At 40.4% G+C, this 71,255-nt stretch overlaps 2 protein-coding genes across 7 annotated transcripts; both read left to right on the forward strand.

Moving 5' to 3' along the window:
- The first annotated feature begins 28,211 nt into the window (after positions 1 to 28,211).
- On the forward strand, positions 28,212 to 36,191 carry LOC133804316 (branched-chain-amino-acid aminotransferase-like protein 2). Of its 6 annotated transcripts, XM_062242483.1 has the most exons (8): positions 29,531 to 29,548; positions 29,698 to 29,749; positions 29,879 to 30,058; positions 30,131 to 30,216; positions 31,070 to 31,123; positions 32,855 to 33,018; positions 35,483 to 35,561; positions 35,956 to 36,191. In XM_062242483.1, the coding sequence occupies exons 3-7, from the start codon at positions 29,992 to 29,994 to the stop codon at positions 35,517 to 35,519; spliced, it is 408 nt and encodes a 135-aa protein (XP_062098467.1). In that variant the 5' UTR covers positions 29,531 to 29,548; positions 29,698 to 29,749; positions 29,879 to 29,991; the 3' UTR covers positions 35,520 to 35,561; positions 35,956 to 36,191. The 6 variants fall into 6 exon arrangements, with proteins under 6 accessions (XP_062098468.1, XP_062098465.1, XP_062098464.1 ...); XM_062242484.1 differs by lacking the exons at positions 29,531 to 29,548; positions 29,879 to 30,058 and adding an exon at positions 28,212 to 28,597; XM_062242481.1 differs by lacking the exons at positions 29,531 to 29,548; positions 29,879 to 30,058; positions 35,956 to 36,191 and adding exons at positions 28,961 to 29,123; positions 35,799 to 35,947.
- A 963-nt stretch (positions 36,192 to 37,154) lies between these two features.
- Positions 37,155 to 37,697, forward strand: LOC133806868 (uncharacterized). The gene is made up of 2 exons (XM_062244951.1): positions 37,155 to 37,376; positions 37,455 to 37,697. Exons 1-2 carry the CDS (start codon positions 37,275 to 37,277, stop codon positions 37,695 to 37,697), a joined length of 345 nt encoding a protein of 114 aa, XP_062100935.1. The 5' UTR covers positions 37,155 to 37,274.
- The last annotated feature ends 33,558 nt before the right edge of the window (positions 37,698 to 71,255 follow it).

Genomic DNA, 71,255 nt, shown 5'->3' on the forward strand with positions numbered 1-71,255 from the left:
ATTTGAAATTGTATGCATGTGTGAGTAGGTTATTACTACTGGGCATGCTAGATATCTGTATTTACTATTCATGCACATGTTTTAGTTTTCTTGCTGAGCCCTAGCTCATGGGTGCTATGTGGTGCAGGTAAAGGAAAAGGAAATCTAGACTAGCCATGATTTGGAGAGCTTCGGTGGCGACGTGTAGATATATGGCTACTCGTCCACCATGGCCAAGGATATCTCAGAGGAACTAGGGTTGTATCCCTTATTTTGCCACTTAGGTCGACTGGTTGTAACTTTTGACTTGTATATACCCTTTTAAACATTTTTTTGTATCATTTTGGGATCCCATGTATGTATTAAACTTTTAAATGAAAAGTCAACGTTTCCTTTGGACAAAATTTTTAACCCTAACCCTTGAAATTAACGTTAGTTACACGTTTATAATCAAGGGACTTGATTATCTAGTCTAGCACTATTAAAAGTACATAGTGTAACGGTCCTGGAATAGGAGGACTTTACAAAAATCCAAAGTAGAATCTTGGATGTGAATAGTGAACCAAAGACAGAGAAATAAATGAGGTAATAAATGTAAGAGACACATGTTTATAGTGGTTCAACCTAAAAAAATGACCTACATCCAATTTAGTCAGTAATATTTATGATGAACTTTTGACCTTCAAGAATAGTTACACTAAGTTTGATTTTGTTCTTGAGACAGTTACAATAATGGTGAGTAGGAGCTCTCTCAAAGATGAACAGTTCTAACTTTTTTATTGACCCCTTTCGCATTTTGATTTGCAGTATTTATAGTCGCAGAGATGGGAAGAGCTGACGGAGGCAGGTTGTTTCCCGATCCAAATAATTTCAGGGACACTTTGACGGAGACATGTTTCTATCTCTCCAAAAATGGTAATCCATTGTGTCTTGTGCATGAAGAGCTGGTGTCCACATTCCAGTGCTGAAGAAGGTTCAGATAGTGAGGGCCACCAACGAGCAGTGAGAGCCACCGACGATTAGGGATTTATGAGGTGCCACCTGTCGACGACCTGGACGACTAAGGGTCGATTAACTTGCGCAATGGGAGAAGTAGACCTTCGTTGACAAAGTCCATTCATACCTAAGTAAAGAGGGAATGCCAAGGGTCACTCTCTCTGGTGAGTGACGGTGATTGCAGTATCTTGCCACTTCGTCACTTGTTTTGAAACGTAATCAGCTACGTGGGCCGCCACGTGGCAATGTAAAAAATTTTGTAACTTCCCAAAATTACCTAATAAGGCTTAGGGCCTTGATTAGGGGGCCAGGATGGCGATATATGGAATTATATGTTTACTTGATATATTTGATTGTGATAATGTGAGTTATATGGTAATATAACTAGTTATGCATGTTTAGGGATATTAAATATGCATGTGGGCTTGTTTCATATTAGAAGGGAAACTTTCGTAATTTGGCCCGTTATGGGCATAATTGTATATATGTGCATATATGTGATATATGTGAGAGACCACATTATTATGTGGGTTTATTTGGATTACTTCGCACGAGACAATCCTAGGGAGCAAGTTAGCGGGAAAGTTACAACGGGACCCAATACCCGACTCGGGGCAAGTCAAGGGGTATTTTAGGTATTTGATTAAATCGGGTTATCGGGTAATGGGAATGAATAATTGAGGATTTATTTGGAGTTAGTAAGATTAGAAGGGAATACTGGGGATTTTGACCATTTTACCCTCAGGGACATTTTTTGGTACCTCGAGCCTCGGGATTAGCTGAAGTAAACTTAAGTCTTAAGAAAACATAAATAAACACTCAAACACTCTCAGAACCAGCTCTCCCTCTCTCTCATCTTTCCTAAGTTAGTTCTTGAAGAGTTAATAAGATTGTGGCTGAAAACCAAGGAATTTAAGGTTCGGGATTAGAACTCGGATAGCTTATGGCTAGGGGATCACCATTCACAACTGAGGTAATGGTTTAATCTCTTTTTTTTAACTGAATTATGTTAGAGTTATAGGCTGCTCTTGAGGTGTTCTTGAGTATTATAGTTCAAGAGTTGAATTGGGAGTTTTGATGAGTTTTGCATCTAGGTTTTAGCTGGGTTTTATTGCTGGGAAGATATTAAAAATGCTACGTGGATTGAATTGTTGTTTTAGGGTGAGATTGGGATGGTTTTGGTCGAATTTGGCTGATGAAAAATGGAGGAAATCTGGGTTCGCAGGGCCAAGTTGCGGCCTTGTTCTTGGGGGCCGCGACCCAACCGAACCTAGGGCCCTTGGGGGCTTCTATCTAGGAGGCGGGTTGCGACCCTTAAGGGCAGGTCGCTGCCCGTGTCCCATTTCCAGGAGGAGGAGCCTCTGACTTGAGGGGCGCGCCGTGACCCTCAAGGGCAGGTTGCGGCTCGACTGGGCTGTTTTGGCATCTTGAGTTTTTAGTGATGGGAATCTTTTCCTTAGGGCTCGGGATCGATACTACTACCCGGTTTAGTAGAATTCAAGGCCCCGGAGGCTAGGAATCGGCCCGAAAGTCTTTCTTTGCTGGTTATTGATGGAATCCTATATTATAATTGTGACTAGGTTATCGCCAGGGGCTTAGAACCGGGATTGTGCTTGAGGGTCGTTCTTATTTTACTCTATAATCGAATCTGAGGTAAGAAAACTGCACCCAATACGTGTTATATGTGATTAGGGCTTGGCCCTACTATTAATAATAATTATGAATAGGGCTTGGGCCCCTGAGAATGATTATGATTAAGTTATCGTTCCGTTTATTGATTAGACATACTTGAATATTCTATACCTGCTTAAGTGTTTCATGACCGTTCGCATGGTTTGTGTGGCTAGGACTTGGCCCCGGTAAATAATCATGATTATTACTATGATTAATGTTACTTGATGATGTTATGTGATTAATATGAATGCGTGTTTGTCTTGTTGAGGTATGCCTATCCATATCTATATCGATATTCGAATACCTGGTTCAGGGCTTGACTTATTAGTCAAGGATGGAAATAGCGCGCTCCGCGCTGGTCGAAAGGCTTAGGCCTAAATCAGCAAAATACTATTACGTTGGCTGACCCAATGGTCGTTGGAAAACAAAAAGTGTTTGTCTAGCTCTATGGCTATTTACCCAGAGTTAAGGGCGAGGGCCCCAATAGACTCTATGGTCACATAGCTAGGGCATAGGGCCCTGGGGTTGACTCTATGGGCAACTACTCAGGGCAGCGACCTCAGAATTGTCCAATGACCATTTATTTGTAATTGTATGCCTGTATGAGTAGGTTACTACTACTGGATATGCCAGATAAGTATCTGAGATTTATACTTTCTGTTCATGCACATGTTTAAGTTTTCTTGCCAAGCCTTGGCTCATGGGTGCTTTGTGGTGTAGGTAAGGGAAAAGGAAAGCTTTTCCAGCCATGAGTTGGAGAGCTTCAGTGGCGGCGTGTACATATGCGACTGCTCGTCCACCACAGCCGAGGATATCTTAGAGGAACTAAGGTTGTAGCCCTGATTTTGTCACTTAGGTCGGTTTACTGTAACTTTTGATGGATATACACCCTTTTAAAAGTTTGTTTGTAATATTTTGGGATCCCATGTATGTATAAATTTTTTAAATAAAAGTCAATAGTTCATTTGACCAAAAATTTTAACCCTAACCTTAGTTATACGTTTATAACCAAATGACTTGATTAGGAAGTCTGACACAATTTAAAGTACATAGTGTAACATTCCTTGATTAGGAGGGCGTTACAACTTGGTATCAGAGCTGCCAAGGTTTAAGGGTTCTTGAAGACTGGCCAGGTATGTACAATCGCCACTAATGACAAGCTCGACTCAGGGTTCGGTAACTATTATGTGGTTATGTGTTTAACTGCTTAAACATTATATGAATGCCTTATTTGCGTGCTTGTTTAGGATGCATGAGATAATCTGATAGGGCTTGGCCCTTGACTGCTGCATGAATCATAAAGAATGTGCTTATAAGCATTGTTAATGCTTATGAATGCAAGGGAATCACTTATCAGCGTTATTATGTATATAGGCCAGGAAATGCTTATTAGCACTGTTAACACTGGCAGGGATTAAAGAACATACTTATTAGCCATGTTATACTTGCGTAAATGTCTGGATATGTTTATGTGCATTGTTATTTGTTGATGGATATCGGGAAGTGCTTATTAGCACCATGAATGAGCATATTATGTGTTGGCATGCTTATTAGCATTGCATTTTTTGTTTGTCTGTTTGATCTTGGATCGTCAGGAGGCAAGAGGTATTGTTATTACGTACCTAATGACCAATTTGATCACTATAGAGTGGATTGAATAACAATATGAATCCTTGAAGGTCAGAAAGGTTGGTTGGCCAAGAGTTACAGGCTAGGGAAGGGAATGACTAGGGCCAGGCCTCGCTGCCAGCTCCAAAAAACTGGCAACAAGTGCTTACTGGTATGCAAGCCATATTAGAGAGGCAGGAGGAGGAGATTTGCCTCTTGAGAAAGCAATAGGTTCCAGTAGGGAACCCATAGGCCACAGTACCGATATTGACCTGTATGAGAGGTTTAGGAGCAACACCCTCCAATCTTTGACGGCGGCTCTGATCCACTGAAGGCTGAGCAGTGGATGACCATGATAACCACCATCCTAGATTTTATGAGGGTAGGTGGTAATGAGAGAGTGGCTTGCACCACTTATATGTTTAGGGGGGATGCCCGAATTTTGTGGGAGGTGGTATCTCAGATCATAACAGTAACCACCATGGAATGGGAAGAGTTCAGAACCTTGTTTAATGAGAAATACTACAATGATGCAGTTAAAGCTGCGAAGGCTGAGGAGTTCAGCAAGTTACTTCAGGGTAACATGACAGTGACTGATTACGCCCTAAAGTTTGACAGACTGGCAATGTTTTCCGGGGAACTGGTGCCCATTGATGGGACTAGAAGAGAGAGGTTTCTTCAAAGGCTACAACCTATGATAGTTTGAGATGTTCGTATTACCACTGTGTCAGGATTGACTACCTATGCACATGCTGTAGAGAAGGCACTTACAGTTGAGAGCGCAGAGAACAAGATTTGGCGTGACAATGCAGCCAGAAGGGATTCTAGGGACCTCCATTTACAGGTTTTGGTAGGGGCGGAGGCCCTAATGACCAAAAGAGGAGGACTCTGGACACAGTTTCAGCTCCAGGGCCAGATAGGAGGCCACGGGGGATACAGATGGGCCGCCAGGGTGGCGGTGAGACCTGGAGAGCATTCCCATAGTGTACTCAGTGCAAGAGGCGCCATATTGGGGAATGTCGGGTGAAGGCCTGCTTTGGTTGCGGCAGTGTGGGGCATTTGAAGAAGGACTGCCCAAAAACTAGAAAGGAAGAGCCCAAGAAAGTGGACAGCCTGACGCCAGCTCGGGTGTTCACCTTGACCCAGGCAGAGGCTGAGGCTAGTCCCTCAGTGGTTACAGGTCAACTTTCTTATGCAGGAACCTTCTATAATGTTTTGATTGATTTGGGTGCTACACACACTTTTCTTGCTAGTAGGATTATAGATGGATTGTGTAGACCATGTGATTTTTATCCTGTGGGGTTTGGTACTATGCTGCCTACTGGGGAATTAGTGAATTACAGGAGATGGGTTAGATTACTACTAGTTACAGTGGATGGCAAGGAATTGTCAGTTGACTTGGTGGAATTGGTGATGACTGATTTTGATATAATTCTAGGTATGGATTGGCTAGAGAAGTATGGAGCAATGATAGATTGCAAGAAGAAGATGACAACCCTTTAGCCTGAGGGTGAGGATCCCTTTGTATTCATTAGCACTGTGCATGGACCCTGTAAACCTATGGTATTAGTACTTAGAGCTAGAGACCTATTGCAGGGGGAATGCATAGGGTTCTTAGCTAGCATGGTAGATACCTCTCAAGTCATGCCAGTGGGACCAGGATAGACCCAACTAGTCTGTGAGTTTCTGGACGTGTGTCCAGAGGATTTACCAGGGTTACCTCCACACAGGCAGATTGAGTTTGTGATTGAATTGGCGCTAGGGACAGAGCCAGTATCTAGGGCACCTTATAGGATGGCTCCAGCTGAGCTGAAGGAACTAAAGGTTCAACTACAGGAGTTACTAGACTTGGGTTTTATCAGGCCCAGTTTCTCTCCATGGGGCACACCAGTTCTCTTTGTGAAGAAAAAGGACGGTTCTCTGAGGATATGTATCGATTACAGAGAACTAAACAAGTTGATTGTCAAGAACCGATATCCACTTCCAAGGATTGATGATTTATTTGACCAGTTTTAGGGTAGAACGATATTCTCTAAGATAGATCTTTGATCTAGTTATCACCAGTGGAGGATCAGAGAGGAGGATATACCGAAGACAAATTTTCGCACCAGGTATGGGGATTATGAGCTTTTGGTGATGTCATTTGGATTAATTAATGCCCCGACAACATTTATGGATCTGATGAACAGGGTGTTCAAAGATTACCTGGATTGGTTTGTGATTGTCTTTATTGACGATATATTGATATACTCTCAGACAGAGATAAAACATGAGCAGCACCTCAGATTGGTACTATAGAGGTTGAGAGAGCACAAACTGTATGGAAATTCAAGAAATGCGAGTTCTGGTTGCCATAGGTGACTTTCTTAGGTCACATAGTCAGTAAGGATGGAATTAAGGTGGATCCAGTGAAGATTGAGGCGGTCAGAGACTGGCCAAGACTGAAGAACGCTTCCGAGATCAGGTGTTTCTTGGGATTGGCAGGGTATTACAGACGCTTTGTGGAGGGGTTTTCCAAGATCGCGTCTTCACTGACAAAGTTAACACGCAAGAATCAGAAGTTCATATGGCCAGAAAAATGTGAAGACAACTTCCAGAAGCTTAAGAAGAGTTTGATCATTGCTCCGGTTTTGAGTCTTCCTATAGATCGACACAAGTTTGTAGTTTATTGTGACACCTCAAGGCAGGGTCTGGGTTGTGTTCTTATGTAATCAGGGAAGGTGATAGCCTACGCATCACATCAGTTGAAGGAGTATGAGCAGAGATACCCCACACATGATTTAGAACTTGCAGCAGTGGTTTTGCACTGAAGGTATGGCACGACTACTTGTATGGTGAGAAGTGTGAGATATACACTGACCACAAGAGTTTAAAATACTTCTTCACCTAGAAGGATCTGAACATGAGGCAAAGATGTTGGTTAGAGTTGGTCAAGGATTATGATTGTGAGATCCTCTATCACCCTGGGAAGGCCAACATGGTTGAAGATGCCTTAAGCCAGAAGGGTCCAGGATAGTTATATAGTGCCAGACAGATATCAAGGAAGTTGGCTGACGATATGGCTAGAGCAGGAATTGAGTTAGTGGTGGGCCAACTAGCCAACATCATCCTACAATCTACTCTTTTGGAGATGATTAATGAGAATCAATTAGATGATCCACAGTTGGGGAAGATTAGAGGGAATGTCCTAGCTAGAGTAGCTAAGGACTATACGGTGTTAAGCACAGGCTTGTTAAGATACAAGGATCAGAACTGCGTTTGGATGAACACCGGGATCAGATGGGAGATTCTGGATGAATCTCATGCTACCCCTTATTATCTACATCCAAGCACCACGAAGATGTACCAGGATCTGAAAGTTTTATATTGGTGGCCTGTGATGAAGAGGGACGTGACTGAGTATATGGCAAGGTGCCTGACCTGTCAGCAGGTCAAGGCTGGCATCACAGACCAGCAGAACTGTTACAACTTCTGGATATTCTAGAATGGAAGTGGGAGGAGATCACAATGAATTTCATGGTAGGATTGCCCAGGACAGTGGGCTAGCATGATTAAATTTGGGTCATTGTGGATCGATATATGAAATCAGCTCATTTTCTACCAGTGAGGAAAAATTACACGGTTGACCAGTATGTAGATCTCTATGTGAGAGAGATAGTTCTCCTTCATGAGACTCTGAGGTCTATCGTGTCTGATAGGGATCCTATCTTTACTTCCAAGTTTTGGGGAAATTTACAGAGAACGATGAGTACACAGATGAAGTTTAGTACAACTTATCATACTTAGACCGATGGTCAGTCTGAGAGGAATATCCAGATATTGGAGGAATGAGAGCATGTGTGTTGGACTTTGAAGGATCCTGGAGTAAATATTTGCCTCTGATAGAATTTTCCTATAACAACAGCTACCAGTCTACCATTGGAGTGACATCTTATGAAATGTTGTATGGTAGGAAGTGCAGATTGCCCATTCATTGAGATGAGATATTTAGGTCCTGAAGCAGTTCAGAGGACCACTAAGGATATTGAGAAGATTAGAGCTCGGATGCTCGCATCTCAGAGTAGAAAGAAGAGCTATTCAGATCCAAGGTGGAGGAACGTGGAGTTCCAGGTGGGAGACTATGTCTTCCTTAGGGTTTCACCTCTGAGAGGAGTGAAGAGGTTCGGGAAGAAGGGCAAGCTGAGCCCTAGGTTTGTGGGACCATTTGAGATCTTGGAGAGGATCAGTCAGGTGGCCTACAAGTTAGCCTTACCTCTTGCACTGTCTAGTGTGCATAATGTATTTCATATTTCTATGCTAAGGAAGTATGTGTTAGATGGAACTCATGTACTAAGTTACGAGGATCTGGAACTTGAGGCAGACTTGTCCTATGAGAAGCAACTGGTTCAGATTTTAGATAGGAAGGACAAGGTCCTAAGGAACAAGACTATACCTCTAGTTAAGGTATTATAGAGGAACAACAAGGTCGAGGAAGCGACCTTGGAGCTGGAGGCAGATATGCAGACTCAGTATCCCAAGCTGTTTCGGTAAAATTTCGAGGACGAAATTTCTGTAAGGAGGGGATAGTTGTAATGCCCCAAATTTACCTAATAAGGCTTAGGGCTTTGATTAGGGGGTAGGGATGGCAATATATGGAATTATATGTTTACTTGATATATTTGATTGTGAGTTGTGATAATATAACTAGTTATGCATGTTTAGGGATATTAAATATGCACATAGACCCGTTTCTTATTAGAAGGGCAACTTTCGTAATTTTACCCGTTATAGGCATAATTGTATATATGTGCATATATGTGATAAATGTGAGGGACCACATTATTATGTGGGTTTATTTGGATTACTCGACAAGAGACAATCCTAGGGAGCATGTTAGCGGGAAAGTCATAACGGGACCCAATACTTGACTCGGGGCGAGTCAAGGGGTATTTTAGGTATTTAGCATAAATCGAGTTATTGGGTAATGAGAATGAGTAATTGAGGATTTATTTGAAGTTAGTGAGATTAGGAGGGAATACTGGAGATTTTGACCATTTTTCCCTCGGGGACATTTTTTGGTACCCTGAGCCTCAGGATTAGCTTAAGTAAACTTAAGCCTTAAGAAAACATAAAAAAACACTCAAACATTCTCATAACCGAATCTCTCTCTCTCCCTCACTCTCTTTCTCTCTCATCTTTCCTTAGTTATTTCTTGAAGAATTAAGAAGATTGTGGCTAAAAACAAAGGAATTTAAGGCTCGGGATTAGAACTCGGATAGCTTGTGGCTAGGGGACCACCATTCACAGCTGAGGTAATGGTTTAATCTTAGTATTTATCTAAATTTTGTTAGAGTTATAGGCTGCTCTTGAGGTGTTCTGTTAGAGTTATAGGCTGCTCTTGAGGTGTTCTTGAGAAAGTCTGACACACTTTAAAGTACACAGTGTAACAGCCCTTGATTAGGAGGGCGTTACAATTTTGGTATAACATTTGCCCCCCAAGTTAGGCTTCAAGCAGGCGTAAGGCTGACTTTAATTAGCGAGGTGTGATCTGCTCACCCTTGTTTGTTACTCTGCTACTTTCGGGTTCTCCTGACTTAGACTCCTCGAGCTGAGGAAGCCATTGAGTGGAGGGGATGAAGTTAGGGCCCTTCGTAAAGCCACCGACTTCTTCTATTCTTGGGAGGGGGCCTTCCAATTGCTATGGAGACCTGATTTTCCTCCCGACTCACTTGGCTTCACGTGGGGTTCGATCCTTGCTGGTGGCTCAAGCAAGGCTCGATGACATGGCAAGTTTCTAGAGTAAAGGTAATTCTCCACTCTTGCCATTCCCTCAGCCTAGCGACTGCACTGAGGCCACTTTGAAGAGCCCCCCGATTAGGATTTCACTCAAGGAACAAGCTGCCCTCTCCACATGCTCGGACTTGATTTGTCTTTACACTGGTGAGCGAACTTGTCCCCGAGAATTGCTCAGTAGTGATTGCTTCTCCTCCATCTTCGTTTTTTGACTTGTATCCATGCTCTGGTTATTTTCTTTGTGGATAATTTTTGGTGAGACATGGTCCTTGAAGTGGAGTAAGTGTTCTAGTTTCTTTGAGAAATGGCTTGTTCCGGTTCTGCCAATTTGCACTAAATTCATAGACATTTGAATTTTTGTATTGTATGGGCTCATACCGGTGAGGCCTTCTCAGTTGTTATCCTCATTTACTTGTAAATTTTTTCTCGAAATTCTATGTACAAACACAATAAAGATTAAATGAAAGTACGATCATGGGTGCATCGATGTTTATGATGCTAGACATTTGACATGGAAATTAGTGTGACAAATAAAGAATTTATTTGAAAAATAAAATCTCTTGTTGGTAGGAATTGTTGCTCAAAACTATTTCACTTTTATAGTACCTTGCTTTTCTATCCACCATGATAGGTTGGTTGGCGACAATTCAATGAGTGTGTTGTGTGGCATTGAACTTGCAAGTTGAGAAAAGTTTCCAATCTCTGTGAGTTGCTACATAGATGAATGGAAAAACCACTTGGGAGTGTCATCATTGCACTACTGCAAATGTCAACAGCAATGATGAACAAGAAGAAATAAATCTCAATAGTTTATTCTCATGGTTTTCATTGATAATGAATCATTTTTTTCAACTGAATGAATGGATAGAGGTCATTCTTCTTCTTCTTCTTCTTCAAAATCTTACATACCAACAATGGATGATGTTGGTTCCATGTTGGGGCTAAAGTATAACGCTATAGATTCAACAGGTACTCAGTTTTTTCCCACAATCACCATAAAGACAAATCCAGTGATTATCGCTCCTGAATCTTTATCTCGCTACATAATCAGATGTCTCCTACATCGTCAAAACTATTATTCCAAATGTCACTCTTCTAATGATTTTACATTCAGCATGCTATCCTATAATATATTGGCTTATATATATGCTATGATGGGGAAGCACATTTACTGTCTTCTTTCTTCACAGGAATATTCCCTAGAAAAATTACTTCATGAAATCGTTGAATATGATGAAGATATCATACATCTGTAGGAGGTAATTGTCACTATTGGCGTATTGACTCAATTTATTATGATTTTTATTTATAAATTTTTAAAATTTTTTAATTATTAATTTGTGCAAAATGAGTGTCTTGTTACCCAAGTTTTACAACTCTATAAATATATATTATTTGTGTGAGTGTGAGGGAGGCTTTTGAAGAGAGATTGAGAGTGAGCTTATAGAGTGGTAAGAGTGAGTTTGACGTGCGTAGGGAATGTGAGAGTAAGTTTGAAGAGTAAAAGAGTGAGAAACAAATGGTGTACTGGGACATAGGTGGACAGATTGAGAGAGTGAAAATATGTAATATATAAAGTTTTAAGTGAAATAGATCTCGTCTTGTGGGTTTTACCAAACTGAATAAATTTATTTTCTTCTTTATTATTTTCTTGCGCTTGGAAATTGTCTTTTTTCCCAACAAGTGGTATCATTGTAGGAATTATATATTGCAGGATCTTCATTTACTTTTATGTAATCTACATATTATCAAACAAACATGTAAATTCCTAGAATATGCTCGTATAAAATTGGTACAAAACAGAGTTAAGTACAGAAACTTACATATACGCAGCGGAACTGGAACAACTCCTTCCTTCAATCTCTCTAACCCTTGATTCCTTTCTGTAGTAGAGTATTATCAAGAGATTGAACTAGATAAGCAACACAGTCTTCCTCACCTAGCCTTTGATCAACCTAGAACTAGTGTGGGCTGGTTCTCAACACATGAGATATAGATCTAGAAGAGAACAAGAGAGAGTGGCTAAGAAAGGATTAGATTGTCTAGGTTTTCACTTACCCAATGAATCAACTGAGACTGACATATGAAAGCCCTAGATATCATATTTCTTATACATGCAACTTAATGGGCTTTATTAAATTTAAATTTAAATTAATTAAAATAATAACCAAAAAGATAAAAGCCTTGGACTCCCACAAATGGACTTGGGTCCAATCTCTTTGTTTTGAATTTAAATCCTAATTGGGCCTAAATACAAATCCTTTTGTTTATTTATCTTAATTAATTAATTAATTAATTAATTAAATCCTTATTTAAATTAACTAATTATAATTTGAAACTTGATTTAATATTATTTATTTATATTGACACAAATTTATCAATATTAATAAATTTACCCAAAGATTCTCTTTTATTCTCTAAATATCATATCTTTGTAATTTTCCAAAATTGACCTAGTCAACTTTAATAATCCTAATTGATAATTAAATCAATTAATTGAGACATTCTAGATGATTTACTCAAAGGAGATGCGGGGACCATGGATCCATGAAATCAAGCTCCTATAAGTTACCGTGAATCTATTTACGAATAATTTCACTACCTTATTAATTCCTCGTGACTCCACTATAGACTCATAATTGAATTCTTGAATTCATAGAATGTATTTTCAAAACCATAAATACGTTATCCATTGTTATAACCATTACAGTTAGTCAATCCTATATCGATGACTTACTAACGAGCTGGGTGCAAATTACCGTTTTACCCTTCATCAGTATTTTATCCTTAACTCCCACTAAGATCCTTATAAATGATATTTCCGTGAACTTAATAATAGAAATGAGATCTCAATCATTTAACCTTTTGAACAAAGCAATTAAGGAAATCATCTATTCACTTCTCATACAGAAGTTATAGATTTCATATCTATGAATAATACCCCCACTCAATTACACTACTAAATCTTCAAGATGTAAGTATGGGCTAGACCATAGGGTAAGCTGGTAACGAACAAGTCAAAAGATTTAAATAATATAATTAGTAGAATATTATCACTCAGAATTAAGATCGACTTAACCTATGGTCAACGTTGTGACATTGCTTAGATTCGATAACAACGATACTTATTTATCAATGAATAATCAATATCGGTCCTAGTCTGATGTAACCAAATACATTCGATCTTATCTACTTGGTCAATGCCTTGGACAAGACATCACACCCTAAATGTGTAAGTAGATCATATCGTAGATTGCCTAATCAGTGAAAATCCAATGCACTGATCTAATCTTAGGACTCATTCTTTTGAACATATAATTACAACTATAATCCACTGTGACCTAGTCTCTATAATTGTAACTATCCATATATTTGGGATTTTATAAATGTTTATACTATTTCAATAATCATGTAATAAAACATTCAAGCAACACAGTTGTCAAACTAAATGATTTCTACTACTTTTATTGACAATATGAAATCGTGTTACATGTTCGACATGGTTTTATAAAGGCATAAAACCCAACAAACTCCCACTTTCCCTTTCAAAACAAATAGGACATGTTTCTCAAAACCATGCATTCTACATGCTTCACAATAATGCTCTCTGCTTATATCTTTTGAAAAGGATATGAAAGATTGCCTTCCAATGCTATTTTCATCACCATCACATCACGCCTTCGCCATACATCCTCGATAATGTGGTACTTTCTCTCTATATGCTTTGCTCATTTGTAGCTTTGAGGTTCTTTCAAATTTTCTATTGCCTCATTACTGTCACTAGACAAAATGAGTGGTTTATCCATTTCTGGAATAACACTGAGATCCGTATAGAACTTCCTCAGCTAGACTATTTCCTCAGCCGTCATGGATGCAACTATGTACTCAGCTTCCAAGGTAGATTCTGAAATGGTAGATAGCCTAACGCTTCTCCAAATCATAGCTACTGAGATGGCAAACAACCTATTGCTTCTCCAAATCATAGCTCCACCTCTAAGAGCAAACACATTTTTAAGAAGTAGACTTCCTGTCATCAACATCAGTTTAAAATTTGAATCTGTGTAGCCTAACAGGTTCAAAGTTCCACTTGAAAAGACTAACATATAGTCTCTAGTCCATCAAAGATACCGACCTCCATCTATTGTTCATTTCCAAGGTTTTACTGGCACTTTCTCATCACTCCCACTGCATAACAGATCTCTAGTCACAACACACAACATAACATGCATTAGACTTCTAATTGCAATTGCATAAGGAATTCGTTACATCTTTTCTTTCTCTTGAGGAGTTTTTGGAGACTGCTGCTTAGAAAAATAAATTCCATGTCAAGACGCTAAACATCATTTCTCATAATTTGTTACACAGTAACGACCAAGCACCTCACCTAAGTAGGTCACTTGAGTTAGAGAAAAAATTCATTTATTTCTATCCCTGATGTTTTGGATACCAAGAACACAACTTGCTACAAAAAAATTTGGAATTTTGTTTCCACCCAGTTCTTTATGTCTGATAATTCCTTGACATTGTTTCCAATGAGTGAGATATCTTATACATAAAGGATTAAGAACACCACAATGTATTTTTTCCCTAAGTTGTTAAACACAAGGGTCAACTACATTTTGTTCAAAACCACAGGCTTAATGTTTCCATTTAACATTAATTCCAGGAGTGCAAAGCTTGTTTAAGTCCATAGATTGACCTACTCAGCTTGCCAACTTTCTTGTCCAACTAGTTTAAGTCCTTCTGATTGATCCATGTAAATGGTCTCATCAAGATAGCCATTAAAAATGCTTCTTTGATGTCCATTTTCCTTATTTCTTAATCAAGAGTTGTGGGTATGGATAAGAGTATTCTAAATGAATTTTAACATGGCTACTAGAGAAAAAAGTTTTCTCTAAGTCAACTTTCTCTCTCTGCCACGAGTCGAGCCTTAAATGTCTCAACCTTTCCATCAAATCCTCTCTTCTTCTTATAGATCCACTTGCACCCCATGGGCCTAAAGTCCAATGGCACATCTACAAGATCTTAGAAAAATTTAAAAGTACTTAGACTTTATTTCTTGGTACTTGGCTTTGAGTCAAAGATCCATTTCAGACTTACCCATTGCCTGTTTAAAGGCCAACGGATCTTGTTACTTGTGTCCCCAACCAGCTTGTGAGTTTCACTATCCTTTTCATAGGTACCGGGTTTCTAGAAACCCTCCCACTATGACGAGGCACCGTAACTTTCTGACTTGGATTAGTGGTTTCTAAATCTACTTTGTTTTCATGGACTTGCGTTGGTGAGGATGGAACAATAGTTTATCATTTTTTTCATCTAATACTGTTTTGCTACGAGACTTGAAATTCATTATGTAGTCGTTATCCAGAAAAGTAGCATTTGTAGAGCCAAACACTTTCTTGTCTACTGGACTATAAAACAGACCACCCTAAGCACCTTTAGAATAGCCAACAAACAAGCAAACCTCAGTTCGTTGTTCTAGCTTTCTACCTTTTTCCTCATAACATAAACATGACACCCCCAAATTCCATAATGACATAAACCAGGTCCACAACCATTCCATAATTCTAGTGGTGTGTTGGAGACAACTTTGAGACGGCACAACATTTAAAAAATGTCACATGCGGTCTAGGTAGTATGTCTCCATAAAATATATGGGTAAGAAGGTTGTAGAGTTGAATAGCTTATCATAGAACACACATTTTCATAAACACACGATTCACACCGCTCAACAACACCGTTCTGTTGCGGAGTCCTTAGGGTAGTTGCTTTAGACAATTCTCCAAGTTCAATTAAATGATATTGGTTCTGATTCTCCAAATATCCTCCACCCCTATTAGATCGCAAGATCTTTAATGTTTTACCTAATATGGTTTTAAAGCTATAGCAATGAATTCTTTGAACTTCTTAACGAATTCTTAGAATTCCTATGCTTTAGATACTTACATGAGTCTCTAGAGCAATCGTTGATGAAGGTGACAAAATAATCATAAACACCCCTCACTTGAATATTCATTTGTCCCCAGACATCTGAATATACTAGCCTTAGTGGTTCTTTGGCCCTTTCTCCTATCATAGAGAATGGATGCTTTGTCATTTTGCACTTGAGATTAGATTCATGAACAGGTAGGTGATCCTAGGTGAGTTCCCTCAAAGGCCTAGCCTTTGATAGTCTTTGAATCCTATCATAGAAAATATGACCAAAGCGAAGATGCCAAAGGTATGTCATTTATAACGTTATTGACCTTTTGTCGTTTAACAGTCCTAGAATTAGCTATCTTAAACAACTCATTATTTAGAACGTAGGGTTCGTTTAGTTGCAATACGTATAGCCCATTTTTCATACATCCACCTCATATTTTACATCCATTTAAAGAAATATGATTTTATTACTTGTGAAAGTAACTAAAAATTGTTGTTGATGTAATAAGAAAAATTGAAATTAAAATTTCCATTGAAAATTGAAATAAAATAAACATTGTCTTAAAACAATATATTTATTTCTAAAATTCATTCAAGTTTGTCCTTTTACCTTGTTTGATACGAACAATCCTTGATGGATTCCAAGCTTTGGCTTTTTATCCTTCATGGCTTTTCCAATGCTAAAATGGTGTAAAAAAAATACATACATATTTAGTAGATCTTGATTCAACGTAAAAAACCAAAGCATCATCCTCTATAATCATATGCATCAAAGAAAATTTCATTATCTTGGGTTCCCTATGCCTTGAATGTCGAGCAATCTTGTTCCAATTCCCAGTCTCCTTGCAGTTGGAAACACTCCCCTCTAGTGTTATAATAAGGCCTTGCTCCAAGATACTTTGTAGCATTTGGTGCCTTGCTAGTGGACTTCTTGTTCTTTTTGTTTGAATTTCTTCCTCATTTGCTCTTCGAAGAAGAATCTTAAAAGAACTTCTCCTTGAGCTTGTTTAATGGTATGAACATTCTTTCCTTTGCTCGAACCACCATCAACAATCCTCTTTGAAGGATTTGGTGATCGTTGCATAGGAAAAATAAGAATATCTTTGATTATCATGGACTCGATGTTGTCAATAATCAACACCATGTTGATGTTGGACAAATATTTCGTGAGGTTCTCACCATAGAGTAACCTTTTAGAGATTAGAGAGAGTATATGGTAGGAAGCCTAGAGCTACGATTATCAACTAAGTAGAAATCGACGCATATCTTGACAAACATTTATTCATTAAATTTTTTAGAAATAGCATAACATACAAAATATTTTGAGATAAGTAAAATACTAAAACACTTATCTTCTATTTCATAGATACTTTAACTAGCCATGAACCCATGTGTCTCGGTAGGCAAGAGTCACAAATATTCACTTAGTTAGATATAGAAACATATAAATTTATAAAATGTCATAGACTTTTATAAACTACCTATCCATCCGATAAAAGTGACAAAAACTCATGTGTCTCGGTAGGAGAGAGTCAAAAATATTTCTTACTTTATGAGTTTGACCCATGATTTCAATTATTATAGACTTAATTGCTATAGTCACCGTAGGGATGAGTCTATAGAAGGTCAATCTATAACCATCTATCCTAAGAAATTTAACCATGTTAAGAAGTCCAGTGAACACCTTTCGTAGGAAGACGAAATCAAAGCGCCATGAAGCCCCACTAAACTCTAACCTTATTAATGTTATATTATTTTATAATATAATGTAATATTATATTATATTATAATATAATATTTTAGATTAAATAAATGTGAGAAAGAGTGTCACATATTGTAACATATAATAGAGAGTTACAATATTTAGATATATGAGATATATCCAAATAATGTAACATATTTGGTGTTACAAATTTGTAACTTCCAAATATTACCCTTTATTGTGTAAATTTGGTGTTACACAATATTGAGATGAATTTCATAAAGCCATATGTGAAATGGTTGTTCGAGATATGATTTTAACCCCAATAATTTGTTTTGGGAGTTACAAAATCATTTGGGAGGGTTTGGAAAAACAACACATTTTCAAGTGCTGAAACTGGGCTGTGACCGCAGCCACAAAATGATGGTGGCTACGGCCTGGGGGACAAAGAGCAGTGGCCGCAGCCACTGATGTCCCTGGCCGCGGCCACAGGTGTATTTCAGGCCATTTTTTCAGTTTTTTCCAAATGTGTTAAATGGTTCCAAAAACCCAAATGACTCCCAAGTCTCATTTTTAATTCCATATTAATCCAATTAAACATTGGTAACAGCCATGGGGGTTGGTGGAATTTGAAATTCAAAGGGTGTCTCTAAACTCTATAGCTCACTTGAAAGGCACAACATTTTCTATCCATTAGAGCACTTGGCTAGAAACACCTTGAGGCTTGTTAATTCCAGAAAGCATTTCCTATAAGCTGTGAGAGATCCCTTAGTGCTTGAGTTAGGGGGAAATAAGCTTTTGGATAAAGGTTTCAAACCTTGTTCAAGTTGGTGATTCCCAACACTCTTCACTTTGGTAGTGTGAGTGAGAGTTGTTTATCTTTTGTTTCTTGATCCTTTCTTTCATTCTATTGCTTTTCATCTTTATATTATTTTTCTCTATTTACTTGTATTACTTGTTTAAGATTGTAATCTTTTCTTTTCTTTTGTTTCAAACACTTTACTTTATTTGTAATCTTTTGCTTAGAGTTGTATTTTACTATTCTCTTCTTCTTCTTCTTTTTTTGTTCATTTGTATTTTCAGTTATAGAGTTGTAACACTTTATTTAATCAATCCTTGTCTATTGTAATATTTTTCATAGAGTTGTAATTATTCTTACTTATTTCCATTGAGGCAAATACATATTTTCCTAACATTCAAAAGCTTATCCCTTTGTTTGTTTCAATGGTAGGTGAGACCATCAAAATCATGAATCAAGACCTAGTGAGGTTGGATAGGTTTGATGGGTCCAATTTCACTAGGTGGCAAGACAAGGTGAGGTTCCTTTTGACCACTCTCAAAATCGCCTACATTCTAGAATCCACTCTAGAACCTCTCCCAACACCATCCGACAAGGACACTCCCGAGGAGGTGGAGAAAAGAAGGAAGAGGGAGGAGGACAATCTCGTTTGTAGGGGTCATATCCCCAACGCCCTATTCGATAGGCTCTATGACCTCTACACCGAGACCAAATCGGGCAAGGAGATATGGGATGCACTTGAGAAAAAGTTCAAGGCGGAAGAGGAAGGTACCAAAAAGATTTTGATATCTCAATGCTTCGATTTCAAAATTTTTGGTGATAAACCTATTCTTCCTCAAATTCATGAATTGCAAATAATTGTTCACAAACTGAAAGTTTTAAAGATTGAGCTTCCCGAGGCCTTTCAAGTTGGTGCTATAGTGGCTAAATTACCACCAACTTGGAAGAGCTATAGGAAAAGAATCCTTCATAAAATTGAGGATTATTCTTTGGAGGAAATCAAAAAGCATATTCGAATCGAAGAGGAATCGATATGTAGGGATAAACTTGTGGAGGGGTCTAATGGAGAGACTTCCAAAGCAAATGCGGTGTCACAACCAAAACATCCCAAAAACAAAGGGAAAAAGGGTAACGAGAAACCTTTGGGTCCAAAAACCAACCCAAACAAGTTTAAGGGCGAGAAAGGTCCTTGCTTTATGTGTGGGAAAAAGGGTCACTATGCTAGAGAGTCTAGGCATAGAAAAGACCAACAAGGACCTAAGGTGAACGCAACTCAAGAGGAAAACATAGTTGCTACCCTTAGTGAGGTGAATGCGGTCCAAGGCAAGGTGAAAGGGTGGTGGTATGATACATGTGCCATCGTCCATGTCACCTATGACAAATCATTGTTCAAGACCTTTGAAAAGTCTAAAGGCAACCATGAGATTTAAATGGGCAATGAGAGCAAATCCAAGGTACTTGGCAAAGGTACCATTGAAGTCTTTTTCACCTCCGGCAAGAAAGTTACATTAGTGAATGCACTTTATGTTCCCAAAATGAGTAGAAACTTGGTAAGTGGTTATTTGCTTGGCAAGCCCGGCATTAAAGCCGTTTTTGAGTCCGGTAAACTTATACTTACCAAATCAAATGTATTTTTGGGAAAGGGGTACTTTTGTGAGGGTATGGTTAAATTGTGCACCAATGATGTAACTTTCAATGTTATCAATAAAAATGCTAATTCCGCCTATATTGTTGAGTATGATTCTTTATTTTTGTGGCATCTTAAACTATCACATATAGGTTTTTCAACCATGAAAAGAGTAGTAAAATGTGGTATAATTGCATGCAATATTAAAAACTATGGTAAATGTGAAACATGTGTTAAGGCAAAAATGATTAAGAAACCATTTCGTAGTGTAGAAAGATCATCTAATTTACTAGATTTAATCCATAGTGATCTTTGTGAATTAAATGGTGTTTTAACTAGAGGTGGTAAAATGTATTTTCTTACTTTTATAGATGATTTTAGTAGATATACCTATGTGTTTCTTTTAAAGCATAAAGATGAAACTTTTGATGCTTTTAAATTGTATAAATTAGAAGTTGAAAATCAACTAAATAAAAAGATTAAGGTGCTAAGAAGTGATAGAGGATGAGAGTACTTCTCTAATGAATTCAATATATTTTGTGAAGAAAATGGTATAATTCATGAGTGCACTGCACCTTATACACCACAACACAATGGTGTTGCCGAAAGGAAAAATAGGACTTATCTAGAGATGATAAATTCTATGTTGGTGTTTTCTAAGTTGAACTTCAACTTATGGGGTGAAGCGCTTTTAACCACTTGTCACATTCTTAATCGAATATCGATGAAGAAAAATGAGATATCTCCATATGAGTTATGGAAAGGAAGAAAACCCAACATAGGGTACTTCAAAGTGTGAGGGTGTTTTGCATATTGCAAGAAAAACGAACCTAATAGAACAAAGTTAGGTTCAAGAGCCATAAAGTGTGCTTTTGTTGGTTATGCCAACAATAGTAAAGCTTATAGGCTATTAGACTTAGAGTCTAATATTGTGATTGAATCTAGAGAAGTTGAATTTTTTGAGAATATATTATGTGACAACAATTCTCAAGCTTCAACATCTCTAAAGGAGAATTTGTTATATGAGAACAATTCTCAAGCTTCTACATCCAAAGTTGATTCTCAAGAGGATAATTCTCAAAAGGATGTAAAGCAACCCTTTGAACCTAGAAGAAGTCAAAGGCTTAAAATCATAAAAGTCTAGTAGTGGATGAGATAGATTCTCAACGAATTTCGTTCTACATGGTAGAAGGAAATAGAGAGGAAGTTATTAGGAAAATTCCTATTGTACTTCTCGTTGAGGATGATCCTAAGACTTATAGAGAAGCTATGCAATCAAGAGATAGTGCATTTTGGAAAGAAGCCATCAATGATGAGATGGATTCCATTCTTTCCAATAACACTTGGGAATTGGTAGACCTCCCATCGGGGTCTAAGACAATTGGGTGTAAGTGGGTATTTATGAGAAAATACCACACTGACGATACTATCCAAACCTTTAAAGCTAGATTAGTAGCTAAAGGGTTTAGGCAAAAAGAGGGTATCGATTATTTTGATACCTATACGCCTGTTGCAAGAACAACTTCTATAAGAATTTTGTTCGCTTTAGCTTCTATACACAACATGTATGTTCATCAAATGGATGTCAAAACAACATTCCTTAATGGTGACCTCAATGAGGAGGTCTATATGGAACAACCCGAAGGGTTTGTCCTACCAAAATATGAACATAAAATTTGTAGACTTGTAAAATCCTTATATGGATTGAAACAAGCTCCTAACCAATGGCATGAGAAATTTGATCAAGCCATCATGTCTAATGGGTTTAGACATAACAATGGAGACAAGTGTTTGTATTCCAAAACTTGTAAGGGATATGTGATCATTGTTTCCTTATATGTGGATGACATGCTTATTCTAAGTAATAGCATGAAAGGGATAGAAGAAACAAAGAGGTTTCTATCATTAACCTTCAAGATGAAAGATCTTTGAGAAGTTGATACCATACTCGGTATCAAAGTAAAGAAACATAGTGGGAGTTTTGAGTTAGGGCAAGCCCACTATGTTGAGAAAGTATTGAACAAATTTAACCATCTCAAGGTTAAAGATGCCTATACTCCATTCGATCATAGTGTAAAACTAGAGAAGAATGAAGGAAGAACGGTGGCTCAATTGGAGTACGCTAGTGCTATAGGGAGTCTAATGTACGCTGCCCAATGTACTAGACCTGACATAGCATTTGCGGTAAGTAAACTTAGTAGGTTTAAAAGTAATCCAAGTGTGGATCACTGGAAGGCAATTGGAAGAGTCCTAGGTTATCTCAAGAAAACCAAAGGACTAAGCCTTCACTACTCCAAGTTTCCTTCGATTTTAGAAGGATATACAGATGCAAGTTGGATATCCAATCTTGGGGATAACTTGTCCACAACTGGTTGGGTATTTACACTTGGTGGAGATGCAATTTCTTGGGGTTCCAAGAAACAAACCTGTATATCTCATTCCACTATGGAAGCAGAGTTTATAGATCTAGCTGCTACCGGTAAAGAGGTCGAATGGTTAAGGGATCTGTTGATAGTGATTCCCCCAATCAAAGATAATGTATCTACTATATCGATACATTGTGATAGCCAAGCGACATTGGCTAGAGCATACAGCGGAGTGTATAATGGGAAGTCTAGACACATTAGTCTAAGACATGGATATGTAAGAGAATTGATTCAAAGAGGAGTCATCTCAATATCCTATGTGAGAACAAGTGAAAATCTGGCGGATCCTTTCACTAAGCCACTAACGAGGGATTTAGTGGCTGCATCATCTCGAGGGATGGGACTTAAACTCCCTAAAGAGATTCACGATTGATGGTAACCTATCTTAACTCTAGTTATTCAACTAGTGTTAGGTTCAATAGGTAACAACAAGTCAATCAAGTGAATATTAGTTGTACTCAAAACATGTCCCATCTGAGATATTGAGTACTTGTGTGTTACCAAGTTGAGGGTTAAAACCTAAAGGTTTTTTTAATAGAATTCAGTCTTGTGAAGACAAGTATTTTTGGTAACAAAATACTGTAAGAATTCTACCTATATGGACCTAGGGGTGGTGTCGCCTCTCATGAGAATTGGGAGTATTCTCAAGAACGTCCATGAATGGAAAGTGCACATGGCCATTAATGGTGCAAAGCGAGACATAGAGGTCTCAAGTGAACATCGCAAAGGTGTGTGTGTTATCACCGATTTTTTATCATGAAAAAATGGTTCAATGCCTAATGCAACCAAATTTTCGACAAATTTTGTGATAATTACACTATAGTAAAGTTCAAGTTGAAAAACACTTTGCTTTATGCACTAATGCAATGACTCCTATAATAGAGAGTTCTTATTTAATCAAGTGGGGGATATGCTATATTTTAAAATATAATGATTGATTAAATAAGTGTTACAATAGACAACTATTTAATCTAGTGGGGGAATGTTATATTATTTTATAGTATAATGTAATATTATATTATATTATAATATAATGTTTTAGATTAAATAAATGTGACAAAGAGTGTCACATATTGTAACTTATAATAGAGAGTTACAATATTTAGATATATGAGATATATCCAAATAATGTAACATATTTGGTGTTACAAATTTGTAACTTCCAAATATTACCCTTTATTGTGTAAATTTGGTGTTATACAATATTGAGATGAATTTCATAAAGCCATATGTGAAATGGCTGTTAGAGATATGATTTTAACCCCAATAATATGTTTTGGGAGTTACAAAATCATTTGGGAGGGTTTGGAACCGTTTGGAAAAACAGCACATTTTCAAGTGCTGAAACTGGGCTGTGGCTGCGACCACTGAATGATGGTGGTCGTGGCCTGGGGAACAGAGAGCAGTGGCCGCGGCCACTGATGTCCCTGGCTGTGGCCACAGGTGCATTTCAGGCCATTTTTTTTCTTCAGTTTTTTCCAAATGTGTTAAACGGTTCCAAAATCCCAAATAACTCTCAAATCTCATTTTTAATTCTATATTAATCCAATTAAACATTGGTAACAGCCATGGGGGTTGGTGGAATTTGAAATTCCAAGGGTGCCTCTAAACTCTATAAATAGGAGCCTATAGCTCACTTGAAAGACACAATATTTTCTATCCATTAGAGCACTTGGCTAGAAACACCTTGAGGCTTGATAATTCTAGAAAGCATTTCCTATAATCAGTGAGAGATCCCTTAGTGCTTGAGTTAGGGGGAAATAAGCTTTTGGACAAAGGTTTCAAACCTTGTTCAAGTTGGTGATCTCCAACACTCTTCACTTTGGTAGTGTGAGTGAGAGTTGTTTATCTTTTGTTTCTTGTTCCTTTCTTTCATTCTATTGCTTTTCATCTTTATATTCTTCTTCTCTATTTATTTGTCTTTCTTGTTTAAGAGTTGTAATCTTTTATTTTCTTTTGTTTCAAACACTTTACTTTATTTGTAATCTTTTTCTTAGAGTTGTATTTTACTATTCTCTTCTTCTTCTTCTTCTTTTGTTCATTTGTATTTTCAGTTATAGAGTTGTAACACTTTATTTAATCAATCCTTGTCTATTGTAATATTTTGCATAGAGTTGTAATTATTCTTACTTATTTCCATCGAGGCAAATACATATTTTCCTAACAGTTAAATCAACGGTGGAGATCGAATTCAAATTTTAAAAACTCATTATTAAATATTTTAGTATTTTATTCTTTTTGGAAAATATCAACTTAGGTTTGACAGATTATTAAAATAATGAATAAACTGACTTAGGTTCGCCAAATTATTAAAATAATGAATAAACCAACTTAGGTTTGCCAAATTATTAAAATAATCAATAAACCAACTTAGGTTTGCCAAATTAATAAACCATAGTTTATAATCTTTCCATTAATTCTAAAATTACTATTGAAAATTAATCCAAAAATTAGAATTAATTTGTTTCCAATAAATTATTAGTTCCAACTAAAAAGAATAGCCTAATACAATTAATTCCAACTTAGGTAAATGGACCTTAACAATTTGAGCTTGCATGGAGGAGAGATGGGTTCAGTATGTCGGACCCACTACTAAGGCTCCCTAACTTCCACACAAAGCCCAAAAAGACAAGAATTTGAACCATCATTTTATTAATTGTTATTCAATTGATTAGTGTTGACGCGGTTTTATGCCATCAGTGAATTAAGAAAATGACAAGGTTGATTAGTGCTTGATAATAAGCCGAAATAAGAAATTAACTCTCAAAGGCACAGATCTTTTTATGTGGTTCAGTGGTTAAAATCCACATAGTCCATGAGTCTATATTATTACTGTTTTTCTCTCTCTATTTTTGCAGATTTTCGGCATTATAGAATAATCGTCCCCTTCCCTATCCAATATTCTCAGTATTTATAGAGAAATTCCTTGGACAGGTTTGGATAACCGCGTGAGTCAATCAAGGATTTACATATTTATTGCATTTAATATAAAATATTCCCATTTATACTAGGATATGATCAGATCACGAAATAAATGGTCTCCTAATATCAGGGACATTAAAAATTACAGGCTGGCCATAAATGATTGTATAAAAATACCAGAGTCTTTGGGGATTCGTGGGTACACAATATATTTGAGTTACTACGAAATGGATATATCTCCGAGCTCATACTATGGAGGCCATATGAATATCATGAGCTCGTGCTTTGCAACTTATGCATCACTAGTTCGCATAATCACCATGAAAACTGAGCTATCCACGTGGATAATAAATGGATTCCTTGGTTATTTCCCCCACATATTTATTTGGCAGCTGTACCCGAGCTGAGTGAAGGACTCGTGCTAAAAATAGGGTACACATTTGCCCCCCAAGTCCCTGCTTATGGTTCATGACGTTACCTTCTGTCCTACACAGTAGGGACTTTTAGACTTCTGTTGCATTAAACCATGCTTGTCCACTACTCAAGTACTGGATATGTGGTACATCACAATTGGCGTCTGTTCTGGTTTCGAGGCATACAATAATTGTCTTGTCAGCTTTTTGCTGCTGTTTTTTCTTTTGAAACATAGTTCTTGGATTTGGTACTGAACAAATCGAATGGCTCAAATTAATTTATGTCGTTTACGTATAAATAGGGTAGGCAATTTCTACAGTTCACCACCTTTTATTCGAGATCTTTCGACATCTTCTCTCTTCTGCATTTTCAAACCCTTCTTCTTTCTTAGAAAAACCCAAAAACCATCTGTTGCAAAAAACCTTAGAAAACCAGTTACTCAGTTACTCAGGAGTCTTCCAGGAACTCTCCCTTGCAAAGTCTACTTCTTTTATCGAAGAACACACTGTAAGTCTTTTGGTTTTGAAGAAACTTTTCTTTTACTGATTTCTGTGTTTTTTTATATCATGCTCATCCGCACTTCACCATAGTCGATATTAGGTTGTTCTCTAAATGTTTTTGGCACATAGGCTTTGACTTAGGTTTACTGAGTAGGTCTTAAAATATCTCTAGAACTATGATATTCATAAAATTGGGTAATTTCTGGGTAATTTATGGCGAATTTTAAGAAATACCCATTCGAGATATAGAAGATGAAAAGTTTTTAGGGTTCAAAACCAGGTTGCTTAGGGGACATGCTTCTTGGGTGGTTTTTCTCTAAACCGCCCCCCAAGGAGAGTAGTGGCCTGATTTTCTGACACACGGATCCCTAAACATCAGGGGTTTGTTAGGAAACTGAGGCGCGTAGCGTAGGGTAGTGCGTGGCATCACGAAATGGGCTGAGACTAACTCAACTCATATATCAGAGACAACATTGCCCTTCGTACTTCCGTGCCATAACCCTTACAAACTCTTAGGTAGCCTACTAGGTAACTCGTCATTCTTGTTCGTTAGGCGAACTCATGGCTCCCAAGAAGAATGCACCAAAGAAGAATACTCTCAGCTCATTTGCTCAACTAATGAACAAAGGGAAAGAGATCGCCTCACAATCTCCCCTTCCTCACTTCAGCCCAGTGGTGGAGAGGGAAGTTGTGGTTGACCCAAATGCTTTCTTCGAGGCAGAGACAATCGCTTCCAAGATTACGACCCAAGGAAGGGTCAACAAAATTATGCTGAGCCATAAGATTGAGGTCGGGACCGGAGTCCTTATTGCTCGACCTCCGTTTGAAGGGGAACGAAGTTGTTCCCCTCTCCAGGATGACTTCGTGGCCTGGAGTGATGAACATTTGAAGGCGGGGGCCTTCCTTCCCATGGACCAGTATTTTGTCGACTTCCTAAATTATGTGAAGTTGGCACCTTTTCTGCTCCCCCCAAATTCTTATAGGCTTTTGGAGGGGTTGAAATACTTATTTTTGAAGCATGAGTGGGAGGTCCCCACTCCAGCAGATATACTATATTTTTTCTGCCTCAAAGCCAGCCCATAACAAAAGGAGCGAGGTGACGGATTCTACTACCTCACCAGATTCCAAAACTTTGCCTCGGTCATCGAGCTTCTAAGCCACCCCAACGACTACAAAGATCAGTTCTTTATGTTGAACAGGTTCTGAAACTATGAGCACCGATACTTCAACCGTCCTCATAAGTTTTTCTTTCTCTGATCTCAACTCATAAATTTTTTCTCTTTTCAAGACATTTTCCTTGTGATGTGCTAATTGAGTTTTTTTTTGTGCAACCATATTTGCGAAGACGGGGAAGTCAGTGACCCTCGGGGGTTAGTATGAAACATTGTTTGGGCTTCCACTCGGCAAGAAGGATTACCGTCAGCTCGTGAATGATGTCACGATACTAGTGTGTAATTTGATTAGCCTAGGCCAGACGTTGGCCTTAAGGAGGACCCGGGCTACTCTCCCAGTAATACACGAACTCCCGCCCTCTCAAGAAGTGGACTCACTGGCCACCAAAGGGGAGGAGCAGGAAGAGGACGAGGTGCCTTTTGTGCGAAAGAGGCGGGTTCCCCAGGTTGATCTGGAACCCAATTTAGAACGAGCTGCGTCGGGGGCAGCAGCCGGCCCCTCTGTCCAAGGTAACCTATACCCCTATAGGGCATTAGATAGGGTTGTTGCCGATTTTAGATTAGTTAGATTGAACCCCAATCGGCTCGTCCACCGTCACCCTAACAATCCAGATCGTAATGTCACCCTGCTCCAGTGTGTGGACCACTTAGTGTTGTGTCATGACAACAGCTACCCTAAGGGCACCATTGTTCACTACACCAAATACCCATTTCCATAACACATGAATATAATACTCATCAAAAAGTATTATGGTAGAGTATGGGCCACTTTATGAAAATAGGGCGGTAATAATAAAACCATCCCGCCACTTACACTTAGCTTTTTTTTTTCATTTCATTTGGGGCCAATTCATTTCCTTCTCTTTTTTCCTCATCATTCTCTCTCCTCTCTCTCGGATCTCTTTCTCCCACTAGAGCTCTCTCCTTCACTCTTTCTCTCTCACCTTTGTCTTTGTGGAGATCGACCGCTACCTTCCCCTACACGCACTGGCTAGGGATCTTCAGAGGCCGTCGAAGCTTCGACCACGCGGATCCAAGCCCTCACACGACACCGGAGTCAGTTCGAGCTATTCGCTTGCAGAAGGTCTGTTCTTTATCATTCTTCTTTGAATTGGTTTCTCCAAAGTTTTGATTGAGGTATTTCTATGATAATTGATTATTATATATATATGTATTTTTTTGTTTGAGAAAATTGTGAAGATGATTAACTCCCAACTCTAGGTTTTGAAATTAGACGTTGATTACGTATCCTTGTTTGAGGTAGTTAAGTAATGCCCATAAACTGTTTGGCGAAATGTGTGTTAGAGGGACATTGTTATTTCAATACTGCTCAATAATGGAATGTGTGTTAGAGGGACATTGGTCTGTGTGGATGTGTTCTATAATCCTTGGGGGGGGGGGGGGGGGGGGTGAATACACATCATACATGGGCTTAATAAAAAGGAATTTGCTTAATTTATTTTGCCTTAAGTTTGAGAAAACTCGTTGCTTCATCCCAGTACAGTATCTGTGTATAATTGCATGTCAAAGAAGCCATCTTTAGAACTCTTATTCGAAATGGTATGTTTGATAATACACACATCAGGCTAAGTCTAACGCATGGCAAGAAGGTATGCTGAGAATTTCTCACCCCCTTTCTCTTTAATCCAGTTCTTTGTGCACATGAGTTGATAAGAGAGATTTACCATTGGAATATTATTCTCATACTATGATTATCAACATTACAAATAATAATAATAATAATAAATTGTTATTATCGTTGTTCCTGTCATAGTCATAGTTGCTATTTTTTGTGTATTCACTGATTAAAACTACTACAATAGTACCGCTTGTTGGCAGGGTCATCAGGTGCATTATGAGGGTTGTCAGCATTAAACCAGTAGAGTTTTAGTAAACACTTAAGCTAGATATCTTTTGACCATAAAATTAAATGGTGGTAGGTAAAGAACTTCCACTCTGAAATTTCTTCCTTGTTCGTGTCTGCTTTATCTATGGATGGTCATAGGATGAGGAGATTCACTTTGATCATTGACTGGTATTACACCTCTGAGTGGGACAAAGGCATCATTTTCTATTAAATTTATTCTAACTGATCTAAAAATCTTATCTAGCTTATATTTCTTTAGGATGCACTCAGTCTACATATTTGTTTTTAATGATTACCAATATTTATGTCTTTTTCAGGTTACTTCCGGCATGAGTCCAGCATTCAATCTCTATGGTTGCACACTAATAGGTAAATCGATATTCTACTCTAGTGCCACTTAATAGTTAACCTTTTAGCAAGTTCCCATATACATGTGTATTAGACTTCTGATTACATTTCCATCAGTACTTACCTTCAAAATTGGTTATAATTGTTCAGCTGACTAGGAGAAATCATTATTCTCTATTTCAAAATATTCCGATTTGCTGTCCTTCTGACATTTGGTTTGCCACCAATTAAAGGAAGTTTGGCTCAATGCTTCACAAACTAATATGTTCAAATGCTCTTTATTGGGATTCCTTCCTTTTCATAAAGGATTGTGCAAGCACAAAAGAGAAGGTGTTTGAAAATGCGATGAATTATGTTTAGATACATCTTTTTCTGTGCTTAGTATTTTTATTAAACTTGCAGTGCTTCCCGAATGGAAACCCCCTGTCTATGATAATACACATGGTATAACTCTGGTCACTGCTTCTACTCGTCGTAATTCTCCAAATGTAAGATTGCTGATTTTCTGCTTCCTATTTGATGTAGTTTTGTTTTTCAGTAAATAAGGAAGAAATAAATTAGATGCCACTTGATGATAGTTCAAGTGATTGGTTGAGGGGTGAGTGTGTGTTAGTGGTGGGGGTTCAAATTCACAAAACTAGCTTCTACTGCTTGAACGTAACAAAGTGGCAAGGTACATTTGGTTAGCCTTCGAGTGAAAGTTTTAGGCTTCAACTGTGATAATGCATGACTGAATATCAGTGAAATTAAGCATCTGCATCTGATATGAATAAGTGTGCAAATGAGAGACCTGGTGACTCTGGAATCATATTTCTAAAATGTTTGAATGTCTCTGTTCTACTCTTCTGGATTTTATTCAATGTCCGACCAAAAATTAATCCTCATATCTGCATTTGTGGGTTTTATTTCCTGGGTTTTGGTGGTGTGGAATGACAAAATTAGATGCTAGGAATTCAATTGAGAATACCAAGCTCGTGACTATTAACGTTACGAGGAAGGTTTAATCATAAAACTTCAAAAGTGGTCCAGTAGTGGATGTCAGACTGACAAGTAGTAGAAGTATTGTTATGCTCTGTTGTTCCTTATATACAAAATTTAGGAAATAAAGTGTTAAGGATTCAACTAATAGGTTTGTATTGAACACCCTGATACCTAGAGACATTATCAATTATTCTCCTACTTTTGGCTAACCTTGACAGTATGTCTTGCAGTAAAATTGTCTCTTACGTGGTATACATTTCAGGGTTACCCTAATATATTGTACAATATTTTTTTACTACTCGGAGATATCAATAAATAAATCTGTTCTATTGACTCAGTTTTTCCCTTGTTTTTTACCAGAATTTGGATTCAAAGATTCACCACAATAACCTTCTCAATAATATACTAGCAAAGGTAGCTTCCTATTCTCTATGATACAGATCCAAGAATATGATATTCAGATATTGTTTTGTTTTGAAATGACTGATCATTCTTTTAATACATATACTGTTGACTGTTCCTTGCTGAAATTGAATGTTGAGTTTACAACTTAGTAGAATACTAAACTATCAAAAACTTAAGTAATTCATCGTGTGCATGTATGCAAATGATAGAAAAAAAAAAAGGAAAGTTCTAGGGTAGGATATATGGTGAGGTTTTCAGTGAAAGAATGTGCAGAACATGATTTGGTCAAATCAGTGACACTGTAACAGCCTGGTAGATTTGCATTCTTCTATGGCATATATTAATGTGTTGATTCTCATGGATTTATTCTTGTGTTAATTTTAACATGTTTCATGGATTTTCTTGGAACTCGATTACATTAACCATGTGTAGGTTTTTTTATGCTTTTATAAATATATATCATGTGTAAAAAAAGGTTTCATTGAGTTAACTATGTCAATGAGAATTGTATTGTTGTAGATTGGAATGCTTGAAAGAAATTCCACTTGGTGATTGGACTGATGGGATACTATGTAGCTTCGAAATGCATGTGATTTAGTTTGTGCTTTTTTCTTGATGATTATGAATTTATAATTTGGTTTGTTATTTATTTTCTTGTTAATTGAATGGTTCTTTGTATATTCAGGACAATAAGAAAGTCAAGAAAGACATTCATTCTTGTTTATTTGATATTGCTGAAGTGATATTTCTTTGTATATTCAGGACAATCAGAATGTCAAGAAAGACATTAATAATTTTGTAAAATTTTCTCACATTCTTTTATTTATTTAGTTAGTTTTCAAATTGGGTTGGTATGTATTAGCTCGCGAGTTCCTCCTATACTACAAATGAATATATTAATTTAGAAAGAAAAAAAAATGTAGAAAAGTCAGCAGCATTCTCTTCCAATTTGGTTTTTTTTCCCTTTATCTTTTAAGTATTTATTTAGTTTTGAAATTACTGAGTTCTTTTTTTTTTGTTTGGGTTATGTGTTTGTTTGCAAAGGATGATAGTGATGTGGTATTGATGGCCTTTCTTTGTAGGTAGAATTAGGTTGCATTATATTCAATTTGCTTAGTAGAATGATTTTTTTTTTACATGGTATTTAAAATACAGAGAAATCAATCCTTAATCCTAAATCCAACTTGACCATTGCTTTAGTTCTTTGTGCATACGATTTTATTCTTTCTTTCTGTCAATTCCTTCTAATTGTGGCAATAAAGTGAATATGTATGTTTTTTTATATTTGTTTGTTTGTTGGGGACAAAAGAAAGTCTCACATATATCTTTAAACGTTAAACTTAGTGAGGGTGTGGGCTTTTGATGTAGAAATTCACTCACACCATCTAATTCTCTAATGAAACTTTTGTATGTGTCAAAATTTTGCTAATGCTAATTGAAGTAAATAAAAAATAATTATGCTAGAGCTAGATCTAATGTAAAATCTTCATGAGCAGTTAATAAAATATTAGTTTTGATGGCTGGAGGGATTATTTACATTATGTTATTGTTTTACCTCTGCAATTTATTGGAGATTATAGCTTTTATAGTCATTATTCTTCATTTTATTTAGTTACCTTTAATGTCAACATATATAGCATGCTTAATCATATATTTTAAGTTTTCATTTGTTGATATAACAATTTAAAACATTATCTGTGTTGAATAAGAAGGGCAAAACAAGTAACAAGTATGAAAAAGTATGAATGCATGCAGTACCTGAAGAAGCAGTTCCAGCAAAAACAGCTTGCATGTACTGTTGGACAGTTTCTCTTTTTTTCTGTAGTATGGATTTTGGAGTATGGAAAGAAAACATCAGAAACACTTACAACAAATGGGACGGGGTTGCTCGCAGCACCACACAGGTACTCCTGTCTTGTAACTATAACCAAATTTAATAGTTTGATCAGCAAAACCTCAATTTGATTCTTGTCATGACAATGAAATGATGTTTCCTGGGATTGGTAAAATAGTGCATGGACCAGTTTTTTTTCTCAGCTTTCATGGGGCCTAAATTGAACTCATTAAAGAGAGTTAGTCAAGAGCTTTATTTATATAGAGAATGAGTAGTACAGAGGGGGTAGTTATGAAACTAACTACCATATAACAAACTCTTCAGCAGACAAACTAACATAACTAAATAATATTAACAACTAGTGCTTTCAGAAGTGAATCATGTCTTGTTAACAGAATGATTTTTCATGTCTTATTAGTATAAATAATTCATTAGTAATCTGCTATATATATTGTTCATGTTTTCATTCATTAACAGAATGATTTTTCAACTGGTTACAGGTCTTTTTGTTTATGTTTTAAATGTAATTTAGTGAAAGGCAATCAATTTTGGTCTGTTTTTATTGATTTTGAAACTAATTCTTTGAATTTATTTTTTCTATTATTTTTGTAAGAGTGACTGTATGAAGAGAAAAGAGAAAGACATTACAAATAGAATAATCCCATTGATTTGGTTATGAATTATGATCGACTTAAAATTTAGTGGTCAGTCTCAATTGTTTTTTTTCCCTTCAGTTTTGTCAAAAAGTGGTAAAAGAATTGACTAACAAATAACACAAGTAAACATTAGCTTAGTGAAAAACTTGAGCATAACTTATCCCAACTAAAATTAAAGATATGTAAAATATTTGAATATATTCATTATGATCGATTAGTGACATCAAGATATTTTATTTTATTTTTGGCATGATTAGTTTCAATTTTTTGAATTTTAAGTAAGTAGTATCATGATCCATGAGCTAGAAAATGAACAAACAATTTGTTTTTGGATAATTCATTAGACAATAAAAAATATATTTTATCAAGATTATCCTTAAACTTTAAGCAAATGAAGCATAAAAATGTCTAGTGATGAAAAAAGAGAAATCATTTTCTTTCTTGGATCTCTTTCATTATTATTATTATTCATTATTAAAATATTGTATTTTGAGCAATGCTCTCTTACACATATAGAAACATTTTAAAGTTAGGTACTTATAGTCTAAAGAAGAAGAAACTAAAGAAAGCATTAATATTCATGTACATAGTCATTTGTTATCATAAGACATTTTACTATCCAAAAAGATAACAACTCAGTAACATGGCCCTAGTCATTTGCAATCACATATTGGCCTATGGTTTGAATTTGGTCTTCTTGTCTTATATAACTGAACTATTCACGAACAATATAATCAATTAATTTTCTTTCTTATGCTATAAATGTTCAATTTTAGTGATTCTGTTTTTATATGAGTTGCATGACACAACTTTGTTTCAATATTTCTGGTTTTAAAGAATTGTCCATCTGAGCATTAGACACTCTAATATCAATACCTCATGATTAGCACTATCTGCAACTTTTGAGGCTTAAATTATACTTGAAAGTTATCTTTGTTATATTACAGCTTTATTTAACTTTTGAGGCTTAAGTTAAAAAAATTGATGAGAAATAAAGAGACTCTAGTTTGTTGATTGTTTCACTTCTGTTCTGTTTTTTGAATACTGGACGAATTGACAGACATGGAAAAGTTTTGATATTTATGATCGCTTTTGTGCTTTTATTACAAAATAAATGATTGAATCAATTGGGTATGGTTTATTTTGGTGAATCGAATATAATTTTGGGTTATTACGGCAGAAGTGCATAGTGGGGGAAGGATCGTAATGTTCAAATTTGTGATTTTTTTCTTCTTCTTATTTAAGCGTACGTTTTGAACTTTTTTATTGGACTAGTTATTAGCATTGTGTGTTTGACTGGGAGAATATAGAGAAGTGGAAATGTGAACTGGGTAGTGGTTATAGAGAATTTTTTAATGTTATATTTCATTTTTGGTAGTTGATGTAATGTAGTAGATAGATTCTAAATTTTAGCGTACTTCTTATTTCGTGCACTCAAAACTAGATTATCTACTATCTAGTGAACCTGACAAGGACAATGAAGTCAGACTCGTGGCATTATCATGCTAATGTCGATTTTTTATATTTATCCATTTGATTCTGCTTCAAGTTCAGATTTTAAAATTGTTTGAAAACTTAGCTACGATATTAAAGTCCAACGAGCTTGATTGTTTGTATTATATCAATTCAAATTCTTGTATGACTTTAGTATTTTAGGAACAAGTTCATTTAGGATTGATAAAGAATAGCTGCTGCAGTAAGCTGCTAGTGTATTTACTATATAGTTATGTTGTACTACCTATTTGTGCTGGTTCACGCAGTAAATCACATATTTTTTTTAACTGGCAAAAGGCAATTTAATTTACATAATCCAGTTGATACCATCTCTTGTTTTTTTTTGCCAAAATGTTCATTAAATCTCATATTTTTTTTTTTCAGAAATCTTATGAGACAAAACAGTATAAGAAGGGGTTGAAGGCTGCGGACACTATATTGAAAAAGTTTCCAGACCATGGAGGTATTTTCTGTTTCATGCAATATGTAATTTGGTACTGCACAATTAGCTGATCTAACGACCACTTTATTTAGTTTTGTTTCCTCTGTCCGCATCCATTGGCTCTTGTCTACACACCTATATGTATATATATATATTTTTTATTTGCTTTTCACATATTGGAGAACTTGACAATTTCATCGTTTTTTTTGTTATAAATTATATGAATCATTCTGATGCATGAACCTCATGCTTATATAGGATCCACATTTAGCTGCTGAGCCACAGTGCTTCTTGAAGATTTACACAGTCATCTTGCTGTTTTATTATTATTTTTTAATTGAAATCATTTTCAAACAAAATTAGCTTAAGTCTTATGTTCTTAATAATAAAAGGACTTTTTTTTTACGATGTGCAGGTATATTGAGATGATTTCTTTGGAGCAATTCTTGACAACATTTGTAGTTGAGGCCTTTAGAATGGAAGAATGTATTTCACTAATTTTTGTATACATTTCTTGTTTTGTATTTAGTGATAAAGGAATCTAAATTGTGCATAAATTATGTTGTAATATGATTTCTTAAGCCTAGATTAGTAGACTAAATATTGTAATTACATTTGAGTAATTAATAAAAATCTATTTATGTTACCTTATTTGGCTTCAACTTTCATATTTGTTTTCCTAGTTTTGTGTAAGTAAAAAAAGATTATGTTTCTCTAAGCTAATATAACACATGTGTTATACTAAAGTGTAGTATAACACAAAAAATGTGTTACACTAAAGTGTAGTATAACACAAAAAAAGTGTTATATAATCGACTATAAATAACATAATTCAACACTTATCTATATATTAAAATAACACAGAAATTGTGTTATCGTTGATAGTACAATAACACATCTGTATAACACTGATAAAGTGTTATGTAAAGTACCCTGACCTACGATAACATAGTCGGTCTTAACACATCAGAAAGTGTTATCATATGTTTTGATAACACATTTTTGGTGTTATTAAAAGCATTTTTTCTTGTAGTGGTTGTAGATAAACCTTAAATTTTAGGTCCGCCATCTTTGAGGAGTATGGGACCAATCGTAGGAGCTGGCCTTCCCTACTCTAAGGCGCCTTTGCGCTGAGATTTAGGCAGTATGTAGACGAGTCTGGCCCCGAGGTAGAACTTGAGCCCGAACCTCCTAGGGTTCAAGAAATATTAGACTTAGATTCTCCTTCTCCTCCAATAGTCCCAAGGTCGGAGGTCGTGATATTAGACTCCTCCCCCAGCCTGGAGGGTAGGATATTTATTTATTTTCTTAGTATATGTTTTTGAATTTACTTATGAACTAATCCCCTTTTTGTTCTTTTTAGGTGACGAGATGGAACAACCTAGAGCTCCTGATCTCTGTACGACCTTCCAGGATGGGAAATTCGGCTTGGGCCCTGTCGTGAAGAGGCCTCAATTTACAAAGAAGGCTCCCCCGGTAGGGGGAAATGTCTCAAAATCCCTTGCTAATGGGAAAGCCACGAGCTCGACAGCTCCGGTGTCTTCCATTACCTAGAAGAGGATTCGTCCTCCTTCGCCTCGACCTCGGTTCGTGCCTTCTCAAGATCAGGTAATACAAGTTGATCCCCCAGTTCCTCCTACCCGAGTTTCTAATGTTCACATACCAGTTGATCCTCAGGATCTGGAGAAAATCCCCGAAGCCTTTCAAGGAATTCTCTACAAGACGGCGAGCCACATGGTGGGGCACGCTTATAGAGCCAGCTCGAGGGACTTTAAGACGATCGAGGAGTGGAGGCTAGAGAACGTCCTGGAGTCAGCCTTAGGGATGACCCTCATAGTAAGTTATCATTACTTTGGGACATTTTTATCTTTATCTTGTCAAAGGATACATCTAACTTCACTTGTTATTTTGCAGTCTGCCCTGGCTCAACATCGCAGCATAGCCCAGGCTAGGGCTAGAAACAATGAGCTCCAGGCCAAGATCAATGCCGCCAAGACCGCCCTGACCACTGCTCAAGAAGGCGAACAGGCTGCCAAAGCTACCTTTGCGGCTGCTCAAAAGAGTGAGTACGATGCCAAGCTTGCTCTCGCCTCATCTCAGGAAAGCGAGCAGGCTGCAAACATTGCCTTGGCTGCTCTTCAGGCCCAAACTGCTTAGCTCCAAGCCGAGGCTAATGAAGCCAAGGCAAAGCTACTCAAGGCCGAGGCTGCAGTCAAAGAAGAAAAGGCGGCCTCATTGTCCTCCATGGAAGATATGTTGTACCATTGCTGGAATTTTAACCAGGATGGCAACTTTTCTTTCATGGCTCCCGTGTTGTGGGAACTGTAACTTGAGAAATTCAAGGCTTGGATCCTGTTAGAACCGTCAGAAATGGGGGATGCTTCTACAATGGGCGAGTAAGAAGGCGAGGAGGTCACGTCCTCAGAGAATCTAGGAGGGGATCCATGACAGACTTTTTTGTTTTTTTATATTTGTTTGTAAACAATTGCCCTTGGGCTTAGTTTGAGGTTTTTCTCCTTGGGACAAATTTAATTTCAATTTATCTATCTAACTTTTAATCTATTTGTCTTTCCTTGATTATCTCTCATGTTTATGACTTCTTAGACTTGTACATTTGAGATTTTATGAATCGGTTTTTAGATTGGGATAGATATTTTAAGCTCAGTTATATCCAAACTTAATGTGTTGATTTATATCATACCTGCTAAGAATCAGGCCTTAGACCCGTTTATATCAGGGATTTTAAATATTTTACGCTTAGTTCATGTTAGGTTTATTGCCAACTCGAGTTTTTTTTTTAAAAACCCTTGGTTTTAACAATTTTCCCCAACTTTCAAAGTTTTGTACCTAGTTGCATCAAGGGTTTTAAATGATCAAAATTGAGTTTATGCTAGGTCTATTGACATCTCGAGCTCTTAAAAAAGCCATCGAATATCCAATTTTCCTAAATTCTAAGTTTTGGGACCTTGTTGTATCCAGGGTTTTAAATGATTTAAACTCATCCGACAACCTTATTCTGATCCACCTCGGGTTATATGCCCCTAAGTAACTAGAATGTAGAGACTTTCTTGGTTTCTTTTACAAACATCAATACACGAACTAATAAAGAAAAATTATTTAAAACCACTTTAACAAGAAAAATTACACAATAATCCTTGTAATTTAATTAATGGGCTTTTATAATTAAGCCTTACATGGATGATTGTACTACTGATAATACTTTTTTAGGTGCATGGCGTTCCAGGTCCGTGGGACTGTTTCTCCACTAAGCCGAGCTAACTTGAAAGTTCCTTCATGCAAAACTTCCACGATCTAATATGGTCCTTCCTAGTTTGGGCCCAAAACGCCGTCCTTGGGATCCTTGCTTTCCAAAAAGACCCTTCAGAGAACCAGGTCTCCTAATCCAAAACTACATCTCTTGACCTTAGAGTTAAAGTAACGAGTGATTTTATGTTGATAATGGGCGAGTTGTAAATGCGAATCCTCTCGTTTCTCATTAATCAGGTCTAGTGATGCGTTAAGTAATTCATCATTCCGTTCCTGGATGAATGTCTTTTTCCTATGAGTAGCCACCCTAGCTTCAACTGGAAGGATGACCTCACTCCCAAAAGTTAAGGAGAAAGGAGTGTGTCCTGTGGTGGTCCCGTGGGAAGTTCGGTAGGCGCAAAATAATTGAGGGAGCTGCTCAGGCCAGACTCCTTTGGCCTCATCTAACCTTTTTTTTTATGGCTTGCCTTTAGGGTCTTATTCACAGCCTCGACCTACCCATTGGCATGTGGATACGATACTGAGGAGAAATTCTTAATAATGCCGTATTTTTCGCAGAAGTTAGTGAAGAGATCACTGTCGAATTGGGTCCCATTTTCTGACACGATCTTTTAAGGAAGTCCAAACTGACATAAAATATTTTTCGCCACAAAGTCCAGGACCCTCTTTGAAGTGATGGTTGCCAAATACTCGGCCTCTACCCACTTCGTGAAATAGTCGATTGCCACCACTGTGTAACGAACTCCTCCTTTTCCCATAGGTAAGGATCCTATTAGGTCAATTCCCCAGACTGCAAATGGCCACGGGGATGAGATCATCGTTAGCTCGACCAGAGAAGCTTGGGAAACTGTGGTGAAGCGTAGGCATTTTTCGCACTTCTGGACATACGAGATGGAATCTTTTGTTAAAGTGGGCCAAAAATAGCCCTGCCTCAGTATTTTCAGTGGTAGGTTTTTCCCCCCAGCATGATCTCCACAAAAGCCTTCATGCACTTCTTCCAGAATGGTTTTAGCCTCTTCAAGCAGAACACACCGTAGGAGGGGCAATGAATGACCATGTCGGTATAATGTCCCATCCACTATCACATACCTCGGGGCTTGATAGAGTTACTTTATTGCATCCTTTCTCTCCTCAGGTAGCCTTCCCGTTGTGAGGTATTCAATTATGGGGGTCATCCGGGTCAGTCTTATGTCGATCATCTTGACCTCTACCATTTTTTCTACCACGCTCAGATTCTCCAAGAACTCTACTGGCACTACATTCAAGGTCTTTGCTTCCCAGGAAGTGGCAAGTCGTGCCAAGGCGTCTGCATTGGAATATTGATCGTGGGGTATTTGTTCGACTGTACTGTACTCGAATTCAGATAGCTCTCCCTTCACTTTAGATAGGTAAGCTACCATCCTGGTGCCTCGAGCTTGATACTCTCCCAACACCTGATTAACCACGAGCTGAGAATCGCTATAGCTGGACGGCCTTTGCTTTCAGCTCCTATTCCACTCTATGTCCGGCTAGCAAGGCCTCATATTCGACTTTGTTGTTGGACTTCGAATCTGAATCTCAGAGCTGTATGGAATCGATGCCCTTCTGGAGAGATTAATATGATCCTAGCTCCAGATCGGTTCTCGTTCGATGACCCATCTACGAATATTTTCCACAAGTCCTGCACTGGTTCCTTCAAAAGATCCTCTTGAAATCCGGTGCATTCAGCCACAAAATTAGTAAGGCCCTAACTTTTTATTGAAGTCTGTGGTACGTATAGTATGTCGAACTAGCTGAGTTCAATCGCCCATTTTAATAGACGTCCCAACGTTTCAGGTTTTTGCAGTACCTGCCTTAAAGGTTGGTTGGTCATGACATGGATTGAATGGGACTAGAAATATGGTCTAAGTTTCCTGGAAGCCAATATTAGACAGAATTCCATCTTTTCTATCAGTGGATATCGTGATTCAGCTCCAAGAAGTCTCTTGCTTATATAATACACCCATTTTTGCGCACGGTCTTCTTCTCAAACTAACACGACATTGACTGCACTTTCTGTCACAGCCAAATAAAAGCAGAGGTTCTCCAGACATAGGATTAGACAATACTGGGGGCTCGAATAAGTGCGTTTTTAGGTCGAGGAATGCCTGCTCGCACTCCTCAGTCCATTCGGATTTCTTGTTTCCTCTGAGCAAGTTGTAGAACAGCAAGCACTTGTCAGTGGATTTTGAAATAAAACGGCTCAGGGCTGCCACCTTTCCAGTCAGACTCTGAACTTCTTTACACGACCTAGGTGAGGGAATTTCCAACAATGATCTAATTTTATCAGGGTTCTCCTCTATCCCCCTTGTATTGACTATGAATCTAAGAAATTTTCCCGATGCCACAATGAAAGTACACTTCTGAGGATTCAGTCTCATATTTTACCTCCTCAAGATCTCAAAACATTCATTCAGATCAGATACATGGTTATCAACAGTCTTGGATTTGACTAGCATATCTTCGACATACACTTCCATATTTTTCACGATCTGACCAATAAACATTTTGTTGACTAACCGTTGGTAGGTAGCTCCAACATTTTTCAGCCCGAAGGGCATAACTTTATAACAATATACATTAGTTGGAGTCATGAAGCTATTATGCTCTTGGTCCGCAGGATTCATTGCGATCTGTGTAACGACCCAATTTAGCTAATAAGGCTTAAGGGCCTTGATTAGCGTGCCAGGAGGGCATGATGGGATTTATGTGTGATTTTTATGAATTAAATGCATGGTTATGATTTAAAGCATGTTATATGACTATTTGTTTATCTGAGATGCATGACTAGGTATATTAGTATGCATGTAGGCCCGGATCGTGTTAGAAAGGCATAATTGTAATTTTGGCCATGTTGGACATAACTGCATTGATATGTGATGATTGTTGAGACCACAGTGGTATGTGGGTGTATCAGTGATTTGTGACTCGAGGCGATCCCAGTGAGCAGGCTAGCGGAAAGTCATGACGGGAATTTATACCCGGCTCGGGGCGAGCCTGGGGGTATAAGCAGGAATTTAGAGAATAGATTGAGATTAATTTTGATGATGGGGAATATTTATTTGGTGGTTTATCAGGTGTTGGAAAGCAACGGGAAAATATTAGAGACACTTGAGGATTAGCGGGAATTGGGTAAAATGACTAAAATGGCCCTACTTGGTTAAATGGGTTTAGAATTAATAGGGAGGGCATTTTGGTCAATTGGCTTTTGAGAGATTTATATTGAGGCTTTATACACTTAGTGGATTTTGTAGAAAAGAGTGAAGTCTGAAAAAGAAAGAAAAGAAAGGAAAAGGAAAGAAAGAAAAGAGAGAAAAACAGATGGGTTTTCCAAAGGATCGGTTTGGGGTTCTAGCACCTCTTCTCTTCAAATTTCTTGGGGCAAAGCTCAGTGGAGAGCTAGGATAGGCTGAGCATCAAGGATCTTAAGGTTACACTTGAAGATTTGGCAAGGATTAGCAAGAACACATCAATGTTTGAGGTAAGTTTTAGAGATTTCAGTTTTAAGGGTTTTGATGGTTTGAGCTGTGTTTTGAGCTGAGTTGATGGGAATTTTAGGGAATTTCTAGGCAAGCTTTGAGGATGAACAAGCTAAGGAGGTCTAGGGTTGAATCAAGGTCGAAATTTGCATCAATGGTAAGAATTCTAAGCCTTTAACTTTGTTGTTGATTGAATTTCTGGGTTTAGGGTTGTTCATGGTGAATTTTGAGATTTGGGTTGAATGTGCTTGGATTTTGAGTTCTTCGGATGCTTGGGATGAGTGTGAGGTGTTTATAAGCTTGATTTTGGGTTTGGAAAAGGTTTGGACAAGTTTGGGGTTGAATTGGTTGAAGGAAATCGCCAGATGCGATTTTCGGGTTCTGCTGGGCTGCAACTAGCGCTACAGCGCTAGTCAGTGGGCGCTGTAGCTCTAGCCCCTGTTCTGGGGGGTGTGTTCTATTTGTAGCCCTACAGCGCCCTCTTTAGAGCGCTGTAGCGCTGCACTGTTCACAGAAGTGGATTTTTGGGTTTTTGATGAGGGATTTTGACCTAGGGTTCGGGGCTCGAGTCTGCCACTTTGTTTTGGGGATTTGGGACTTCCAGGGGGCTCAGGATTGGTCCCGAGGCTAGGTATTCGGACTTGGGGTTCGGTGTTGACTTTGACCTATGTTTGTACCTAGGTGTGCGCTAAGGCTCGAGTGGGATCGTGCTCAAGGAGTCAGGTGATCTAAGCTATTGAATGGAGAGGTAAGAAAACTATTACACCCGTAGGATAGGGCGTGGGCCCATAGTGTGATTGCGGGGCACGACCCTATATTGCATGATGAGATGATTGCCAGGCACGACCCTATATTGCATTACATGTTAGGGTGCAGATTTAAATGAATTGATATTTGTTTGAATGTTGTTTGATTTATGCTATATATATGATTATAGTGAAATGAACGGCTATGGCCGAGGGCGGCAAGGCCGAGAACGGCAGCGGGGCCGGAAGTAACACTTTGCACATGGGATGCTTATAGTCAGGGTAGGACCCAGGGGATACGTGTGATATCCCTACGGTGAGGACCGCGACCCCAGGCTTTGGTAAGGGTTCTGGGGCGGCATGGCCGTGTTTGCTTAGTCTAATGGTTGACTTGTTTATCTGTGGATTATCTGATATGATAAACTGTATAAATTGCATATGTTATGTTCTGCACGAGTTTTCTTGCTGGGCTTCGGCTCACGGGTGCTCTGTGTTGCAGGTAAGAGCAATGTCTGAGTCAACCAACCATGAGTACGGAGAGCGTGAAGCGACGCGTACATGTTTGGCCTACCCGACTGCTTTGGTTGGGGGTTTATTCGAAAATGGCTGTAATAATCTATGATTTTTATAACTGATCGATTGTAAACTTATTTTAAGAAGTAAATAGTTTTCTAACCTTATTTTGGGATCCCAAATGTTTAATACTAGAAGTTTTATTGAAACAACGCGTTTTTCTAAGATTACAGCCTTAACTTTTAATTAGTCACACTTTTGTTTCAAAACCTCGGTTAGCGAGTTCATTGCACACTGTTTTGTCTTAAAACTCACTTAGTAACAGCTCTAAGGAAGTAGGGCGTTACAACTTGGTATCAGAGCGAGCCAAGGTTTATTAGTTCTGGAGATCGACCGAAATGTACGCTCGCTGTCAGTGACAAGCTCGACTCAGGGTTGGTTGGTATGATTGATTAACATGTCTGAATGTATGTTTGAATGCCCTGTTTGCCTGCTTATCAATATGGAGCATGAGTAATGAGTTGACATATGCAGGAGATACTGTTGGGCTGGGCCCTTGACTGTTGCATGTTGAGATTAATGCGTGCTGAATAACATTATTATGCATGTGGATGAATATTGGCATAATGGTTCGCATATTGAGTATATGTGGTTAATTTTCTGGATTAAATTCATAAGTTATATTTGTTTATTGGCTTGTTTGAAGCATGATGAGTGTGGATATACTTAGTGATGTTAAATCTGGTAGCTAAATGTATGACATTGTGGATTTGACCTAGTATTTGCTGGTGTGTGCATTATACCTGTGGATATTTGGATCTAGTTGTGGGTTGGTTCAGGGTATGAACCTCAGAGTTCAGGAGTTGGTCAGTTTTGACAGATGAACTCGTGTTGTTTGTTCCTAGAAGGGTTTCGGGGACCTGATATTGTGTTGGAAGGGGGATTCTAGATATAAGTTGGAGTTGAGATCTCCAGTTATCCCTGAAAGCAGCAGCAGAGGGTCACTAGTGTGTGAGTAAGCTGTGAAGTTTGTTAGTTGTGATGGGATAGAAGAACAGCGGATTTCTCTGGGAAAATAACTAATTTATAAGCTTTAACAGTAAGGGTACCAGTGTTGGTTTACTGCGAGAGTATGGACGGATAATGGTATAATAGGAAAGGCTTAAAGGGTGTTATCCTCTGGTTTTGAGGAGAGTTCGGATTGACAAGGAATTTATCAATAGATGGGCAGAGTTAATTCCACCCTTGGTTAAGAGGATGAGAGATCCTGATTAGAGGGTTGTGTTAAATGTTGAGGCAGGGAGATGCCTGGAAATGGTACTCGGGCTGAGGTACTGGCTTTTTGGGCTGGAAAGAACCTAGATGGTGATTGATAGAAGAGGTTATAAAGACATGATTTGAACTGTGGAAGACTGGTGGACTTATAAGTTTGGTTTGGACTGTTGGGGGTAACAACAGTGTAAATCAATGGGTTTGGTGAATCGGGTAATTCATTTCAGGAAGTTATAGGATGGATGTACCTGAAATGGATGGCGACCCATTTAAGGATATGAGATCTGGAATAGCCAAAGGTATTTGGGCCGCCCTGAGGTAAGAGTTTATCGTCTGCATGTGGATGGCGGAGAGGGCCATGTTGTTCGAGGAACTGATGGTTGATGTATAGAGCATGAGTGCTAGAGCCGCAAGGGCAGTGCTCCCTTCGATGGAGTTAGTAAAGATAGATTCGTGATAATCAAGTTAAAAGAACCGCGGATAGTGTTGTGGCTTCTGGTTTTGCCAAGAAAGGGGGAAAAGTCTGATTGAGAAGATGGTACTTTTGTTGATAGGACGCAGCGAGGTCGGATTCTCGATTTTTGAGGTAGAAGGACCCCAGACAGTGCTTGGGCACCTAATTTGAGATTGGAAAGAAGCCTGATTGAAAAGGTAGTTATCGAGATGGCGACAGGAACGAAGGAGGTTATTTGGTATGCATGAGGGAAAGGATGCCACCTGAGAAGAGGTCAGGTGAGGGCATGACTTCTACATGAAATGACTCGAGATGTTAGGATGGATTTCCCATGGTGAGGGAACGGGGAATTGGAATGCGTCGATACATTCAAAGTTCGAGGCTGAGTCCTCAAGGATGAGTAGTTAACTGAATGGTTTATGCTTTGGTCATATAACGAACTGAAAGAACTCGGTGTTGTTAATGCTCCGAGAGGGTGATGGACATAGAGAGGTTGCCTCAAAGGTGCCATTTGAGAGGCTGAGGACAGTAATACCTATTGAGAAGAAATAAGAAACTCTGGTAGATGGATTGTAGAGGATATCATCTGGAGTATGTAAAGGAGACTGAGTGGGAACTGAGCTGACCAGTGGAAAAATTATGTGGGTATAAAAAGGAAGACTCAGGAGTATTTCAAGGTTAGACTACAGATAGGATTGGTATAAAGAATGTTGTAAAAGGTGGTTTTGGCTGACAGAAAGTCTGTTGAAGCAATCGAAGGAATTTGACCCTGGAGTAGCCAGAGTGTTATACTGCGAGGATTGTTAGCATCGTGGAGTTAGAACGAAAAGTACAATGTTGGATACAAGATAGGACGATGTCTCCAAGAGTTGATCTATGACCTGGTTATTACCAGTTGGAAACCGAGGATAGAGACATTTCGCGAATTGTCTAGTTTGCACCGGGTAGGGTGTGAGGAGTTGGTAACAAAGATTCTGGAATGGTTCAAGCTACAGCAGCACAGGTAAGTTCTTTAGGCAGAGAATGCATGAACGGTATGGACAAGTCCCCTTCAAGCTCACGAACAGTACATGTGGATTATTCCCAGACGGAAATGGTGAGCAAATGACTATGCGGAAGATGTTTGTACCCAGAAGGCGGAGTCTCAGGTAAGGTTCTACGGAGTATTAGTTTGGGTGTCGTCAGGAGTACTCAGAATAGAGCTACAAGAAGAAAGGACAGGTAAGAGAAGAATTGATCTGAAGCCGCAAGAAGCTAATGAAGAACATTTGAAGAACAGAAAGCATCTCTGGACTGGTAAGCGCGTCATCTATTGCATAAGCACCTCCGGAGACAACTACATCAGAGATGAGGAGAACAGAAAAACTTGAGATTAGACGGACTGAGTGGTGTCACATCAGAAAGAAATTCAGAAGACAGATAAGAATTAATTGGTATCTGGCGATGCTGGAATTTGTGTGTTATGGTTAAGTAAAGAGTGATTGCATAAAGGACCTGATCTACAGTAAGGTTATGGAAATGGGGGAGTGTATCACGATTTGGGCACGCCTAGGAATAAATTGACGCGAGGATGGATTGAACCTTGCGGGAGGCGACTGAATGGATCATGGTTGATACACTTAGAACGTTAAGTCGACTGTTGTGCATGGCATAAGGTACTTAAGTCTTGGGTATTAGTAAGAAAGGTTAACGTTGAGACACAAATGTGGTGAAAAGTAACAGACGGATGATCAGTGTTGAAATCCTCGATGGAGCGAGGGGAGATATAATTGGAGGCGGAACTCTTAGCTGTGAGGCGTGTGCCAGTCAGGGGATAACGCCATAGATTGTAATGGAGTGGACAAGGCAACGACTGAGTTTGGCAAAACGTTAGTGGGTAATGATTGGCTGGTGAGTGTCACTGAACTATGGAATCTGAAGTAATGGCATTGGTTGAAACAGGGAAGAACCCTGCTAAGGTGGTACAAGTTAGGATACCAGGAATGGATGAAGGATCCTATTAGATTTGGTTTTTGAATGAGAATTCTGAATGGATATCATTCCACCTCCTAGGGTACGTCGTACCGGGAGGGTCGAGCGGGTGACAGAACCTAGTGTTTTCCTTTGGACCCTGAGGGGTTAGGTGATGTGGTGGTGCATCGTGGGGATAGACCACAATAGACCTTAAGTAAGGTGTTTGGACATGAAAAGTTTTAACTCGGTTGTTTGAGTTAATGTTGTTGGGGCAAGTGAACTGGTTTCGGGATAGAACGTCGATGACATTGAATTGAGGCCCTATAATATTTTAAATTGTTGGAAATGATTTAGAGAACGAAAAGAACAGAGTGGGAGCCTGGAACTATCAGTTGATTGCAAGTGGGGTGGCAGTCTAAAAGTTTATCGGATATCTTAAAGAATTGAGCGCTGAGTAGGCGAATACTAGAGGTATTAAGGGAAGTGTAATCCCTGGTAAGTTAGTCGTGGTGGCAGTTGCTGGTGTCTTGTTAACGTAACGCGACATAGGGCTTGGTAAGAGGTGAAGGATAGTGAATACTACAGTTTGGCTTTAGCTCAGTGAGAAAGCCAAAGAGGTCGTTGAGACTTCTTAAGGCAAGAGTGTCTGCCTATTTGATAGAATAAAGAGCTGGTAAATTGCTAAGTTATGAGGAAATAAAGTTCCGGAAGGAAAGATTTGTAACTCTACGTAATAACAGACGAGGATCTGTAAGGTGTTCAGAGAAAGAAGGGAGAGTTCTGACTCTTAATTCAACATAAAATTCTGAAGTTTTACTAAGGGTTAGGCCAGCGGGGCCTACAAGTTGATCCCACCTAGTAGAGGTGATGACTTTTGAGTATCTCTGGAATCAGGAATAAGACAATGAATTGGTCATTGTAATCTAGGCAGACCCTGAGGCATCAGCAGGGTTGCGGTGTAAACAAAAAGCTATCGAGAGCATGGCTATTAGACAAAATCTTGAGGGGCAAGATTGTTACTCTTGTGAGAGTGTCATTGAAAAGTAAAGTAAAGGCGGTGGGCCTTGGAAATTATGGTCAGAGTTGCGGGTTACTGACTGATGTGTTGGATAAATTTCGAGGACGAAATTTTTATGAGGAGGGGATAGTTGTAACGACCCAATTTAGCTAATAAGGCTTAAGGGCCTTGATTAGCGTGCCAGGAGGGCATGATGGGATTTATGTGTGATTTTTATGAATTAAATGCATGGTTATGATTTAAAGCATGTTATATGACTATTTGTTTATCTGAGATGCATGACTAGGTATATTAGTATGCATGTAGGCCCGGATCGTGTTAGAAGGGCATAATTGTAATTTTGGCCATGTTGGGCATAACTGCATTGATATGTGATGATTGTTGAGACCACAGTGGTATGTGGGTGTATCAGTGATTTGTGACTCGAGGCGATCCCAGTGAGCAGGCTAGCGGAAAGTCATGACGGGAATTTATACCCGGCTCGGAGCGAGCCTGGGGGTATAAGCAGGAATTTAGAGAATAGATTGAGATTAATTTTGATGATGGGGAATATTTATTTGGTGGTTTATCAGGTGTTGGAAAGCAACGGGAAAATATTAGAGACACTTGAGGATTAGCGGGAATTGGGTAAAATGACTAAAATGGCCCTACTTGGTTAAATGGGTTTAGAATTAATAGGGAGGGCATTTTGGTCAATTGGCTTTTGAGAGATTTATATTGAGGCTTTATACACTTAGTGGATTTTGTAGAAAAGAGTGAAGTCTGAAAAAGAAAGAAAAGAAAGGAAAAGGAAAGAAAGAAAAGAGAGAAAAACAGATGGGTTTTCCAAAGGATCGGTTTGGGGTTCTAGCACCTCTTCTCTTCAAATTTCTTGGGGCAAAGCTCAGTGGAGAGCTAGGATAGGCTGAGCATCAAGGATCTTAAGGTTACACTTGAAGATTTGGCAAGGATTAGCAAGAACACATCAATGTTTGAGGTAAGTTTTAGAGATTTCAGTTTTAAGGGTTTTGATGGTTTGAGCTGTGTTTTGAGCTGAGTTGATGGGAATTTTAGGGAATTTCTAGGCAAGCTTTGAGGATGAACAAGCTAAGGAGGTCTAGGGTTGAATCAAGGTCAAAATTTGCATCAATGGTAAGAATTCTAAGCCTTTAACTTTGTTGTTGATTGAATTTCTGGGTTTAGGGTTGTTCATGGTGAATTTTGAGATTTGGGTTGAATGTGCTTGGGTTTTGAGTTCTTCCGATGCTTGGGATGAGTGTGAGGTGTTTATAAGCTTGATTTTGGGTTTGGAAAAGGTTTGGACAAGTTTGGGGTTGAATTGGTTGAAGGAAATCGCAAGATGCGATTTTCGGGTTCTGCTGGGCTGCAACTAGCGCTACAGCGCTAGTCAGTGGGCGCTGTAGCGCTAGCCCCTGTTCTGGGGGGTGTGTTTTGTTTGTAGCACTACAGCGCCCTCTTTAGAGCGCTGTAGCGTTGCACTGTTCACAGAAGTGGATTTTTGGGTTTTTGATGAGGGATTTTGACGTAGGGTTCGGGGCTCGATTCCGCCACTTTGTTTTGGGGATTTGGGACTTCCCGGGGGCTCGGGATTGGTCCCGAGGCTAGGTATTCGGACTTGGGGTTCGGTGTTTGTAACGCCTTACTACCTTAGAGTCGTTACTAAGTGAGTTTTAAGACAAAACTTTGTGCACTTAACTCGCTAACCGAGGTTTTGAAACGAAAGTGTGACTAACTAAAAGTTAAGGCTGTAATCTTTAAAAATGCGTTGTTTCAATAAAAACTTCTAGTAATAAACATTTGGGATCCCAAAATAAAGTTTGAAAACTATTTACATCTTGAAATAAGTTTACAGTTGATCAGTTCTAAAATCATAGATTATTACAGCCATTTTCGTATAAACCCCCAACCAAAGCAGTCGGGGAGGCCAAACATGTACGCGTCGCTTCACGCTCTCCGTACTCATGGTTGGTTGACTCAGTCTTTGCCCTTACCTGCAACACGGAGCACCCGTGGGCCGAAGCCCAACAAGAAAACTCATGCAGAACATAACATATGCAATTTATACAGTTTATCATAACAGATAATCCACAGATAAACAAGTCAACCATTAGACTAAGTAAACACGGCCATGCCGCCCCAGAAGCCTTACCGAAGCCTGGGGTATCGGTTCTCACTGTAAGGATAACACATGTATCCACCGGGCCCTGCGCTGACTATAAGCATCCCATGTGCTAAGTGTTACTTCCGGCTCCGCTGCCGTACCCGGCCTACGCCGCACTCGGCCCTTGCCGTTCATTTCATTATAATCATATATAGCATAAATCAAGCAACATTCAAACAAATGCCAATTTATTTAAATCTGCACCCTAACATGTAATGCAATATAGGGCCATGCCCGACAATCATCTCATCATGCAACATGCAATATAGGGTCGTGCCCCGCAATCACACTATGGGCCCATGCCCTATCCTACGGGTGTTATAGTTTTCTTACCTGCTTCCCGAGCTTTCCGATGCACCAAGGCCACAAGCACGGTCCTCTAGCACGAGCCTCCTCGAAATCCTAGTCACAACACACATACAACACTTTTAATACTAACCAACCCAAAACCACTTCCAGGGACCAATCCCGCACTCTCGGAACCTCTATTTCCCTAAAACGATACATTGGAACCATCCCCCGAGTCCCCGGGCAAAAGCCCTAAAAACCAGAATTTTTGCCTGCCAAAATGGCCTACGGCCGCAGCACTCCCCTCAAGGGCCGCGGCGCCCAGCGAGTTGCCCTCCTCCTGATGCAACCTCGCGCCGCGGCGCCCAAGAACAGGGCCGCGGCACTCATACTCGAACCCAGATTTCTGGGTTTTCTCTTGCGTTTTCTCCGAGCTAAAACCTTCCCAAATTATACCAAACCAATACCCAAACCCCAAAATCAATTTAAAACTTCAAATGGGCCATCTAACAACCCATAAACACTAGATTCAAGCTCAAAACACAATCACACTCACAAATCCACCCAATTGATTTCAGCTTCAACAACTTAAACCCATAGGCCAAAAACACAAACCTAAGCTTGAAAAACCTAAACCATACCTCAAAATCTTAAACCACAACAGATAAAACTCTTAAAATTGTCTAGGATCCTAACCTTTAAGTGGAGAATCCACCCTTTGCTTCCTTGAATCCATCTCCAAGTCTCCAAAATCAGCTCCTTCCCCTCTTCTTCTTCTTCTTCTTCTTCTAGCTTTTCTTTTTCTTTATTTTTTAACAAAACCAAACAATGATCAAGCCCAAACCGTGTACCCCATATAACCCAGCTGCCATATATCAAATTCCCAGCCAAATTACCATTTTACCCCTCCTTGCCTATCCTTTCCCAACTAAACCTCAAGGGCACTTAAGTCCTTTTACTTCTATTTCATTTCTACCATTTTCTATCTAGAACTTGTTACTCTCAGCAGTAACTAATGGTTACCCAGGTTACTCAATCACCAATAACCATTACCCGCTAAATCTCAACTTAACCATAAAATTCCCAAAGTACCCCTAGGCTCCTCCCGAGCCGGGTATAGAAATCCCGTTGTGACTCTTAAGTTAACTAGCTCTCTAGGACCGTCTCAGCACGTGCATCACAATAATAACACCACACTCACGTGGTACAATTCACAGAATACAATTATCACATATATGCCCTCAGTGGGCTAAAATTACCAATTTACCCCTATCATGCAAACGGGGTCCACATGCATAATTATTTCACCTAACATGCATACTAACCACGTAGTCATGCATCTCAATGTTCAATTAGTCATATAACATGCTTTAAATCATAACCATGCATTAAACTCATAAAATCACATATAAATTCCATTATGCCCTCCAGGCACACTAATCAAGGCCCTTAAGCCTTATTAGCGATTTTGGGTCGTTACAACTATCCCCTCCTCATAAAAATATCGTCCTCGAAATTTATCCAAACACATTAGTCAGTAAACCCGCAACTCTGACCCTGAATCCCAAGGCCCACCGCCTTTACTTTACTTTTCAACAACACTCTTACAAGAGTAACAATCTTGCGCCACAAGATCTTGTCTAATAGCCTTACTCTCGATAGCTCCTCGTTTACACCGTAACCCTGCTGAAGCCTCAGGGTCTGCCTAGATTACGATGACCAATTCATTGTCTTATTCTTGATTCCAAAGATACTCAAAAGTCATCACCTCTACTAGGTGGGATCAGTGTGTAGGCCCCGCTGGCCTAACCCTTAGTACGACTTCCGAATTTTATGTTGAATTAACAGTCAGAACTCTCCCTTCTTTCTCTGAACACCTTACAGATCCTCGTCTGTTAATACGCAGGGATGCAACTCTTTCCTTCCGGAGCTTTATTTCCTCATAATTTAACAATTTACGAGCTCTTTATTCTTTCAAATAGGCAGACACTCCTGCTTTAAGAATTCCAACAACCTCTATGGCTTTCTCTCTGAACTAAAGCCAAACCGTAGTATTCACTATCCTCCACCTCGTATCAAGCCCTATGTCGCGTTACATTAACAAGACACTAGCAACTGCCACAACGGTTAACTTACCAGGGATTACACTTCCCTTAATACTTCAAGTATTCGCCTACTCAGCGCTCAACTCGTTAAGATATCTGATAAACTTTCAGACTGCCATTTCACTTGCAATCAACTGATAATCCCAGATTCCCACTCTGTTCTTTTCGTCCTCTAAATCCATTCCAACAATTTAAAATACTATAGGGTCTCAATTACGTATCATCGACGTTTTACCCTGGAACCAGTTCACTTGATCCAACACGTTAACTCAAACAACCGAGTTAAAACTTCTCATGTCCAAACGCCTTACTTAAGGTCTATTGTGGTCCATTCCCATGATACACTACCACATCACCTAACCCCTCAGGGTCCAAAGGAAAACACTAGATTCTGTCACCCGCTCGACCCTCCCGGTACGACGTACCTTAGGAGGTGGAATGATATCCATTCAGAATTCTCATTCACAAACCAAATCTAATTGGATCCTTCATCCATTCCTGGTATCCTAACTTGTACCACCATAGCAGGGTTCTTCCCTGCTTCAACCAAAGCCGACGCTTCAGATTCCATAGCTCAGTGACACCCACCAGCTAACCATACCTGCCAATGTTACGCCAATTCTCAGTCGTTGCCTTGTATCCTCCATTACAATCTATGGCGTTATTCCTTGACATACACATGCCCCTCAGTTAGGAGTTCCGCCTCCAATTATATCTCCCCTCTTTCAATCGAGGATTTCAAACACTGATCATCCGTCTATTACTTTTCACCCCATCTGTGTCTCAACACTATCATTCTTACTAATACCCAATACTTAAGTACCTTATGCCTTGCACAATAGTCGACTTTACGTTCTAAGTGTATCAACCACGTTCATTCTTTCACCTCCCGCAAGGTTCGATCCATCCTCACGTCAATTTATTCCTGGGCGTGCCCAAATCGTGGTACACTCCCCCACTTCCATGTCCTTACCATAGATCAGGTCCTTTATGCAATCACTCTTTACTTAACCTTAACATACACAAATTCCAGAATTACCAGATACTAAACAATCTTACCTTGTCTTTTGAATTTCTTTCTGATGTGACACCACTCAGTCCGTCTAACCTCGAGTTTTACTGTTCTCCTCATCTCTGATGTAGTTGTTTCCGGAGGTGCTTGTGCAATAGATGACGCGCTTACCAGTCTTGTTATGCCTTCAATTCTTCAGATATTCATTAGCTTCTTTGCAGCTTCAGATCAATTCTTCTCTTACCTGTCCTTTCTCCTTGTAGCTCTAGTCTGAGTACTCCTGACGACATCCAAAATAACACTCCGTAGAACCTTACCTGTGACTTCACCTTCTGGGTACAACGTCTTCAGCATAATCATTGCTCACCATTTCTGTCTGGGAGTAATCCGCATGTACTGCTCGTGAGCTTGAAGGGGACTTGCCCATACCATTCACGCATTCTCTGCCTAAAGAACTTACCTGTGCTGCTGCAGCTTGAACCATTCCAGAGTCTTTGTTACCAACCCCTCACACCCTACCTGGTGCAAACTAGACAAATTCCCGAAATGTCTCTGTCCTTGGTTTCCAACTGGTAACAACCAGGTCATAGATCGACTCTTGGGGACATCGTCCCATCTTGTATCCAACATTAAACTTTTTGTTCTAACCCGACGATGCTAACAATCCCCGCAGTATAACACTCTGGCTACCCCAAGGTTGAATTCCCTCGTTGTTTCAATAGATTTTCTGTCAGCCAAAACTGTCTTTTACAACATTCCTTATACCAATCCTATTTGTAGTCCGACCTTGAAGTACCCCCGAATCTCTCTTTACATACCCACATAATTTTCCCACTGATCCGCTCAGTTTCCACTCAGTCTCATTCACATACTCCAGATGATATCCTCTACAATCCATGGTTACTTCTTAACTACTTAGCTCTCTCACTGTGACTCATGCTAAGGCTCCCTTAAGACAAACTCTGTCATATACTATGCACTTCTTGATCACTTGCATCCCGATCCATCTGCCAGAGTTTCAAATTTCTTCTCAATAAGTGTTACTATCCTCAGCCTCTCAAATAACACCTTTGAGGCAACCTCTCCATGTCCATCTCTCTCACTGGACATTATCAACATCGAGTCCTTCCAGTTCGTTACATGACCAAAGCATAACCCAGCTAGTTAAATACTCATTCTCGAGGAATCAGTCTCGAACTTCGAATGTATCGCTGCATTCTAGTTCTCCGCTCCCTCACCATGGGAAACCCATCCTAACATATCGAGTCATTCTATTATAGAAGTCATGCCCTCACCTGGCCTCCTCTCAGGTGGCATCCTCTCCCTCATGTGCATACCAAATCACCCTCCTGATTCCTGCCGCCATCTCGATAACCACCTTTTCGATCAGGCTTCTTTCCAATCTCAAATTAGGTGCCCAAGCACTGTCTGGGGTCCTTTTTCCTCAAAATTGAGCATTCGACCTCGCTGCGTTCTATCAACAAAAGTACCATCTTATCGATCAGACTTTTCCCCCTTCTTGGCAAAACCAGAAGCCACCGAACTAATCGGGGTTCTTTCAACTTGATTATCACGAATCTATCCTTACTAGCTCCATCCAAGGAAGCGCTGCCATTGCGGCTCTAGCACTCGTGCCCTATACATCGACCATCAGTTCCTCGAACTACATGGCCCTCTCCGCCATCCACATACATACGATAAGTCCTTACGTCAGAGCAGCCCAAATGCCCTAGACTATCCCAGAGTTCCATCCTTAAATGGGTCGTCACCATTTTCGGATACATCCGTCAGTATAAATTCCCGAAATGAATTATCCAATTCCCCAAGCCCATTGTCCTACACTGTTGCTACTCTATCAGTCCAAACCAAACTTATAAGTCCACCAGTCTCCACAGTTCAAATCATGTCTTTATAATCTCTTCTATCAATCACCATCTAAGTTCTTTTCAGCCCATTAAGCCCGTACCTCAGCCCGAGTACCATTTCCAGGCATCTCCCTGCCTCAACATTTAACACAACCCTCTAATCAGGATATCTCATCCTCTTAACCAAGGGTGGAATTAACTCTGCTCCTCTATTGATAAATTCCTTGTCAACTCGAACTCTCCTCAAACCCGAGGATAACACCCTTTAAGCCTTTCATTTAATACCCTTTTCCGTCCATACCTCACAGTAAACCAACACTGGTAACCTTACTGTTAAAACATCTAAATCAGCCATTTTCCCAGAGAAATCCGCTGTTCTTCTATCCCATCTCAACTAACAAACCCCACAGCTTACTCACACACTAGTGACCCTTTGCTGCTGCTTTCAGGGATAACTGGAGATCCCAACTCCAACTTATATCTAGAATCCCTCTTCTCAACACAATATCGGGTCCCCAAACCCTTCTAGGAACAAACAACTCGAGTTCATCTGTCAAAACTGACCAACTCCTGAACTCTGTGGTTCATACTCTGAACCAACCCACAACTAGATCCAAATATCCACATGTATAATGCACACACAAGCCTATACTAGGTCAAATCCACAATGTCATACAGTTAGCTATCAAATTTTATCACCACTAAGTGTATCCACACTCATCATGCTTCATAAAAGCCAATAAACAGATATAACATATGAATTTAATTCAGAAATTAACCACATACGCTCAATATGCGAACCATTATGCCAATATTCATCCACATGCATAATAATGTTATTCAGCATGCATCAATCTCAACATGCAATAATCAAGGGCCCAGCCCAACAACATCTCATGCATATGTCATTTCATTCCTCATGCTCCATATAAATAAGCAGGCAAACAGGGCATTCAATCATATATTCAGACATGTCAATCAATCATACCAACCAACCCTGAGTCGAGCTTGTCACTGACAGCGAGCGTACATGTTCGGTCGATCTCCAGAACAAATAAACCTTGGCTCGCTGTGATACCAAGTTGTAACGCCCTACTACCTTAGAGCCGTTACTAAGTGAGTTTTAAGACAAAACTTTGTGCACTTAACTCGCTAACCGAGGTTTTGAAACGAAAGTGTGACTAATTAAAAGTTAAGGCTGTAATCTTTAAAAATGCGTTGTTTCAATAAAAACTTCTAGTAATAAACATTTGGGATCCCAAAATAAAGTTTGAAAACTATTTACATCTTGAAATAAGTTTACAGTTGATCAGTTCTAAAATCATAGATTATTACAGCCATTTTCGTATAAACCCCCAACCAAAGCAGTCGGGGAGGCCAAACATGTACGCGTCGCTTCACACTCTCCGTACTCATGGTTGGTTGACTCAGTCTTTGCCCTTACCTGCAACACGGAGCACCCGTGAGCCGAAGCCCAGCAAGAAAACTCATGCAGAACATAACATATGCAATTTATACAGCTTATCATAACAGATAATCCACAGATAAACAAGTCAACCATTAGACTAAGCAAACACGGCCATGCCGCCCCAGAAGCCTTACCGAAGCCTGGGGTATCGGTTCTCACCGTAAGGATAACACATGTATCCACTGGGCCCTGCCCTGACTATAAGCATCCCATGTGGTAAGTGTTACTTCCGGCTCCGCTGCCGTACCCGGCCTACGCCGCACTCGGCCCTTGCCGTTCATTTCATTATAATCATATATAGCATAAATCAAGCAACATTCAAACAAATGCCAATTTATTTAAATCTGCACCCTAACATGTAATGCAATATAGGGCCATGCCCGACAATCATCTCATCATGCAACATGCAATATAGGGTCGTGCCCCGCAATCACACTATGGGCCCATGCCCTATCCTACGGGTGTTATAGTTTTCTTACCTGCTTCCCGAGCTTTCCGATGTACCAAGGCCACAAGCACGGTCCTCTAGCACGAGCCTCCTCGAAATCCTAGTCACAACACACATACAACACTTTTAATACTAACCAACCCAAAACCACTTCCCAGGACCAATCCCGCACTCTCGGAACCTCTATTTCCCTAAAACGATACATCGGAACCATCCCCCGAGTCCCCGGGAAAAAGCCCTAAAAACCAGAATTTTTGCCTGCCAAAATGGCCTAGGGCCGCGGCGCCCAGTGAGTTGCCCTCCTCCTGATGCAACCTCGCGCCGCGGCGCCCAAGAACAGGGCCGCGGCGCTCATACGCGAACCCAGATTTCTGGGTTTTCTCTTGCGTTTTCTCCGAGCTAAAACCTTCCCAAATCATACCAAACCAATACCCAAACCCCAAAATCAATTTAAAACTTCAAATGGGCCATCTAACAAGCCATAAACACTAGATTCAAGCTCAAAACACAATCACACTCACAAATCCACCCAATTGATTTCAGCTTCAACAACTTAAACCCATAGGCCAAAAACACAAACCTAAGCTTGAAAAACCTAAACCATACCTCAAAATCTTAAACCACAACAGATAAAACTCTTAAAATTGTCTAGGATCCTAACCTTTAAGTGGAGAATCCACCCTTTGCTTCCTTGAATCCATCTCCAAGTCTCCAAAATCAGCTCCTTCCCCTCTTCTTCTTCTTCTTCTTCTAGCTTTTCTTTTTCTTTATTTTTTAACAAAACCAAACAATGACCAAGCCCCAAACCGTGTACCCCATATAACCCAGCTGCCATATATCAAATTCCCAGCCAAATTACCATTTTACCCCTCCTTGCCTATCCTTTCCCAACTAAACCTCAAGGGCACTTAAGTCCTTTTACTTCTATTTCATTTCTACCATTTTCTATCTAGAACTTGTTACTCTCAGCAGTAACTAATGGTTACCCAGGTTACTCAATCACCAATAACCATTACCCGCTAAATCTCAACTTAACCATAAAATTCCCAATGTACCCCTAGGCTCCTCCCGAGCCGGGTATAGAAATCCCGTTGTGACTCTTAAGTTAACTAGCTCTCTAGGACCGTCTCGGCACGTGCATCACAATAATAACACCACACTCACGTGGTACAATTCACAGAATACAATTATCACATATATGCCCTCAGTGGGCTAAAATTACCAATTTACCCCTATCATGCAAACGGGGTCCACATGCATAAATATTTCACCTAACATGCATACTAACCACGTAGTCATGCATCTCAATGTTCAATTAGTCATATAACATGCTTTAAATCATAACCATGCATTAAACTCATAAAATCACACATAAATTCCATTATGCCCTCCACGCACACTAATCAAGGCCCTTAAGCCTTATTAGCGATTTTGGGTCATTACAGTGTTGACTTTGACCTATGTTTGTGCCTAGGTGTGCGCTAAGGCTCGAGTGGGATCGTGCTCAAGGAGTCAGGTGATCTAAGCTATTGAATGGACAGGTAAGAAAACTATAACACCCGTAGGATAGGGCGTGGGCCCATAGTTTGATTGCGGGGCACGACCCTATATTGCATGATGAGATGATTGCCGGGCACGGCCCTATATTGCATTACATGTTAGGGTGCAGATTTAAATGAATTGATATTTGTTTGAATGTTGTTTGATTTATGCTATATATCTGATTATAGTGAAATGGACGGCTATCGCCAGGGTAGGACCCAGGGGATACGTGTGATATCCCTACGGTGAGGACCGCGACCCCAGGCTTTGGTAAGGGTTCTGGGGCGGCATGGCCGTGTTTGCTTAGTCTAATGGTTGACTTGTTTATCTGTGGATTATCTGATATGATAAACTGTATAAATTGCATATGTTATGTTCTGCACGAGTTTTCTTGCTGGGCTTCGGCTCACGGGTGCTCTGTGTTGCAGGTAAGGGCAATGTCTGAGTCAACCAACCATGAGTATGGAGAGCGTGAAGCGACGCGTACATGTTTGGCCTGCCCGACTGCTTTGGTTGGGGGTTTATTCGAATATGGCTGTAATAATCTATGATTTGTATAACTGATCAATTGTAAACTTATTTTAAGAAGTAAATAGTTTTCTAACCTTATTTTGGGATCCCAAATGTTTAATACTAGAAGTTTTATTGAAACAACGCGTTTTTCTAAGATTACAGCCTTAACTTTTAATTAGTCACACTTGTGTTTCAAAACCTCGGTTAGCGAGTTCATGGCACACTGTTTTGTCTTAAAACTCACTTAGTAACGGTTCTAAGGAAGTAGGGCGTTACAATCTGGTTATATCCAGAATACGCATCCATGAAGGAGATGAGCTTGTGTCCCACAATGGCATCTACCAACTGATCAATCCTCGGTAGTGGAAAGTAATCTTTAGGACAAGCTTTGTTCAGGTCAAAGAAATCGATGCAGGTCCTCCACTTTCCGTTTGGCTTCGTGACCAGTACAGGAATCGTGACCCAGATCAGGTATTTTGCCTCACGAATAAACCCACACTTTAATAGCCGAGCTACTTCTTCCTCCAGTGCTTCTGCTTAGACTGTTCCCAAACATCTCTGTTTTTGGGATTTTCGAGACACGCTTTTGTCCAAGTTTAGAGTGTGCATGATCACACTCAGGCTTATTCCCACCTTGTCTTCATGAGACCAGGTGAAAACATCTAGATTCCCTTGTAAAAATTTAACCAGCTCCTTTTTCCTTTCAACATCAAGATTTTTCCCAATCTTTATGACTCTTGAAGCATCTTTGGGATCTATGTTGACTTCCTTGAGCTCCTCAATAGCTTGGAGCTCTGATCTTTTCTCGCTTATTCGTGGGTCGATATCATCACCTGGGGCGACGTCACTATCCTTTTTTTCTTGAGGTTCTTCCGTCCCGCGAGCAACTTCCACTTCCCGGGACTCCTCACCTTCGTCACTTATGGACATTGCTTACTGCCTGGGTTATGATTTTTCCTTCATAGAAATGCTATAACATTCCCTGGCAGCAAGCTGATCGCCTCTAACGGTGCATATTCCCGCAGATGAGGGGAATTTGACAGCTAGGTGGCAAATAGAGGTTATGGCTTCAAATGCCATCAATGTAGGTCGGCCCAGAATCACATTGTATGCGGCTGGACAATCGATGACCATGAACTCAAGCAGCTTGGAGACAGTTCATGGACCTTCACCCAACATTACCACTAATTCGATCGTTCTGATGGCAACCGATCCTTCACTAGAAAGCCCACATAGAATCATTGAGGTTGCCTTTAGCTCGGTTATAGATAATCCCATTTTTTCTAAGGTGGACCTAAAAAGTAGATTCACAGAACTCCCGTTGTCTACTAGTGTCCTCCAAACTCTCCGATTGGCGAGCTGAATAGTTACGACCAAAGGATCGTTATGTGGGAACTGGACATGACTGGCATCTTCCTCTGTAAAATTGATTGGTTGCTTCTCCAATCGTCGTTGCTTTGATAACTGTTGTTCCAGGACTAACTCCATTCCATTATGGGACTTCAGTTCATTGATGTACCTCTTCTGGGCACCTCTGCTCGTGCCTGCCAGATGAGGTCCTCCCGAAATGGTGGCTATATCTCCTCCTGTTATTGGAGGAGGATTGTCCTGATTTACCTGAGCTCTGGCTTGATTCGTTGGAGCTTCAGGAGGTGACGGAGGGTGTTTTCCAATGGGCTAACTGCAAGTCGCTCAATTCCGGGCGTATTGGGCCAAAGGTCCCGCCCTGATGAAAGTCTCTATCTCATCCTTCAGTTGTCTACAATCAGCAGTATTATGACCGATATCATTGTGGAATAGACAAAACTTCAAAGGATCTCTCTTCGCTCTTTGGTTTTTTAACAGTTTTGGCTTTTTCCATGGAAGGCGAGTAGAATTATCTAAGAAGATGCGCTCTCTTGTATCCGTGAGAACGTTATATGTTGTGTAAACCGGTTTAAATTTCTCTGCGGACTTGTTTTTCTTTGTTCCGTTTTGGTCACCCTCACCATTTCCCTTCCTCTTATTATTTCCCCCTTGGTTATTCTGGGCAACGATTTGAGCTGTGGCTGCAACATCCGTTACCGTTCCAACGGGCTGGACAGGGACTTGGCTGGTTCCTGCGACAGAAGCTTGCGCCTCTTCCAGGTTAATCCATCTTTGAGCTCGTGTCAAGAACTCATCCATAGTATTAACTCCTTTCCTTTGTAACTCTTGACACAAGTCACCTCCAACAAGCATTCACGTCCTCATTGCCATGAGCTTGGAGCTTTCATCGACATCTTTAGCTCGCACAGCGACATTGGCAAACCTACTTAGATATGTTTTCAACGGTTCACTGGGCTGCTGCTTTACATTAGCTAATGAGTCAACCTTAATTCGAGCTGTCTGGGAAGCTCGGAATGCTCTCTTAAAACCAGTGGAAATACTCTTCCACAAGCTAATTGAATGCCTCTTGTATTGTTTGATCCACTGCCTTGCTAGATCAATCAGAGTCAAGGGGAATATAAGGCATCTTAGACCAGGTCCGAAATTGTGGGCCATCATGATGGTGTTGAACATCCCCAGGTGATTAGACGGATCCCCATCTCCGTCAAATTTGGACAAATGTGGCATCCTGAAACCCACTGGATATGCGGCCGCCGCAATATTCGAGGCGAAAAGCTCGAGCTCATCCTCTGAGTCACACTCATCTTTCTGTTTCTTCGATAGAAGTTTCTTCATTAGCTCCTCCATCTAGGCCAGCCTTTCGAGGGTTTGGTCCTTGGTCCCTAGGTTATTCTGGGGCTGTTCAACAACTCCCATCCTATTGTGCGCGTTTGGTGGGTTGTTGTCCCTCCAAGTTCGGGCTTGGTTTTGTGGGACATTCCCGTTATCATGTACTTCGGAAGCACCTCCCTCTTGACAAGTGTAACTGAATCCTTCATCCCGAGATGAATTTCTTCTCTGCAAATTTAGGCGATCACGCAGATCAGGCTATGGATTATACCAAGGGCTTTGAGTTGAACTCAGATGGTTCCTTAGATCGCCCTCGGACCCACCAGGCCTACCATTTTGATGAATTTCTATCCAATAACTTCCATTTGCGAAGCTCACAGCCTGCGGTTGAGGCCAAGGATCTGGATTTTCAACACGTGTCCATGGGACATTGGTATGGGCAGACGGAGGAGGATTTCTTCTGCTGTCTCCATAAGCAGGAATGTCCCATGTAGGACGAGGTGGCGTCAGATGTCTTATGGGTGGCAGGCTATGCCTAACTGGCGAGGCAATCCTTGTCCCATCAGGGTGAACTAAATTAGCTTGCCTCTGTTCTGTCCCATCATTTCCAACTCTTTGCGCCTGACAATCCGACCGTGAAGCAAGAGGGTTGGTTGGAACATTTTGTCTCTGTGAACCTACTCCAGTCCCTCCTCGTGGGTTGCCATGGGTATTTCCAGGAGCGTGCGACGGAGGTACCAAACTTAGGGTCGCGGTTCTAACCGATCTACTGATGTGCTGATGACCCCTAGGAGGGCCACTAGGTTGAGCATTTTGGCGATCTCACGCTGTAGGCACAGAACTTCGGGTGGCAGTTCTGACTGACCGACTTGGTTTGGATCGGTTATTCCTGTGGGAGTATGAGATCCACTTTCCTCTTTCTGACATTAACGTCGGTTGCAAGAGGGGGTAACCGAGCCAAAACCTCCTCAATTTGCCTGTTTTCCTTAGCAAGATGGCTTCTTAACTGCATATTTTCCAATTCAACCGCAGTTAAGTAGTCTGGGTTTGGATTCGGTGGCAATGACGCTAAACTCCCAATATCGCTGTGGCCCACCGGTTGCTTTCCCGGACGTTGCTGAACTTCAGGACCATGCTCGTTTGAAACAGCAGTATGAGGGGCCTCCTGCCCACCAAGCTATTATTCTATCTCATTATCATGCATTGAGCGAGTGACCACCATGATGAGATTTGACTGGGATTTTTAAGAAAGCACTAATCTGGGACATTAAATATTACAGGCTGGCCAACAGTGAATTAAGAAAAAGACAAGGTTGATTAGTGCTTGATAATAAACTGAAATAAGAAATTAACTCTCAAAGACACAGATCATTTTACGTGGTTCAGTGGTTAAAATCCACCTAGTCCACGAGTCTATATTATTACTGTTTCTCTCTCTCTATTTTGGCAGAGTTTCGGTATTACAGAATAATCGTCCCCTTCCCTATCCAATATTCTCAGTATTTATAGAGAAATTCCTAGGACAGGTTTAGGTAACTGCGTGAGTCAATCACGGATTTACATATTTATTACATTTAATATAAAATATTCCCATTTATACTAGGATATGATTTTATCACGAAATAAATATTCTCCTAATATCTGGGACATTAAATATTACAGGCTGGCCATAAATGATCGTATAAAAATACCTAAGTCTTTGAGGATTCTTGGGTATCAATATCTTTGAGTTACTATGAAATGGATATATCTCCGAGCTCGTACTATGGAGGCCGTATGAATATCATGAGCTCGTGCTTCGCAACCTATGCATTACTAGCTCGCATAATCATCGTGAAAACTGAGTTGTCCACGTGGATAACAAATGGATTCCTTGGTTATTTCCCCCACATATTTATTTGCCGACTGTACCCGAGCTGAGTGAAGGACTCGTGCTGAAATTAGGGTACAGAATTAGGCCCAATCTAGTAATACAAAACAAATGGGCCTTCACAAGTGGAACCACCCACATGAGATGAATTTAAAATTTACATGTTCAATTGGGCCCAAATAAAACCTAACATTTTATGAAAGTTTTATTTGAGTTTGTTGACCCTAGTTTTGGTCAACGACACGGAGTCTAGAAAATGACAAAAAATAATATAGAGCTTGAGAAAATGATCTAATGGAAAATAAAGGACACAGAGAATTATAGTGGTTCGGCCCCAGTGATTGGTAATAACCTACGTCCACTTAATACTATTATTAGTATTGAGCTCCATAGGTGTGATCAAATAACTAGGGTTCCTGAGTTTCACAGACCTTAGAAGAAGAAAGCAATACAAACGATGGATAATAGTAATATAATTCTGAAAAAGAGAAAAAAGATCGATCCCCTTCCTTGAGCTATTCCTTGTGTATTTATAGGCTCAAGAATGGTTACATGAATTAGGAAATAAAATCTATCCTTAATAAATGGATCTGCATGTCATAATGAAGAGATATTCTCGGATATCATCACAACTGTACATATCTTTACATAAATGAACGGAGTATACGACCAGTCTGGTCGTATATAAAACTTGATCTTTTCATGTGGAAATAATGCTGGTCGATAGGCGAGCAATATCTCTGGTTGTATATAAAACTTGCCAAGTCATCAACAACTATTTTTTGGATAAACATTTGCCCCCCAAGTTTATTTATTGCGACCAGCAATAAGTAAACTTAGAAAACTGACTTTTCATATGCCCCACGAAATCTGTCAGAGCCTCTCGTGCGTTCTTGAAAAATGTGACCTAATCACGTCCAATCATGCCTTTTCAGTTTCCAAGTAACCTTTCTGATCGCTGTTACACTCCCCCATGCCTTGAAAAAGGTAACTCATGATTACCCATTTTCAACACATCTCAGCTTCTATAAATAATCCTCACGTTTTTCTTTTAACTTTTTACACGCCATCTCTTTGCCAAGAACTCTCAAGAACTCCATTTCAGTGCCCGGAACTTCAAAGGTCTTTAGTCGCTTTGCTAAGGGTCCTTCGCTTGCAAACCCAAAGTCATTCCTTTTCAGAATCTCCAATCTTTATCCAGGTAAATTTCTTCGACGTTTAAACCCTTTGAGATGCCATGCATACTGTTTCTGTGTTCTGGAATTTTTGGTGTTCTTGGGTAGAAATTTGTGAGGATTTCGTATATACCGTTTGATGCTTGATAGGGTAGTGTAGTTTTGCTCTGTAGAAGTTAGGAATCAGTTTGATAGTCAGGATCATGGGTTTAGGGCGTAACATCGAAGTAAAAATTCGATTTTTAGGCTAGCTGAAAAACTGGGTTTTTCCCGCCCCTTTGGAGTTGAAAAAGCTTTTTCTAGAAAAACTTTTTACTTTCACTTTTTGATCCGTTTTTCAAACTGTTCGCATAAAACTTAGTGTTTCGGTTAGAATGCTGCTGGTCGTAGACGTGAGCAACGTTATTCCAACTTTCAACATAAGCTCCCAGGCTGTGCGTCTTATCTCCTCCTTTGTCTGTTTGCAGTTTACATGCAAGACCCATGGGGAGGAAAAAGACCCATCGAGGACGATCTGCTAGCTCAACTGCTTGAGCACGAAGAACAACCCTTGTCGCTGATACCCAAAATTCCATTTTCTCGTACCAATCCAAACACTTCCCCAGTCTTGACCCGAAACATGGCTCGTACCAAAACCAAGGCCCAGAAAAGGAAAACCTCTGACCTTTCTCATCAGCCTGCTGCTTCGGCTGATGCTCCCTCGACCAGTGGTCGAGATGAAAATGCTCCCGACCCAAACATCCGAAGACATGCCCGCCCTAGACATGCCATTCAGCCAGATGTTGAGTGGTATGTAGTTTCTGAAAGCAAGGTGACGATCAGAATGATCGCCAACTACTTAAGGAAATACGGTCTCCCAGGGGTGACCTTAGTCAGACCCAAACCAGACCAAAGGGCGAATCTGCCTGGAGGTGCCTTCAGCGCCTGGTCGCAGTTTCATATCGAGGCAGGGGCTACCTTGCCTCTTCACTCATTTTTTCAGGGGGTGGCCAACTATTTTTGAGTTGCCCCCTTTCAAATAACCCTAAACGGATATAGGATGCTTGCTGCACTCTATATCCTGTACAACCAAAAGAAATGACCCATGCCATTGCCTCATGAGGTCAACTACCTGTTCGACCTCAAATCTAACCCCAACCAAGAAGGCACGTGGTTCTTCCACTTCTGTCATCAGGAAACCAGGTGCACCTTCCTGATCGACACAACACATATCTCAAACGTGGGGAGGTACTACCAAGAATACTACCTTGCTTGCATGGCCGCGAATAACCTGGCTTTCGCATGAGGAGGTAAAATTTTTGTATCACTGGCTGACTTCTTCACTTAGTGTTCTCCTCCACAATGACTTCCAGGCCCATGGCTGCGACCAAACCCAACTCCGGACATGGAGTTAAGATCGGCGCTCTTAGCCAGCATGACTGATGCCGAAAAGAGTGTCAAGAATCTGGTTACAGAGGCTAACCTTAGGTTGGTTGGCCTTTGGGTCCCTCAACTAGACATGAGGGGGCCCTCAGCAGGGAGTGCCTGCGCCGAGGAGAAAACTGAGTAGCAACCTCTAGCGTCACCTCCACGGAGGAGACCGACTGGGGTCACGATCAGGGAACCTGCTGGCACTCCTCCAACAGAGAGGCCCTCAGCCCCCTTGGGGAAAGGAAAGAAGAAGGCCATTGAGCCTGTTGACCTCTCTGACGATTCTTCGGACGACAATGCTATAGTTATTTCACTTTTAGACAATTTTCCAATTCCCTGTCATCTTTTTGACAGGGACGGCAATTTTAAATATGCTCCAAATTTAGGGCCAGACTTCTTAATGTCAAAGAATGAGTATAAGACTAGTAGAGTCTGTAGTGTACCGACCAGTAACAATAGCTCGGGTATTTGACTTTGCAATCCTTTTTTGCTTCTTTTTCTGATGTAATGTACTTAGTCATTCATTCTATCTCACTGTTCGACTTTTGTTCTTGCTTTTTAGACATGGACTCCGCCAATATATTCGACCTCTACAGCGCTCCAAAGGCTGCCGCGACTCCTCCAAGAAAGAAGAAAACTAGTAAGAGACATCCCAGGGAGAGCAGCAAAGCTCTTCAGGCGAAGAAGGCACGGAACGCAGGCTCTTCGGAGGATATGCCCTCTGCCACCACGACTTCACCTTCTCCTTGCGAGTAGTAGACTCCATCTGCTGCAGCCAGGTCAACTCCTTCTCCCGCGGCCCCGACTGACCAACCTCATCAGGTTGATCCTGCCTCAACTGGGAATGAGATGGTTGGTCGCTCCTTCAAGTTGATCAAGGAGAGTGTAAATATGGAAAATTTTCCCTTGTGAATTTTATTTACAAGTGAAGCTCTATGCTACGAGGCATCCTACATGTTACTTATTGCATGCACCAGGGAACAAGGATATCACACGGCGTTGAAGGAATTGGGCTAAGAGAGCCACCCTCGCTATGCGAGGGCCCTTGGCCACTTGCCAAACTGGACGCCACCCTCGCTATGCGAGGGTCCTCGGGTGGCCATCTGTGTACGCCTTGTCCCCTCAGGCATCGGGCCTCACCTTGCCTGCACACAGGAGAAGAAGACCAGCCTCGCTACGCGAGGCACCCTCGCTATGCGAGGGTGTGGCCTTGTTGTGGCGCCCGTACCCCGAGCCATGCCTACACCCGAGGGAAAAGGGCCAGCCTCGCTACGCGAGGTACCCTCGCTATGTGAGGGTGTGGCCTTGCTACGACGCCCATGCTGCGAGCCTCATGTCCATGTGACCTGCATAAGCTGGCCCTGACCCCTGGCGCCTCGGCTTCTCAGGACACGCATAGGTTGAAGCCTCCTTGACATAGGCACGGGGACCACTTGGAGGTACCTTATTGATATGCCAAACGAACATTGGGCATTGAACGGAGATTGATAAGGATGACCGAGTACAGAACACATGCACTGACACGAGGCGTACGGTTGTGAAGAACAGAGGCACGACCCTGTGATCTGCGTCTGAGGAGTAGTGGCGGTACGGACCTGTACGAAGAGTAGTGGTACCGCTTGGACACCCCCGACCATACGCCAGAGCCGACAGTACTTTGTCCTAGGCCACGACTCTGACACCGTCAGGGTAGACACCACTACGCCTTGAGCCACTACACTATCAGAGTACCTGTGTACGTCCCTGTCGTCTGGGACTTGTTTGTATCCAGGGCCAATAGAGCCCCCCTATAAATAGGCCCCAACCCCTCAGGTTAAGGGGTTGGAAAACTGAGTGTATGAATGAGACTTAAGAAATATATGTTTATGGTTTTCATTATTGCCTGGGTTTTCTTCTGTTGATTAGAGTGATTAGAGTTCTTTCTATCTGATTCAAAGCTTCCTATAGTATAGAGATTGAAGTTTTCTAACCATCAATCGTTGACGAGTTCTTACCGTCAACAGTTTGGCGCCGTCTGTGGGAACGTAAGCACCAAGCTACTGTTCTTCCATTACTTCCGGCAAGGAGAAATGCCAAGATGTTCGAAGCGACTCAGGGAGCCTCGGGAGGTGGAGGTCCACCTTACTGAAGTCCAGCTGAAGGCCATCATGAAGGATCCACCTCCACCCTGAGATGTGGAGCCCCCAAGGGACCCTGAGATTCATGAGAATGACAGGGAGGCCTCGTCACCGGCCATCCTGCCCGGTGAGAATCCTCCAAGGACAACTACTGCACCACCCGGGAATGCCAACGAGTTCCCTCATCCCAAACCACCACGGGTACCGAACTCCGGCCGGCAAGACCCGGGCCCCTCGACGCGTAGACATGATAAAAAACCCCGAGTCCATTCCATGAGCTCGAGTTCTGAATCTCGTTTATATGAAGAGGAGATTCGTGAGTTGCATCATAAAAACCAAAGACTGGAGACTACCCTGGAGAACATGCAGGAGGTGCTGAATGGTCTGGTGCAAGGTAAGTCGAACGTGACCCTGCCCAAGAGGAAAGAGAAGGGTCGGGAAACCACTGTCCCAGTAGACGACGGGAGGACCAGACACTCCACCAGTAACACCCCCAGGGAGAAGCCGCATGAGCGTCCCAGACCGTCGAGGCCACCCTAGGGGCCAAGGCAAGGGAACAATGGTGGCTCTCGCCACGACATCGAGGTCACCTCAAAGAGGACGCCCTTGGATCTACGAGAGGAGCTCAACAAGAAGAGGGCGGATAAAAGGGCTACCCCTCCTACTGTCCCCTGGGACGGCGAAGGAAAGGAAGGTGTCAACCCGTCCACGTTGAGAGACTCCCTGAAGAAGAGGAGGAAAGACCTCGATACGGAGGTGAATAGCCCGTGGAGTAAGATTGTCACCGCATCTGGAGGGGAAAGCCTTGAGGAGGAGTTCGTCCATGAATCGCCCTTCACCAAAGAAATCCAAGCCATCCGACTTCCAGCCAACTTCAAGGAGCCGCATATGATCCCGTATGAAGGGTCAAATGGAGCAAGAAGAGGGCGTACGAAGGGTCGAGGAATGATCAACATAGAAAGCCCAAGCGGGGAAGCGACCATAGGCAAATGCTTATACTTTTTATATGAGCCTGACGGATACAAGGGAGCATATCTACCTCACCAACGAGAAGCGGGTTCCCTTCAAGAAGCCCCCACCAATGAGGAAGGATCGGTCCCAGAGGGATCCTAATAGATACTGTCATTTCCACAAGGATATTGGTCACACCACAGCAGAGTGTATTCATTTGAAAGAAGAAATTGAGGAGCTCATCCGCAGGGGGCACCTAGGCCGATATGTTAGGAAAGAAAGGCCGAAGTCAGAGGGCGAATCGGTGACGTCTCAAATGCAAAGAGGAGCTCCAGAGATTCAGGGAGAAGTGAGAACTATTTTTGGAGGTCCGGGGTTCGGGGGAGACTTCCGCAGAGGGCGAGACCGATATGCCAGAGAAGCCAGGCGAAGTCCACCACCCTGTGTCATGAGTTTGGAACAACGACCCTCGAAAAGATTCAAGGGAGAAAATGACTCGATCACTTTCACTGAGGAGGACGCGCGGGGGGTACACTTCCCCCATAATGATCCGCTGGTGTTGATAGTTCAGTTGGCAAATATGCGCGTCCATCGAGTCCTAGTGGACAACGGAAGCTCGGTGGACATCCTATATCGCCCTGCCTTGGAAAAGATGGGACTGGGCATTCTTCATCTGAAGCCCTAGCAATCATCCCTATACGGATTCACGGGGGACTCAGTGCAACCCCTAGGAATGATCGAATTGACACTCACCATGGGGGAGCAACCCCGACAAACTACAGTCATGGCTAACTTTGTCGTAGTAGATTGTGCATCGGCTTTCAATACGGTATTGGGGAGACCATCCCTAAGAGAATTGAAAGCCATAACTTCAATATATCACTTGGTTGTCAAGTTCCCGAGTCTAGGAGGGGTCGCTAGTATGAAGGGAGAACAGAAAGAGGCAAGGGAGTGCTACAACACCTTACTCCGTGCACCTGTGAAACCGCGGGAACCAATGGCTATGGTGGTATATGAGGAGCTACGTGTACCCGTGGGGGGTCCGCAGGAGTTGGACCCTCGGGTGGTGGATGAGTCAAGGGCAGAACCAGTGGAGGAAGTAGAGGAGGTTACGGTGACGAAGGAACCGTTAAGGAAATTGAAGATAGGGAGAAGCCTGCAAAGTGACGTGAATGAGGAGTTGATAAATTTTTTGAAGGATAATCTAGACGTATTCGCATGGAGTCATGAGGATATGGTGGGTATAGACCCTGGTGTGATGTGCCACCATCTGAATATCTCCCCAGAGGCGAGGCCCGTCAGGCAGAAGAGGCGGGCGCTAGACCCAGAAAGATACGCAGCATTGAATGAGGAGGTTGACAAGCTAAAGGCCA

This window comes from Humulus lupulus, chromosome X (genome assembly GCF_963169125.1).
Source record: "Humulus lupulus chromosome X, drHumLupu1.1, whole genome shotgun sequence".
In the NCBI taxonomy this organism is placed as follows: Eukaryota; Viridiplantae; Streptophyta; class Magnoliopsida; order Rosales; family Cannabaceae; genus Humulus; species Humulus lupulus.

Excerpts from the sequence above, each read along its gene's own strand:
- LOC133804316 (XM_062242481.1), top strand. The coding sequence starts at position 29,076 with ATGTTTGATAATACACACATCAGGCTAAGTCTAACGCATGGCAAGAAG. Across the intron at positions 29,750-30,130 it reads CTATGGTTGCACACTAATAG|TGCTTCCCGAATGGAAACCC; the intron begins GTAAATCGATAT and ends TTAAACTTGCAG. Across the intron at positions 30,217-31,069 it reads CTCGTCGTAATTCTCCAAAT|AATTTGGATTCAAAGATTCA; the intron begins GTAAGATTGCTG and ends GTTTTTTACCAG.
- LOC133806868 (XM_062244951.1), top strand. The coding sequence starts at position 37,275 with ATGGTGGGGCACGCTTATAGAGCCAGCTCGAGGGACTTTAAGACGATC. Across the intron at positions 37,377-37,454 it reads CCTTAGGGATGACCCTCATA|TCTGCCCTGGCTCAACATCG; the intron begins GTAAGTTATCAT and ends GTTATTTTGCAG.